Consider the following 59,860-nt stretch of genomic DNA (forward strand, 5'->3'; position numbering starts at 1 on the left):
TATGTGTATATATATATATATGTGTATGTATATATATATATATATATATATATATATGTGTATGTATATATATATATATATATATATATATATATATATATATATATGACAGCAACACTCATAACAATGACAACACAATTACACTGACAATCATGTTATGTTATTTTAAAAATGTTTCCTTTACTTTTTCATAACCTCTTTAACACACTACTTCTCCGCTGCGAAGCACGGGTATTTTGCTAGTATATATATATATATATATATATATATATATATATATATATATAGACATACATATATACATACATACATTCACATATATATATATATACTGTATATATACATATGTACTTATTGGCTCCTGTATTTAGGATATAGCGGGTTGGATAATGGACGGATGGACATCTGTATGCATAGCCGTATTTGCCCGTTTTCGTTTTTTTTCTTTGTTCAGTAATATTTCAGTAAACCCGGAGCTTGTCAGTTCAAATCCTGGTACTGACACCACTGTGTGACCCTGAGGAAGTCACTTCACCTGCCTGTGCTGCAAAAAACAAAAGTAACAAATTGTACCTCAGATGTTGTAAGTTGGTGGAATAAAGGCATAAGTAAAATAGATAAATATGTATTATACACATAGGAACTATTCATTTATTTTCAGTTAAGTCATCTGCAGCAAACTTTTATAAATGAGGGTTTCTGATTTTTAGATAGTGCAAACTGTTTCTTCTTCATTGACGTTTTCTCTTGGAGAGCTTTTTTCATTTCATTGAAAATGAAAGCAGCAGCTGCCAAAATATGTAGCTTTCTTATTAATTTTTCAACATTGTGTAAAATAAATGTATAAAGTAACATAAAAGGTTTAAATACTGGTTATCCTTTTACACTAAAATATTACTAAAGAGATACAAAAAAAGTAAAATGGATATGTTCTTTTTCTTTAAGGAGATTAAATATTACTGAAGAAAGAAAAAAAAAATTAAACAGCCAAATGGGGCTATGCATACGAACTTAAAAGGTTTAAATAAAACAGAAATATATATTTTATTTTTACTTGCTTAACTTGTGGAGGGTGTATCCTGTAGCAAAGCCCTAACTTTTTTCGTGAAAGCCCGTTTCAGTAAATAAGTCTTAAAAAAACGTGTAAAGATATTGACAATAAGCTAAGCAAACCCAGGAAGACATTGAATCGTTTAAATCAAGTATCATTACATCTTCCTTTCTTAAAGAGAAGTAAGGCAGTACTTATAAGCTTACATATTTATATATAGACATACATATATATATATATATATATATATATATATATATATATATATATATATATATATATATCCGAAGCCGTGCAAGCACACTCTTGAGAATGCAACGTATAGTTGTACAGAAGAAAAGCAATCTTGCCTCAAATGGATGGCAACCTTTTGTAGGTCTATGAACTTAATTTAGGGCGGCACGGTGGCGCAGTGGTAGCGCTGCTGCCTCGCAGTTAGGAGACCCGGGTTCGCTTCCCGGGTCCAGCCTGCGTGGAGTTTGCATGTTCTCCCCGTGTCTGCGTGGGTTTCCTCCGGGCGCTCCGGTTTCCTCCCACAGTCCAAAGACATGCAGGTTAGGTGGATTGGTGATTCTAAATTGGCCCTAGTGTGTGCTTGGTGTGTGGGTGTGTTTGTGTGTGTCCTGCGGTGGGTTGGCACCCTGCCCGGGATTGGTTCCCTGCCTTGTGCCCTGTGTTGGCTGGGATTGGCTCCAGCAGAACCCCGTGACCCTGTGTTCGGATTCAGCGGGTTAGAAAATGGATGGATGGATGGATGAACTTAATTTAAACGTTAGGTTTACACGGTGCTTTCTTTCCGAAGTACCTGCACTCATGAATATGTCTGTATGTGTCAGTCGGTCAAATCCACGCGCTTCGCACCGGCGAAGTACCGCTTTTAAATTTTTATTAAGAAGAAAATAAAACCTTTTTAAATTGAGGGAAAATATACTAATAACAGTTTGTTAAGGATCTGTTTTTTTGTGAAGCTGCCTTTACTCGAGTGATCACTTCGACCTGACTTGATGGCCAAGTATAAGCGTTACCTGGTAGCTAACCACCCATACAATCAGATTGTGAATCAGACTACGAATGCCGTGAATGTAATTACACACTCACTGCACTTGCTTACGGTAATCGAACCTCGGACGTCAGCGCTAGAGGGGCTTAGCAGCGGTGAAGTATTGCTTTTAAATTTTAATTAAGAACAAAAGAAAACCTCAGAGGTTTGATTCCCGTAAGGGAGTGAAGTGAGTGTCCAGTTACCTACCAGGTAATGCTTATGGTTGGACAGCAAGTGATGTAACATCAGCCACGGTGCCTTCAGTTGTGAGAAGCAGATCATAGAATGATTGAAAATAGTTTTGCATTTACCTTTTTAGTAAAAGGCGAGCTTTTAAGCCTGAGAAATCACCCCGTAAATGCACACGTTTAATTGCACATGTGTTAATATGTATGGTTACACAGTATTAAAAGACAGTGAACAACGTCAGTTACCTTTGTTCCCGCATTTGATAAAAGGCGAGCTTTTAAGCCTGAGAAATCACCCCGTAAATGCACACGTTTAATTGCACGTGTTAATATGTATGCTTACACAGTATTAAAAGACAGTCAAAAATTAACGTCATTTACCTTCGTTCCCGCGTTTGACTCGTGCTGTAAATCTCTTCCTTGTTTTTAGTTCACGTGATTACGTAGGAGGCGTGATGACACGATACGTGACTCCGCCTCCTCCATTAGAGTATATGGACAAAAAATATGTTCCAGTTATGACCATTACGCGTAGAATTTCGAAATGAAACCTGCCTAACTTTTGTAAGTAAGCTGTAAGGAATGAGCCTGCCAAATTTCAGCCTTCCACCTACACGGGAAGTTCGAGAATTAGTGATGAGTCAGTCAGTCAGTCAGTCAGTCAGTCAGTGAGTCAGTGAGGGCTTTGCCTTTTATTAATATGTATAGATTAAAACAACTGGTAATGCTTGCATCCACTTCAATCCTTTTGTATAGTATGTAGTTAGTATATCCTTAATAATTTTGTTAATTCCCTCAACTAGGCCAGATGGTAGTGTGTGATTAGAACAGAAATGACTGCAGATGAGGGAATTACACATTATTTGGCACAAGACAATGGCATTGTCAATCAGTTTTTTTTTATGTTATTGAGCTCACACAACATTCCATACAAATACATCAATTTTTACAAAAATAGACTTGAAAACAAATCAACCCCCACCCGTGAGAAAGAGAGCTAGGCCAGCAGAGTAAAACTTAAAGCTAGTAAAAATAAGTAAATAGATGAATTAATAAGTAAATAAAGATAAATGGAAAAGGAAAAAAGGGGGAGAGAATCTGCTTCCTCAGTGCTTTAAAAGCTTATTCTAAAATGTTATTGATTAGATCCTGCCAGGTTTTGAAAAAGTTCTGCACAGATCCTCTAAGTGCGAATTTGATTTTTTCCGGTTTCAAATGGTATATAACATCAGTTACCCACTGACTTAAAAGAGGAGAGTTAGGATTCTTCCAGTTTAGCAAGATACAGTAAGTCTATGTGTCAATAGTGCAGTAAAGGCAATTACAGTTTGTTTATCCTTCTCCACTTTAAGCCCATCTGGGAGTACCCTAAACACAGCTGTTAATGAGTTAGGAGGGATTGTGACACCAACGCTGTCTGAAAGGCATTTAAAGATTTTGGTCCAGAATGATGTTAATTTGGCGCAGGTCCAAAAGGCCGGAACTTGATTGCAGCATTCGCAGGTTGGATCATGCCCTGGAAACATTTTGGACAATTTTAAGCGAGACAGATGTGCTCGATATATAATCTTGAGTTGAATAATTGTATGCTGTGCGCATGTGGAGCTCGAGTGGATTCTCTGCATTGCTACCATCCACTCCTTTTCTGAGATATTGAGTGAGAGATCTTTTTCCTACTGTCCTCTTGGATCTTTGAAAGGGAGGGACTGTAAAGTGGTTTTATGTATTGCAGAAATGCTGTCTGAGTCCTCAAGACTGATCAGTCAATCAGTTTTATAAAGATACAGTTTAAAAGGAATTACAACATAGTAGTAGCTGAGAAATACTTTGTCATGTTCTGTGATATGGAATATAACTATAACATTTATTATAATTCTCTACTACTCTATATATGCCCATTTTGCTGTAATAGGCTGGGGAGGTGTCACCCTGTTCTTTTTCTCTAATCATGACAAAATAGTGTTACAAGACTCTAGGCAACTTTCTGCTACAGAAAAACTGCATTAAGAAAGAAACTGTTTAAGGAATTGGGTTGCAACATGAGTCTCAAAGTTCACTTTTTGGAGTCACATTTGGAATTTTTTCCTAAAAATCTTAGAGCGCTGAGTGAAGAACAGGGTGTAACATCCATCCATCCATCCATTTTCCAACCTGCTGAATCCGAACACAGGGTCACGGGGGTCTGCTGGAGCCAATCCCAGCCAACACATTCCATCAGGATATTAAGGACATGGAAGGAAGGTACCAGGGACGTTGGGATGTCAGTCTGATGGAGGACTACTGCTGATGATTCATATGGATGCACAAGGAAAAATGTACAACCGATGGACCACCAACTGAAGTTTTGGATCAAGAAACTAAGAAGTGACAAAAACTAGAGAAGTTATATGTAAGTCAATAAATATGTATTTTTTCGTTACATACTGTATGTTTTAAAAGTATTAGATTGACTAAATATTGTCATGTTAAATTGATTTAGAATAATCTTGCGTAATTAAATTCATTTCTTTTGAATTTTGTACTTAAATGTGACCTGATAGAAACATTCTAATTGTATTGTTTATTGTGTTTGTGAATACAAATAAAAGTATTCAAAATTAAAACGACTTATATGGGTTTAATTTTGCAGACCTGTGTAATTAACAGAGAACTAATAAAATTAAGAAAGACTACTCGTACCGAAATTAAATCCCAAGTGTTAACTACAGTGAGTGCTGTATGAACGTGATGCATTTCATTTTAGCATGGTTTAAAATAAAACATACCGACCAAATGATCGATTGTTTTTCACTAAGGCTCGCAATTTTCGTGCCAGTTGAAAGTTTACTTCACGTCTGTAGATCGCGAATCATAATTAAAAGCCAAGCACACATTTTGCACCACCAGACTTGTTCAATGAGACAGTGGATCCCTTGCCTTATCAGCTCGCCATGATCTTTAATACTGGGTGAACGGACGTGTGAGTGCCTCATATCCCAATTGTTAACGCCCTTTGCCACACTTTTTGAAGATGATTTGAATTATTCACTGAATATTTTAAACTGAATTATTATTTGAATCATTTGAATACATTCAGTTTTGGCATAAGTAGTGTCTGGTGTTAAATCGAATAGCAATACACGCGGCCATTAAGCAAAATGCAATGCATTTGTTTTACTTTTCCGACACACGATCTGTATGGACATGAATCAAAATGCAACATGCTTTTGTGTCGCATTTTAAACCGACATGAAAATCACGTACCGTAGTTAAAATCAATCGAACATTTGTTTTGATACTAAAAGAGCCACGAAATGCATATGCACATTGCAATGCGAATACCATGTTGGAGTGCATTTTATTTTGGCACGAATAACCTTCCTTTTAAAATCGACGCGAATACGAGGAGAAAGTGCAATCTCAACATGGACAACGCTTGGGCGTGTATTTAAACCCACTCGCAGAGCGGCTTCACACAAACTGCGATTGAGACCAATACACTGTTTCAACACTAGGTGGCGATGAAGAATTTGGACAGTAATGTCTTCTTACTCAAAACGCCAGGATAACAGAAAAAAAGTTACAAAAAAATACATTGACAGTACAATTGAACGGAAATAAGCTGTAAATGCTTACTTCGTTCTTTTATACACGGCAATATTTTATATATGATATATACTACACAAATACTAAATTCACGGTTCGTAAAAAAACTTAACTTCTATTTAAGTCAAAAATTAATGGGTTTTAACAAGAAGACAAATAAAGCGACAAAAATCAGATAAAAAATACCCAAAATATGCAACGTATAGCTAAATGCAACACGTCTACCGGTATATACACTAATTAAGCATGCAAGTTAGCCATAAATTAACTTATTATAAATGATCTGTGCCAGTTATAACTAGCCTTTTTGAAGAGACACACTCACACCGCGCAATGAGATGACGTCATCACGAGCGCCCACCCGGAAGTTGCTGGTGAGACTTTGTCTTGCGGAACAGCAATGAGCGCTCTGCTATGGCGCTGAGGATGCAGGTGGTTTATTTGTTGTTGCTGTTTGCATGTCACGGTAAATGGATCAGTTGTACAGCTGAACTGCAATATGTTGTACCAGAAAGAGGTGAGTCGACGCGTGTGTGGAAAGTAATAGACTGATAGCATTTAAGTTTTTCGAATTAATTTATTTGAATAAGCGCTAATATAATACGGGTGCGTGTGTTGTACAGTATATATAAACGAATTTTAGCTTTATTAGTATGATACCCATGGTGACACACACACACACACACACACACACACCATCACCATCACCATCACCATCATCATCATCACATCAGACTAGTTAACCAAACATGTACAACTTTAGAATGCAGAAGGAAAACCCCATTTAACCACAGGAAGAAAGTGTCATCTGCCCACAGATAAAGCAGTGGTCTCAGGATTTGAACCCTGAAGACTGGAATTATGACTTGTGCTACACTGTTGACCAGAAGCTAATCCTAATGTTTTCAGAGGATTCTTTGCTTAAGTGAACTCCTGGTTTAGTGCTTTTTGGTTTTATTTTCGTTTATGTCTTGTTATTGCAGTTGACTTTATTATATTCAACTAAATTATTAGAAATCTAAGATGATCTTAAAATGTTTTAGAAAAATTGAAAATAACACTATAACTTGAAATGAGTTTGCATTAGTATGGGAGCCTTTCTATTTCTGCACATTTCACCTTGTTTATAATGTATTGGATTTATTTATTTTTAGTTTCATTCCTATTACATACATGCAAGGTATGTACTGTTTTCAGTCATTCTGAACTATGCCACTTAAACTTTATGTTGTGTGTAATCCATTAACAGTGCAACAGTATTGTTAATAATAATGATGAACAAGTAATAAATCATTCAATAGAAGCATGTTAAGCTACGAGGTCTATACTTTACTAACTGGCATCTCATTATTAGTTTGGGGAAGGGACATCAAAATGAATGCACTGTGTTCTTGATGATTATCAATAGAGGATCCCAGTGATGCGTAAGATAAGGAGCTGTTGATGCATGATCTAAATAGTTTCTTCTTTCAGTTCCTGTCGAAATTATAATGTCTTTAATTAGTTCCTGTGGCTTATATAGAGCAGGATGAACATTTCTATTTTGGCAACACATTCCTTTGTATTTACTGTGCAAAAGTGCAATCTCACAGTGAGCATATTGCTGATCTAACTTTATGTAGTGCTGTACAACCAAACGTTGATGTAAGGATGTAAAAGCAATACAGGTATTGTTCGAAGTATTAGGCAATTTCCTTGTTTGTCTGCATATATTTTACTGTCATTCTTTTATTCTGTACCGTAGAGTAATTCTGGTATGTCGATAGATAGATGGAACTTAATATTTTAGTACAATTCTTTTATTCTGTACCGTAGTGTGTGTCAGGTATGTCGATAGATGGAACTTTACTTGTCCCCAGGGGATATTTAGATTTTTACAGAAACTCTTTAAATAGATATATAGATAACTATACGCACACACAGTATGGTCTGAACACACGCCTGAATGACTAAAAAGGAAGAACAAACCTTCTGACTTCACAGTTCCAGTGAGGCATTATGCAGATATACTGTTGTTTATATAAAGGAGACCCACAGCATTTCTTGACACACTTCTACTGAATAATTCATTGCTTGAAAGTATTCGGTGTTAGTGTGGCATGGAGAGGACGTATGGCATTGTTCATAATGACACTCATTTTATTTTAAGTCTCTCCTTTGCTACTACCTCCAGGGGTTCGAGTGCATCCCATAACTGAGCCTGACTTTTTAATTAACTCGCTTGATTCAAAGGGTCCTCTCTTGCAGTGATGTTATCATCCCAGCACAACACCGTATAGAACATTGAATCGGCCATCACAAAGTTGTAAAAGATGCGAGGAATGCCACTACCTGCATTAAAGGAACATAGTTACCTAGGTAAAAAGAGCCTGCTCTGCCCTTTCTTATGTAGTTCCTCTGTGTAATGAGGCTAGTCCATCCTGTCATTGACGTGGACCCCAAGTACTTCTAGGAGTACACAATCTTTTCGTACACTCCCCGAATAGTGACTGGACATAGAGGTATTTTTTATAATGAAAGTCAATAGCCAGTTCCTTAGTTTTGCTTATGAAAAGATGCAGACTATTCTTCTTACTCCAAGAAATAAAGTCCTCCCCCTACTCTGTCTGAGCACCCTCTTCAATACACCCCATAAATGCAGAATCATCTGGGAATTGATGGTTGATCACTGCAAGCGACATGAACTGGTGTTATATTTATAGGCTGTGCTGTAGAGAGTGAAGAGAAAAGGAAACGGGACAATGAGCTAAAGAATTAGCCAGCTGCTCAATGGCTGTATTTTCAAGCTTTCGTCTTGCTTTGCTATGTTCCTTAGTGTCTTTTCGTCTTATTGTATCGCCTCCTGTGTTTGGCTTGACGCTCACCACATGTCACCACTGGAGTTCTGTTTCACACCACCACGGTGTATAGCACTACATTTTGTGATCATATAAATCACTGCGCTGTGAGGACCACGAGCTGAGGCAGTTTGTGCAGGCATTTGTCGAGTGCATCTTATAACTGTATGAATGGCCTCAGTAATGCTTTTCATGCTCAATAGATGTTGTTGCTCTTCTTTTCCTTTCTGCCATGTCAACTCTTCTCTAGCAGTTTGACGCAAGAAAGATGTGACCACCAATAACTCTGCAAAGGTTGTTGCTACACAACTTTTTGCTACACCAATACGTATCATGTCATAAGCTTTTGATTAAAACCAGGATCAAGGTTCTAGCCCCAGTGATTTGCCAGTAATCGAATGACTCGACCCTTTTTTACATGGGTCCTTAAAGTCATTTGACTCGATTTCAGTGTTGTTATTCTTTGTTTAAAATATGACTTTACCCAGATGACTTATAAAGTTAAATGTGGTCCAAACATATCTTTAGAGTGTTCTATGTGGGGCAGAAGTTTATGATAAATATCAAATGTACAGACTAAAAACACAATCCAGTCAACATCAGTACATTTCTTGGAATTCCCAATGATCTAAGACCAAATGAGCCGGTAATTAGTTAGCACCGAAATGATTAGTTTGTTAATAATCAGTGGTTTAGTTGGTATTGTAAGGTTGAGCTTTGTTCTGGTAGCTCACAACCTGTTTATTTCATTACAGCTTTGATATAATTAGTAATGCACCATAGTTATATATTTCATATTTGATGTGGTCATGTGTATAAAACAGTTTTATAAGTGAAATGTTATACCCAGCCAAATCTGACAGTGAATCTTTAAGCACTCTCTTACTAAATAGATAGGTAGATAGATACTTTATTAATCCCAAGGGGAAGTTCACATACTTCTGCAGCAGCATACTGATAAAAAATAATAAATTAAATAGTGATAACATTATAACAAAATAATAACAAATGATAACAAAATAACATATAAAATATACAGATAACATGATAACAAAATAAGCTCCCACTTGAACTTGACCTTGCATGCTATTAGGTACCTACAGTATACCCTGTAAATAGTAAACAAGGTATTATAAGACATTTGTCTCTGTCTTTTTTCACCTCTCAAGTGTGATAATGTATAACGTAGACCTACTACTGTATAAAACAGATGTTGAGTGGACAGAAACCACAGTCTGAATACATATTTTATATTTATTTATTACAAATGTATTCTGTGTCATGTGCACTGTTTGAAAAGTATTTGCAACATTGTACTCACTGTTTACAAACTTTTAATAATAAACTTTTCTTGCTTAATGTTGCTATTGATTAGTTTCTTAAAGTCAAGTATAGCAGAATTTTTTCACATGCTGCCTTTCAGAACTGCTTAAAATTAGTTGCATTTGTGAGTTTTCAAGTATGAAGTATACATTTCATGTCTCTCTGCATTTTCACTGTGGGCTTTAGGTTATTTTTTATTTCCTTAAACTGACCTGATGTGTACTTGCTTGTGTGTTTTGAGCTGTTTGCTGCATGAGCCATCTGCACTCTGACTGTTGAACAGATGGTCAGATATTCAACAGAAGGTTCTTACGTGAAGTCTTCCAGGTTTTGTTGCAGCAAAGCACTGCAACCTGTGACATGACCTCCATCATGCTTGACCATATTTACAATTCTTTTACTTTAAAATGCAGTATTGGTTACCATTTCTGTAGACACTGTTGAAAATACAGTAGCTGAGGATTATTCAGGTGCTATTAAGCAAATTTAAGGAGAACCGTCATATTGTTACTACTGAGTAGTGTTTTCTGCTTTGCTGCCCTGGGATGAAATACATTTTTCTTTTATTGTCTTTCTGATGATGTATTCATGAATATTGACATTAACTGAGATCAAAGAAACTTTTAGATAAATAGCAGGGCTTCCAATGTTGTTGGATGACCAATGATATAGACATACAGTAATCCCTCCTCCATCGCGGGGGTTGCGTTCCAGACCCCCCCACGAAAGGTGAAAATCCGTGAAGTAGAAACCATATGTTTATATGGTTATTTTTATATTGTCATGCTTGGGTCATGAGCTATGGGTAGTGACCGAAAGAACGAGATCGCGAATACAAGCGGCTGAAATGAGTTTCCTCCGCAGGGTGTCTGGGCTTTCCCTTAAAGATAGGGTGAGAAGCTCAGTCATCCGGGAGGGGCTCAGAGTAGAGCCGCTGCTCCTCCGCATCGAGAGGAGTCAGATGAGGTGGCTCGGGCATCTGATCAGGATGCCTCCTGGACGCCTCCCTGGTGAGGTGTTCCGGGCACGTCCAACCGGGAGAAGGCCCCGGGGAAGACCCAGGACACGCTGGAGGGACTATGTCTCTCGACTGGCCTGGGAACGCCTTGGGATTCTCCCGGAAGAGCTAGAAGAAGTGGCCAGGGAGAGGGAAGTCTGGGCATCTCTGCTCAAGCTGCTGCCCCCGCGACCCGACCTCGGATAAGCGGGAGACAATGGATGGATGGATGGATGGATGCTTGGGTCAAAGATTTGCACAGAAACACAGGAGGTTGTAGAGAGACAGGAACGTTATTCAAACACTGCAAACAAACATTTGTGTCTTTTTCAAAAGTTTAAACTGTGCTCCATGACAAGACAGTTGAGATGACAGTTCCGTCTCACAATTAAAAGAATGCAAACATATCTTCCTCTTCAAAGGAGTGCACGTCAGAGAGAGAGAGAGAAAAAAGCAAACAGTCAAAAATCAATAGGGCTGTTTGGCTTTTAATTATGCGAAGCACCACCGGACAAAGTAGCTGCAAGGAAGGGAGCAAGCATTTTTCAGCATTTTTTAGAGGAGCGTCCGTATCCTCTAGGCCAGTATGCGAACAGCCCCTCTGCTCACACCCCCTCCTGTCAGGAACTGAGAATGTCAGAGTGAGCGAGCAAGAGAGAGAGAGAGGAAAGCAAACAATCAAAAATCAATATGTGCTGTTTGATCTTTTAAGTATGCGAAGCACCATGCGGGAAGCATATCACTTGCAAAGCAGCCACATGTAAGCCCAGCAAAGAAGGGAGCAGTGTGAAGGTAATCTTTCAGCGTTTTTTGAGGAGCGGCCGTGTCCTCTAGGGGTGCGAACAGCCCCCGTGCTCACAATATATTTGAGGAGTTTTATTTAATACATAATACGCGCTGTGGTTGGGTAGCTTCTCAGCCATCTGCCAATAGCGTCCCTTGTATGAAATCAACTGGGCAAACCAACTGAGGAAGCGTGTACCAGAAATTAAAAGACCCATTGTCCGCAGAAATCCGCGAACCAGCAACAAATCCGTGATATATATTTAAATATGCTTACATATAAAATCCGCGATGGAGTGAAGCCGCGAAAGTCGAAGCGCGATATAGCGAGGGATTACTGTACATCATTTGAACAGTAAGTTCTGGCTTTGGCCTAATGCACCCCACCCATTTCAAACTAAGTTTCTATGGGGCCACAGGTGCAGTAGGTTACATGTTTTTGCTACTGCCACTTTATTAAATAGTAGCCAATTGCTGCTGCTTCTGAAACATAGTCCTGTTGGTTTAATTTTATTGACTTTATCCATCTTACTAACCGAAGGTTGTAAACCGGATATGGACGCAGGGTGCTGAGTGCTGGGTGCAGGGCACATCGAGGCGCAAGTGCACTGCCGCACCGCAGCGTATCGAGGCGCACCCGCACTGCAACGAGCCCGCCACAGAGAAAACAAAAAAGGTTGTAAACCGGATATGGACGCAGGGCGCATCGAGGCGCACTCGCACTGCAACGAGCCCGCCACAGAGAAAACAAAAACGAGAGGATTCAGCGCATATGTGAATCACATTACAGTATTACGGTACGGAATCCCCAGACGTCCAAACTACACGGCATAAACTGGATATGGACGCAGGGCTGAACTTGCTGTGCTCCACTCTGCCAGCAGTCGGTGTCAGCAAAGACAACAGAATCACGTCTCCACAAAACGAGACCGCTTTACTACAGATATGCGTAAGTAATTAAATGACATTTCCCCAGACGCACCCACCCTCCATGATATGTCATCCATCCAGATATCGGACAGAACATAAACTGATTGTCATTCTTGGATATCTGATTCGCTGGCGAATCACGGGCTTACTATTTTTAAGATTCAGAACCTTTAATTACTCACTTTTGTTTTTTAACAAGCAGCCAAACAAAGAGATGCAATGAAAGCTACAAAGTTTAATAATGTATTGATGGTTTACAGGTTTTTGATCCCTGTTTTTATTGGTTGAAGCTTTCTCATTACAGCATTTTTTTGCTTGTTATATTCCAGCAGAAAATATTTTGGCAGTCCACCTGTTCAAGCCAACTGTCATCCAACTGCTATCAAACAGAACAGTGCATGTGCTAGTGAATGTGAATGATAGCTCTGTGGTTGGGCTAATTGCACAGGTTCAAGCTCAGTTTGAGGAAGTGACCATTTCACAATTCCAGGTATGCATCTGTGCATTTTTGTCAGTATTTTGTCTTGAAGTTTGTTTCATTATTTTAGATTGCCACACTGTAATTTTTGCATCATATGGTTTTTCCTTCTTTAATCTCTTCTGGAGACATGGTACAAAATGCTGCTGGACAGTAAGAAGATCATGGGTTTGTGTGTTGGGTCTGTAGTGAGAAAAGAGCTATAAAGAATGATTATTACTATTATTATTGTGTACATGCTTAAATGTAGCTGAAATTTTGGTGTGGCTGCCGTAATTTCAGTTTAGCCTGCTCTATGAAAAGGAAAAATAATCTGGACTGAACAGCAACATTCAACAATTTACGCATTAGCAAATAAATTGTGTATTCATATGTTTTAGATTATTTTGGAGTGCAATTGCTGGGAAAGTTATATTTTGATCATTATAGTGGGGGCTATAATGAAGCCTTTACTAATATGGCAGGTTAATTTTTATAATGGAGGTAAATACAGTACTTCTGTTGAATGTTATAAATGTTCCAGCAACAGAATACTATATTGGAGTCAACTTACTAAATTTGTATTATGTATAAAAGTATTTTATGTTGCTATAGTTAAATGTGCTTGTTCATTTTCTAAGCATGTAATTCTTGTTATTAGTGGAAGAGCTTTGTAAGCTGTGTCACTACAGGCTTTGTACTTGCAAAAATACATATTTTATGTTATTAAAAATAAAGTACCTATAATTTTGTAATTTTTATAAAAGCAAACTTTAAATGTAATAAAGTTTATGGCATGCAAAGAAATATCTGTGAACTGAAATTTTATTTTTTTGCGTGCATTTACTGTTTATTGATCTTAGCCAAGTTACTCTCATAAAATCTAAATTATTTAATAAAGACAATGCTCAAAATGTTCTCCTTTTTCATAAACTTTTTTTTTTAACCATGAACAGAAATTTAACCTGGATTCATCCTACACTGGACAAAGTGCTGGGTTGGTTATTCCACTTAACCCAGGAGCGGTGAAAGCTGATTTTTATCTTACCTGTTCACAAAATGTTTCAGCCTATGTTACAGTTGTGTCATATGGAGAAAAAGGTATTGCGGGTGTTTTTTGATTCTAAGGATATTAAATTAAACGTAAACCAGGCCTGTTGTTTAAAAAAAAAAATATATTGCATTTACAATGTTAATAAAAAATACCTTTTATTGTGTATACTAAAACCATGTCTTGCAAGGACTGGTTTAATGAATACTTGCACCTTAAGAAATAATTGGTAACAATAGCATCTAATTTAGCAATGTGTGACTTTTTAATTAAAAATCTTTTTAACTGTAAAAACATTTATTACTAACTATTAAATAGGACAGTACATGTTCAAAATATAAATATGTTTATTTATATATGCATAACTCAAGGGTCATCAGATAGATTTAACCTGGAGCCAAATTCCAGAATTTATAACTAAAGCAAGGTATATCAGTTTATAATTTAAAATTTAAAAAATGGATGTAAAAGCACTAATGATCACACGGACCACATTCAGATGTCAGATATGGTAGAGATCACATTTAATATGAGTGGAAATGCAAGTACATTTTCTTTTTAGCATACAACAATCTAGTCAGCAAAAAAGACAAAAGAATAACATAGAATGGTGGTAGCATTCAAGTATGCCGTGGAAGGGTGGCCAATCCTGACACCTGTGCCCCTTTAAAAGTGTGTATAGTGGATGCAGCAGATTATGTGTCGTTGAGCTACCAGCTCCTTCATGAGCTAAAACACTAAACTTCTTTATAGTAGTGTGATAAGTCACCTTCTTTTCAGTTCAGTTTCCTTTCTGACTACATTCTAGTAACTGTGGTGTTCTGTGCTACACAAATAAATGTGAGCAGACCATGGAAGTGTAATTTAGTAATGTGTGTAAGTGTAATCTATCTAATTTATATACAGATGCACTGTAATATAAAGTACATGTGAAAGGGTTTTTTTTAGAAAAATAGAAGCCATTGCAGGCTGTAATGTATATAACGTAAAGAACTGGCCTGCTTCAAAAGGTCCAAGGGTCACATCTTACCCCATCATCTTGATTTTGTCACCACTTCTTTTAAAATGAATAATATTTCCACCCAGTTTACCTAAAATACAGTGTTAACTTTGACAATACATTTTGATTTAGTTTTAGTCTTCTTCTTCTGACTAAATAGCATTTTCATTTTAGTCACATTTTAGTCATTTAATTGTTAGTTTTAGTCAACAAAAAGTAAATCAATTATAGTCGAGAAAAAGTAAATTGGTTTTAGACAACTAAAAGTTAAAGTAAATTAGTCAAACAGTCAAAATCTGACGGATATCTTATTTCATAAATGAATATGCACAGAATATGCTCTACCTCTAAACTATTAGACTAACATGTACACTAATGAGCCAACCCACACGTAGTGATTATTGAACATAAAATGAAGAGGAAGTGTAGAAAGAATTTTCTCCGAAATATCTTGGTCAGGTAATGGCAGCTCTGCTCTGTCATCAGTTTCCTGGCCCTCAACATGCCTTAGTTATGTTGCTTTAAGATTTTACAAAAAAAAAATGTATATGACATAAGTGCTTTTACTATGTTCTTCACATTTTAGGGGTTATTCTCATAAGCATTAGTTTGCCCTCAAAAACCAAATGAATAATACCAATTTAGTGTTTGCATATTCGTATTCAGCAGAGAGGCAATGCTGTTGTGCCATACTGTACATTTACTGTACATATTGTATTAATTGGGAGATACGCTTCAACCACTGAAATCCTAAATACATTTTATGTTAGTGTTAACAAATGGAGCAGCTCATTTCATCAGTAGTGGTGACAAGCCAAACAGGCACTACTTTAGAAACTTGTCTCGATTTTTAATTTCTACGACTGTTGTCGTCTGCCCTCAAAAACCAAATGAATAATACCAATTTAGTGTTTGCATATTCATATTCAGCAGAGAGGCAATGCTGTTGTGCCATACTGTACATGTACTGTACATGTTGTATTAATTGGGAGATACGCTTCAACCACTGAAATCCTAAATACATTTTATGTTAGTGTTAACAAATGGAGTAGCTCATTTCATCAGTAGTGGTGACAAGCCAAACAGGCACTACTTTAGAAACTTGCCTCGATTTTTTATTTCTACGACTGTTGTCGTCATTGCCACTGTGCCCATATGTGTAAGTGGATGCATGTGAGGTGGTTTTAACCGCAACCCTCAACTGTATCCACCAGTTACAAAATGGATAGATGCACAGACAAACGTGTAGATGTGCTCATTACAATCAAGAAATGAATGCAAAGCTTCTGTTCCTTTTACGGGACCGTGTATGACACTGTATTAAAAGCAGTTAATCCCCCATAATTTTACTTTCTGTAACAAATGTGTTACACTACAAGCTAAACAGTTACAACTCATATCTGAGGCTGAGCGCATCTGATTGCGCTTTCAAAGCTGCATGAATCAATTTCTTAAGTAACTCATAAAGGGATAAAACTAGCAATAACAAAAGCCTATGTGTATGTGCATGTTGGCTTTTTCTTTTTTCCCGTCACACATTAAAATTCTTGAACACACTGCATTGCCAGACATGACTTCTGCTGTTTTTCTTTTGAACATGTTGATGTGGCTCTGTATCATCACCATTGTTCATCCTTTTTCATATGTAGTTTTTACTTGCTTATTATTGTACCATCCAAAGTTATTTGTATATTTGTGGTCATGCAAGAGGATATTACCAACCATACTATCGATGTGACATCCGTACTAGCAGCACATGTGAAATAAACAGACACATTTGACACATTAGTTTTAGTTGGATGAACAAGAGCCAGATATAACAGTACTTGCATCAGGCAAGTCACCACATAGATAATGTTATACAGTAATCCCTCCTCCATCGCGGGGGTTGCGTTCCAGAGCCACCCGCGAAATAGGAAAATCCGCGAAGTAGAAACCATATGTTTATATGGTTATTTTTAGAATGTCATGCTTGGGTCACAGATTTGCGCAGAAACACAGGAGGTTGTAGAGAGACAGGAACGTTATTCAAACACTGCAAACAAACATTTGTCTCTTTTTCAAAAGTTTAAACTGTGCTCCATGACAAGACAGAGATGACAGTTCTGTCTCACAATTAAAAGAATGCAAACATATCTTCCTTTTCAAAGGAGTGCAAAGCAAGCAGTCAAAAAAAAAATCAATAGGGCTTTTTGGCTTTTAAGTATGTGAAGCACCGCCGGTACAAAGCTGTTGAAGGCGGCAGCTCACACCCCCTCTGTCAGGAGCAGGAAGAGAGATAGAGAGAGATAGAGAGAGACAGATAAAAAAAATCAATACGTGCCCTTTGAGCTTTTAAGTATGCGAAGCTCCGTACAGCATGTCCTTCAGGAAGCAGCTGCACACAGCCCCCCTGCTCACACCCCCCTACGTCAGCGCAAGAGAGAGAGAGAGAAAGTAAGCTGGATAGCTTCTCAGCCATCTGCCAATAGCGTCCCTTGTATGAAATCAACTGGGCAAACCAACTGAGGAAGCATGTACCAGAAATTAAAAGACCTATTGTCCGCAGAAACCCGCGAAGCAGCGAAAAATCCGCGATATATATTTAAATATGCTTACATATAAAATCCGCGATGGAGTGAAGCCGCGAAGCGCGATATAGCGAGGGATCACTGTATACCTTGACATGAATCTCAGGATGGCTTGCCTCTAGACCCCTCTTTAGGTTTGTGGTGTTCTTTCCAGTGAGCTTCATTTTACATGGCTTACACTGGGCTTTATTTTTGTCCGCATTATAATAAAAGTTGGTCCATATGCCTGACTGCTTTTCTCGCCTGAGAATCATGTTGGCCAACATAATGGAACAGGATTCTGGCTGACGTGATGATTTCCTGATGGCACCCAAACTAGTGTTAGCCAATTACAAGTGTACATCCAAGTTTTTAAAATTGCAACACTGCATTCATGCTTGTTATTTGTTGACGGACCATGTCGTGTAATAAAGATGGGCAAAGAGCTTCACATCACTCATTGTCCAGTTGTCTGTTTGTAACAGAAACAGAATATCTTTATTGTTTTTGTAACAAATACAACGAAATTAGGAGCAGTCCCCGCAGTGTCAAAATATAAATAAAATAAGGATAAGAAAGGATAAGAAGAAATAAGGTAGAACACAAACATTCAACATAAGACCTTAATTGCACATGAACACTATTGCACAAGATGTCATCTGTTTCACTGCTGCATTGGAGGTGATTAGGTGGCATTCAGTGCCCTAATAGCCCCTTTGTGTGCGGTCTGTCAGGAAGTCTTTAATCCATATACAGGTGGAATGCGGGAGTCCCAGGGCTAGCAGCTTGCCCACCAATCTGTGAGGGAGAATGGTGTTAAAAGCAGAGCTAAAATCAATACAGTAAAGAGGAGATGTGCGTAGCTCCCCTGGTGCTCCAGATGGGACAGGGTAGCATGGAGAGCAGCAGCAACATCGTCCTCAGTAGACCTGTTAGCCCTGTAAGCAAATTGGTGTGCATCAAAGGTGGGAGGGATGTAGGACATGATACGACTCCGGACCAGTCTCTCAAAACACTTCATTAACACTGGGGTGAGCACTAGTGGCAGATGGTCATTCAGGTAGGTTATGGGTGATTTTTTTGGTAAAGGGAGTAAGATGGAAGATTTCAGACAGGGAGGAACTGAGGCCTGGGACAGTGACAGGTTAAAGATCTTTGTAAAGACCTCAGCCAGCTGCTCTGCACAGCTCCTCAACACACGTCCAGGGACACCGTCGGGACCTGCTGCCTTCTTAGGATTGACAGCCTGGAACGAGCGTTTCGCCTCGTGTTCCTCCTCCCTAAGGGAGGGGGTGATGTTGTGAGTTGCTGCTGCGTTTGTAATAGCTGCCTCTGGTAGTTCCATCTCAAAGCAAGCAAAGAAGTGGTTCAGCTCCTCTGCCATTGAGGTGTCGCCTTCAGCAGCTCCATGGCTGGTCCTGTAGTTGGTGAAGTGCTGGAATCCCTGCCAAACCTGCCTGCTGTTATTACTGTCCAGGTGCTCCTCAATCTTTCTCCTGTAGTCCCTCTTAGCCTTTCTGATGCCTCTCTTCAGGTTGGACTGTGTCATGCTGTAGAGAGCCTTGTCATCACACCTAAAGGCAGTGTTCCTTTCCTTTAGCAGCCGCTAAACCTGTCTTGTCATCCAGGGTTTCTGGTTTGGATAGACACGGATATGTTTCTCCACTGTAAAAGTGTCAATGCAGGTTTTGATGTAGCACAATACACTGTCGGTGTAGAGTTCCAGGTCTGGACTTTCATTCGTTTTGTTAATTTTTGTCAAAAGCATACATAACAAAGTAATATAAAACAATATACAACCTGAGTAAACACAATGCAAAGTTTTTAAATGACAATATAATATACTGAAGGAAAAAAGTTCACTAGCACGTATAACATCCATGTGAAAAAGAAACTGCCCCCATAGTCACTCAGTTAACCATTGAACCAAATTTAATTGATAATGGGTTAAATTAGACAAGGCACACTCAAGCTATATTGCCGTCAGCCCTATTGAATCAAAACATCCCTTAAACTGAACCTTTCCTGGAATGGTTGGATAAAAGGTCATGCCTCAATCAGAAGAAATTCCAAAAGATATATAATTCAGAAAATGTTTACAGGCAGGACAATGACCTGAAGTACAAGAGCAAGCACACCTCTGAATGACTTAAGAAAAGAACCAAAAGTAAGGTTTTGAAGTGGCCAAGTCAAAGTCCTCACTTGAACCCCATTGAAGTGTTGTGGTCAGACCTTAAATGAGCGGTTCATTGTCAACAACCCTCCAATATGGCTGAATTAAAACCATTCTGTAGAGAACACTGGGCAAAAGTTTCTCCACAGCAATGCCAAAGACTGATGTTCTGTTAACAAAAGTATTTGATTGCAGTTGTTGCTGCTAAAGCTGTCACAACTAAGTATTAAGTGTAGGGTGAAATTACTTTTGCACTTGGTTGATAGAATGTTGTATTTACTGAGGTTGCCTTTTTTAGTATACTTTTTTCTTTTCTTTTTTTTTCCAAAAAGAATAAAGGACATCAGGAAAGGGGAAAATACTTTTTCATGGCACAATGCATAAAATGTGTAAAACATTAACTTATTTTACTTACACCAACATTGAAAAAGCGACTATATAATTATAACAATATGTTATGGATAGCATCTCCTTTTGTAGTTTATTTTGCATGATTACTCCCAATGCATTTTTTTTCCTTTTCAACCCTGCCACTGATATCATATTCTTGTCATTAATTTCCTTTTCTGACAGAGTGATTTTTTGCTTTGTTAAATTTTAGATCCTGTTCCTGGAAGTTGCAATTTAGAATTCAGCTTGGAAAATGACCCCAATCTTCATCTCAAGTTTGGAGCATATGAAACCATTGTAAAATTTGCACCAGCCAATCTAGGGGTAGCAAGGTGAGGTCGATTTTACTACAGTTTTATATGAATATTGAAATAGATTAATTATGCCATTCTATTTTAAAGAGGCAGCATGGTAGCACAGTGGGAGCATTGCTACTTCATAGTAAGAAGACAAGTCTTCACTTACTGAGTCCTCCCCGTGTGGAGATTGCATGTTCTCCCTTTGTCTGTATTGGTTTCCTTCCACAGTCCAAAGACATGCAGGTTAGGTGGATTGGCAGTGCTAAATTGGCCCTAGTGTGTGGATGTTTGTTTGTGTGTGTGTGTGTGTGTGTGTGTGTATTTCCTCTGCGATGGACTGGTAATCTGTCCAGTGTTTGTTTCTGCCTTGCACCCTATGCTAGCTGGAATAGGCTCCAACAATCCTATTCAGAACTAAACGGGTTAGAAAATGGAAAGTCTATTGAAAAGAACAATATATACTAGATATTAAGCTCTCAAATAGTTTAACTTCTGAAATCCACAATCTTATCTGTGCTTAATTTATATATGTGCTTAATTTACTGTAATAATCACCTAACCTCAGTTTTTAGTCCAGCAATACTTTAGTTTTGACCCAAAAGTAATTTAACATTCTCATTCATACAGTAATTGGCCTTTGTGCCTTACGTCAGTACTAGGACACAACAGCCAATAGCATTTCCAATTTAACTATTCACATTCATACCTAAAGCTTGTCACCCCTGAGGTAAACAGCTGAAACTAAATGGTATGTAGTTGTGCTCTTAAGCACCATCACTTTTATTTGTTAAAGCTGGGGGATACTGTAATTGAAAACTGTATTTCACAGGAGCTGCTCAATTGCTATGATCAACAAATCTTGCTATGTGCCTGTTATGCACACTAACCTATAATTTCACATTTTTTAACACTTCATTGTGATTTAAAGTGTTTATTTGTGCAAGGTTAGTGCATGCTGTAAGACACTTCATTTTAACATAAATCATCATACAATTGCCTGGTTTTTAATATTCGCTGTTGTTCGTTTTGTCTTTTGTTTTTGCTTAAAGAATCATAATTAACCAGTTTTAATTAGACCATTAAATCAAAACATATTCAGAATTGAGTGGAAGATTTTGTTTTTAAATGCCCATCACAATAAGGAAATGTTTTTCCTTTTTTCAAAATGATTTGTTAAATATAATAACATAGTGTAGCTTCCCTGTAAAAATGTAGCATAAAAAAAATCATGAAATAAAAAAATCAAAAATCACATCTAAACTACAGTCTTGTTCAATTTTTCACCAAGAAGATGGTGGTGGTTATTTTGTCAACAAAGTGATTTTTCTTTAAATTTTACCATTGTAATCATGACCAGTGGTTAAAATCTTTGTCTGGTTAAGAAAGCGTAAATTGTGATGTCAAAGCGAAAAACACATTAATCAGTTTGTTGGTGAAATGTTCTCTATACTGCTTCTGCTACTCTAAAACCTAGAGTACAAAGGAGGAAAACAAAATATATTTAAACAGTACATGTGTTCTGTAGAAGATTATTTTAGAAGCAGTTACACCATTTCTGTCTGTAGGAATGGGCCAGAATTCAAGCAACTTATTGTAAGAAGCTTGTGTAAGGCAACCCAAAATGTTTGGCTCAAGTTAAACAATATAAAATAAAGGAGTGTATGTAAATTTGTGACCCAGTGAAATTGGGATATAGTCCGTAAAAAGTTAAATAATATGACTGTGAACTTTGTTGGGGGCAATTACTTTTGCCCTGCACAAGATAGATGTCTTAGACGAGAGGACAAATTTATAGTTTGTTAGTATAAAATCTATGGAGGGGTTAATAAGTACATTGTAATTCAAACGTCTGACTTCAATTGTACAACATTTATGATACAATTGGTTACATTTCTTTTTTTGGTTTTCCAATTGGAGAACAGTCCGGTCAAATGACTTGCTCATGGTTACACAGTGTCAGTAGCAGGTTTTGAACCCACAATCTCAGGGTTTGAAATCCAAAGCCTTAACCACTATACCACACTGCCTGTCTCTTCACCTACCACATCCTCTAAGGTGATCCATATATGGCCTTTCACTGCTTGTGTATTGCACACTACCATGCTATTCAAAAACAGCATTGCTAAAAAATTAGTGACTGAATATTATTTAATTTATGTGCATGTGTTAGATTTTTCTCAAAATAATACTTTTCAAATAATCTGTTGATGATATAGAAAAAATATATCTGTAATCCTCACGAGTGATTTTTACAGTAAATACACATTCTTGCTTTTATTTACTATGTGGATAAAGGTCTAGAGGCATTACAAGACTGTTAACAACACAGTGAGTGTGTGCTTCCATTTTACAACCTCTTTTTCATTATGTATAAAAATTTGTCTTCATTTCAGAGGAAAATTGCCTCCTGCATGTGATGTTAGCCTTGGGACCAATTCTAGATGGAGACTGAAGTATACATTATACTTGCACTTTTTACCAGCAAATGATATGAGTGAGGAGATCTTGTTTAGTGGCATTGAAAAGATGACATCTGCTACAGAGGTGGAAAAATATGGAAATAAGGTATTAATTATTATAAGGTATTACATCCGGCGCCGCCGAGAGTGGCAGCCTTTTCAGCAGCTCCGTGTATGACTGTATATATATGTGTATTTTTCTACTTTTATTTTTCTATTTTTATTTTTATTTATTGATCACTCCTACCACTTTATTTTATGTGGATTCGTTCCCTGGACACACTTACTTTTACAACATGGGCATGGATTTTTACACGCCGAGACTCGCCTATTCAAGTACTCAACTTCGGGCGCTGAGAACAAATGCCAGTGCCGGTGTGGTTCCATATTTACCCGACGAGGTAAGAAGGCGGTATCGTGGCAGCAGAGCCGGCACTAAGCTTAAAATGAAGCAGCTTGCGAGAAAGTGGCGTTTTAAGCCTTCGGTGCCTTCTGTTATTCTGGGGAATGTGAACTCAATCTCAAATAAGATCGACGAACTGGCTGCGCTGGTGAAAAATGTCAGAACTTACAGAGAATGCAGTTTGTTGTGTTTCTGCGAAACGTGGCTAACTAACACCATCCCAGATGCTAATGTGGAGCTACCCGGGTTTAGCACCGTTAGAGCGGACAGAGATGCAAGTACCTGTGGGAAGCACAAAGGAGGAGGACTCGCTCTCTATGTTAATACACGGTGGTGTAACTCTGGACATGTTAAAGTCAAAATCTCCACTTGCTGCAGGGACATCGAACTGTTGGCCGTAAGTTTGCGTCCCTATTACTTGCCCAGAGAGTTTGGACACGTCATTGTTGTCATCGTGTACATACCTCCTCGGGCGGACGTCGAGATAGCGAGTGACATCATCCATTCTGCTGTTGCTAAGTTACAAACGCAGCACCCCGAGGCACTTGTGCTAATCGCTGGAGACTTTAACCATGTGACGCTGGACAAAACATTACCTGCATTCTCCCAGTATGTGGACTGTAACACCCGGGGAAATAAGACTATTGATTTACTGTATGCAAACGTTAAAGACGCATACAGTGCCACCCCGCTGCCTGCGCTTGGGAAAGGAGATCATAACCTGGTTCTGCTTCAGCCTCACTACAAACCAAAAGTGAGAGTCCTACCTGTAACCAAACGATCATTCAGGAAGTGGACCCCGGAGGCTGAGAATACTCTGAGACAATGTTTTGGAACTACAGACTGGGATATCCTGCAGGGATCACATAGTGAGAACATTGAGGAGGTTGTTGCACTACTGACTACATCAACTTCTGTATGGACACTTTAGTTCCAGTAAGAACAGTACGCTGCTATGCTAACAACAAGCCATGGGTTACAAGTGACATCAAGGGCCTTTTGAACCAGAAGAAAAGGGCCTTTAAAGACGGTGATCAGCATGAGCTCAAGCGCGTGCAGAAGGAACTCCGAGTCCAGCTCAGGGCGGCGAAGGAGCAGTACAGGAGAAAGCTGGAGCAGAAGTTGCAGAACAACAGCATGAAGGAAGTGTGGGATGGGATGAAGATCATCACTGGCTGCAGCTCGAAGCAGGGTGCCACCATCGAGAGAGACGTGAAGAGAGCAAACGAAATGAACATCTTCTTTAACAGGTTTGACCACCCTAACCCACTCTCACCTCGGATTACTGCACTCTCTACACATCCTTCTGCTGATACCAACATAGGAGAGACATCCCCACCCACAATTACAGCAGCGCAAGTGAGCAGAGAGCTGAGGAAACTTTGTGCCAGCAAAGCAGCAGGTCCAGATGGAGTATCGCCACGACTGCTGAAGGTCTGTGCATCAGAGCTGGGGGGTCCTCTACAGCACATCTTCAACCTGAGCCTGGAACAGGGGAAAGTCCCGAGGCTTTGGAAAACATCTTGCATCACCCCAGTCCCAAAGGTATCACATCCTGGTGAGCTGAATGACTTCCGGCCTGTCACTCTAACATCACATGTGATGAAGACCATGGAACGGCTGCTGCTTCACCACCTGAGGCCACAGGTCCAACACGCCCTCGACCCTCTGCAGTTCGCATACCAGGAGAAGGTGGGAGCGGAAGATGCCATCATCTATATGCTACATCGATCCCTCTCCCACTTGGACAGAGGCAGTGGTGCTGTAAGAATTATGTTTCTAGACTTCTCTAGCGCCTTCAACACCATCCAACCTCTGCTCCTTAGGGACAAGCTGACAGAGATGGGAGTAGAGTCATACCTGGTGGCATGGATCGTGGACTATCTTACAAACAGACCTCAGTATGTGCGTCTCGGGAATTGCAGATCTGACATTGTGGTCAGCAACACAGGAGCGCCGCAGGGGACTGTACTTTCTCCGGTCCTATTCAGCCTATATACATCGGACTTCCAATATAACTCAGAGTCCTGCCACGTGCAAAAGTTTGCTGACGACACTGCTATCGTGGGCTGCATCAGGAGTGGACAGGAGGAGGAGTATAGAAACCTCATCAAAGACTTTGTTAAATGGTGCGACTTAAACCACCTACAACTGAACACCAGCAAAACCAAGGAACTGGTGGTGGATTTTAGGAGACCCAGGCCCCTCATGGACCCCGTGATCATCAGAGGTGACTGTGTGCAGAGGGTGCAGACCTATAAATACCTAGGAGTGCAGCTGGACGATAAATTAGACTGGACTGCCAATACTGATTCTCTGTGCAAGAAAGGACAGAGCCGCCTGTACTTCCTTAGAAGACTGGCATCCTTCAACATCTGCAGTAAGATGCTGCAGATGTTCTATCAGATGGTTGTGGCGAGTGCCCTCTTCTACGCAGTGGTGTGCTGGGGAGGCAGCATTAAGAAGAAGGATGCCTCACGCCTGGACAAACTGGTGAGGAAGGCAGGCTCTATTGTTGGCATAGAGCTGGACGGTCTGACATCCGTAGCAGAGCAACGGGCACTCAGCAGGCTCCTATCAATTATGGAGAATCCACTACATCCATTAAACAGTGTCATCTCCAGACAGAGGAGCAGTTTCAGTGACAGACTGCTGTCACTGTCCTGCTCCACTGACAGACTGAGAAGATCATTCCTCCCCCAAACTATGCGACTCTTCAATTCCACCAGAGGGGGTAAACGTTGAACATTATTCAAGTTATTGTCTGTTTTTTTATCTGCATTTTTTTTTTTTTTTTTTTTTTTTTTGTTACTCTTTAATTTAATATTTTTGCTGCTGGAATATGTGAATTTCCCCCTGGGATTAATAAAGTATCTATCTATCTATCTATCTATCTATCTATCTATCTATCTATCTATCTATCTATCTATCTATCTATCTAAAATAGTATGCATTACTACAATACAATAGCATTATTTAGTTCTAAAGGAAAAGCAACATTCATCAATAAGAGAATCCTACCGTGACTGTCTGTGCGGTTTACTGTTGTTAAAATGTTTAGAAAGATGTTTATTTTACTGTTTTTCTTCAGTATTTTTACTTCATGCAGTGGTGCTTGTATTCCAACTGTTTTAAAAATAATGAAAATGGAGTATATGATGTTCTGCATAAAAATATGACTAGAGTAATACTGTTTATTTGCATGAGTTTCATATTACTTAATTATGCTTTCTGTGTATTATGCCCACACATGCTCTAAACTTTGTCACAGACCATTCACTACTTCCCTAATGTCATAGAAATATATTTTTTTGGATTGAGTTTATAATCAATGACTAGTAATTAGCCTGCTGATAATCCTCATGGTAAGGAATTGTGTAATATTGTCTTCCCTTTTGACAACATGAGTGTTAAGCATTACTGTTCACTTAACCTCTCCCATGGTTATTGGAACCCTGAAAGCTTTCAAGAAGAGGAGTAGTAGTGAATCAAAAAAAGGCAGTGTGTTTACACTACAGGAGTAGACCACTGACAAACTAACCAGTGGGATGGACATATGGTGATGCACTTGTGTAGATCAGCCATTATGAAAAAGCAGTGTGTCACTGATCTTTATGTTCTGCCTCTTTGACATGTTGTCATGCTTTTACTGCACCTCAGACATGTGAGGCATATTAGCTATTTTTTTATATAAGCACAATGGGACTTCCTAGGAGTTGCAGTGGTTTAGTCAGGCAGATCACAAATTTATAGTAGATAGATAGTAACTACATCTAGCTGTAGTCAGTACGCGATAAACATTTAAACAAAAAGCCTGAGGTAACAATTCTTTACATTGGTTATAGTGTTTTGCAAATGTTATTTAAAGATAGAATTACAACTGTGTTTTATATTGGTGTTTTTAGTTCCATCTATTCTGGCATTGGTCATTTAGAACATGGCCCTAGGGGTCCGTTTTGTACGCAGATCAGTGTCATGGATTTGGAAGCTAACCTTTGGCCTCAGAAAAAATATTTCCAATATTCAACGAAAACAAAATTAAAACATGAAGCATGAATTGTGCCATTATCATCAACAGTAACAAGCTCAGCTTACCAAGCTCAAAATCCCCCAGTTACTTTCTCTGTATCTTTCTGGGAAATATTAAGACACTGTATTACATATTATTTTATTTGAACTACAATAAAAGCATGCCCACAAAAAAGGGCTATTTACAAATTTTAAACTGCATCACATTTACAAAAGGCATACCAACAACAGTGTCAATTTTAAAGTGAACTATACTCAGATTAGGCATACCAACAAAAAAAGGAATGCAGACAAATTGTTAAAATAGAATTGGCTAATTTGCATTCATTTGGGCACTTGCAGGGAGCAGACAAAAGCATCAACTACATTTTATCTCCCTGTGGTGTGTAAAAGAGCATCTGCATTGCCTCATTATGGTGGTGCAACTCTTGAAATGACCGTTCATTGGTATCCTGAGACAAGCTGTAAGCTGTTCCCTTTTCATCCTATTCCTAAAAGGATAAGACATTTGAAAAATGAGAGGAGAACATTTAGTCCATCAAGCACATTTGAGCATCTAATATCTAAGCCAGTGGTTCCCAAGGTGTGTGCAGGACTTCCTCACAGGGGCGCCGCAAAATATTATCAATTCAATGTGACAGGACGCAACATCTGGCAGACCTGGTGTAAACCAGTAACTCACTTAGTAACTGTTTGCGGAAGACTTTACAAATGGTTACTAGATGGCGCTCTACAATAATTAAGTTTCTCGATTGTTTTAGTAGTTTGTCAAACTTTCTCTGTAGTTTATGTTTATATGCTATATAAATAGCTGTCGGTTTTGCGCGGTCTTAGTATTGAATTAGTTTTCGGAGATTGTATCAACTGTTTTTTTCTAAACAGTAATTAGCGTTATGAGAATGAAAATAATGAGGGCACACCGTCAACCAGAGTGTGAAGAAGCACAAATATCGAAAATATGATAGTTATTTGGACTTTGGTTTTGTGTTGACAGAAGTCAATGGTGAAGAGAGTCCACAGTGTGTACTGTGTATGAAAGTTTTGGCACCAGAATACATGCTACCAAGTAAGTTGAAACGCCATTTAGAAACCAATCATCCCAGCATGGTTAGTAAATCTCGTGACTGCTTTACCAGAAAGTTAGCAGTTAAATCAACAAAAATGTTGTTTTTATAAGTAGGCATCAATACCAAGCAATACATTGCTAGCATCTTACAAGGTGGCACTTAGAATCTCGCTCACTTCTCTCATTCATGCTGGCTGGTAGGTTCGTCCTCTTTCTTTCACCCCAATGCCTCGCTGTCGCTCTCCAAGCCTTTTTCCTTTCTGTCTTTTTTTTCCCCTCTCATTTTGTGTCGACCTGTTCTAATATGGCTCCATGGGCGCAGCGTCTCAATCGTACACCACAGGTAGCCAATTAAGCAAATGAGAACGATTGCACCCTCGCGTGCAGGTGCAACTCGCCCCAATTACTCCAACAACTCCCCGCGGCTGCACGATTGCACCCATGGAGACTGACACGGCGAATGGATTATTTAAAAACCTCTAATCTTTCGTAGCCGCAGACCCGCTACACCACAATCCCACTAATTATAAATAGTTGAATTTGTTCAGTTACATTTTTTTGTGATCTTAAATACTTGTTTTATTTATTTTTACTTAACCCTTTAATTAAAAAGAAATATTGGCTGTTTTGCAAATTAGAATTGGGGGGGTGCATCTTGGGAAAACCTGGATTCAGCAAGGGCGCTGAGAATCGAAAAAGTTTGGGAACCACTGATCTAAGCTGTTTCTAAGGTGTGTTCGGGTTTAGTTTTATATTATATAATTAAATATTTAATTTATTCTTAAAGCAAATTTTTAAATAGTAAACATCTGCACTAAGTAGATCAAAAATAAACCTGTGATATACTGAGTAAACTATACAAAGACTTTGTTTTATAAAACAGAATGTCATTCAGACCTACAGCATGTACAGATATTTTATGCAAAGTTCTCCATCCATCCATTATCCATCCCGCTATATCCTAACTACAGGGTCATGGGGGTCTGCTGGAGCCAGTCCCAGCCAACACAAGGTGCAAGGCAGGAAACAAACCCCAGGCAGGGCGTGCATGCACACACACACACACTCACACACACACACACACACCCTAAGCACACACTAGGGGCAATTTAGAATCGCCAATGCACCTAACCTGCATGTCTTTGGACTGTGGGAGGAAACCCACACAGACACGGGGAGAACATGCAAACTCCACGCAGGGAGGACCCGGGAAGCGAACCCGGGTCTCCTAACTGCGAGGCAGCAGCACTACCCACTGTGCCTCCCATGCAAAGTTCTAATAAATGGAATTGCATTCTAATACAGTAGAACCTAACTAATAATTGTTAGTGGAAACCGCAAATATCCGCCTCAATTTTTATGGCTTTTTTCGTGGCAATACTGTACTGTAGAGAGAACAGGAAGCAATCGTAGAGGAAAACATGGCTTGGGATGGTGAAAGTAGACAATAGAATTTGAAACAGCAACTCCCAGCAGTCCCTGCAGTGGCTCTGATTGGTCTTCTGCTGAGGGTGCAGGGGCTGTTGGAGTCAAAGGATGTCAACGCAGCTTTTAAAAAGGGTGCCGATGACCAAAAGCAAAAAAAAGTTTTTGTAATTTGCGTTTCAAGTTCCTGTCTGTCTGCATTCTGTTGGGTTACCTGTACTTATTCGTTTTGTACTGGATTGTTTCGTGGTTGGCGTCTGGATTGTCTGCTGTTTTCCTGTGTACATGAGGACTGTAAGTGGATTCATGGCCATCCTGCGAAGAAAGGAGATCTCCTGAACCCGTCCACTTGTCTTCACCATTTCAGGAACTACCTGTAGGACTATCTATTTTCATCATTACATTTCATCCGATGCCGTTTTTGATGGACTTTATTGTGTGTGTTTTGTTCGTGCTTTGTTGTATTTAATGTGTAATCGCCATAAGGGGAACAGGGGTGGTATTGTTGTTTTTGTTTTACATTCTTTATTTGCTGTTTGATTACCGGTTTGCTTTGTTTTTGTCTGTTTGTGAGTACGTGTAGGTCGCGCCAAGACTGGGTGCATCCCTGGAATCTCCACCATAAAAATAAATAAATCACCGTCTTCTCAACTGTGTGAATCTTAGTGGCACCGGACCGCTACAGCGTTATCCATTTCTCCTTGCTGCTGATTGACTGCTGCCCTGTGACACATTTCCAGCTGAGTGTTCTTGTGTTTTCCATTTTGTTCTTAAAGCCCCAAGATGCCACCGAAATGCCCTGCACCTTAAGGCTTCTGGCATTGAAAACACCCTTGCATGAATTACAGTACATATAGCGGTAACATCAGTATTTTACATTCTAGCACTGTGGGAGACATAGCAGTACAGTACTGTACAGTATACTGGTTTACCTTTACATTCTTTTTTTTTAGGTAATGTATTAAGCTGAGTTTGAAATTAAATTAACGTGTTTTGGGGGCATATTTATGGTTTAAACTATAAAAATTGGCATTTTTTTAAACCACATCCAAAATGCGTGGTTTTTCACAATTCGCAGGTGCTCTAGGAACGGAACCCCCGCAAATTTCGGGGGTGTACTGAATCACTGTTACAAAAATGCTCTGTTTAATTCACAGAAATGTTATCACTCTATTTAATAAATTAAACAAAAATTAAAAATATTCAACTTACTAAGTCATTGAGTGCACATACATATTACACAATGCAAATTTTTTTTTATGTTAATTTTTATAACGAGTATGGGTTCAGAACACTTTTGCTTGCTTTGCACTATAAGTTAAATAAAGGGAATCAGAACTATGGTAATATATTTGGTTTGAGGGCAGGTGGGGATCATGTTGTTGCCTGAATACAGTGTATGAGTTACATCTCAGAGCAAGTCTTGACAAGCTTTAGACTGAAAAGATGTTGCGTTTTAAGTGTGCATTTCCTAAAATCCTACTACTTCTCAATTGTAGGACCTGTTAATGGAAGTGAATCGTAATGCATGACTATTTCTAATGCCCATATTCAGTGGTCTCATGTTAGTGCCATGTGTGAAAACGCAGCTCTCACTATGCAAATATGGGAACCGAATGACACACAGCAGTCGTCTTTAACCATATATTTTTGAAGCACCTATCAGTAGATAACACACTATATATGATCATGAGCGACCCCATTCTCCAAGTCCAGAAGTCACTTGTAGAAAAAAATAATGGCAAATTCTCATGATCTCACAAACAAATGTTTTAAAATTATATTCCAAAACCCATTTTAATAGAAATTTCTACTACACTGCTGTTATTTGGTATATTTAACCTCTGAAATAAATGCTTACAACTTGCTGTAACAAACTGAACCAGTCAGACAGGTTTGGGAAAGGATAAATAGGATTTAGTAAAGAGTTAAAGGATATGCTCTGCTGTGAACATCACTAACATGTTTTATGTGTACTTTTATATATTTTTACTGTTATTCTTTCATTCTGTTAAAATTTTTACACTAATGCCACTTACTGTACACAAGGAGTAAGCTCAAATGGACATGACAGGAGTCCATGCGAGCATTCGTTTGTGCACAGTTTAGTCAAAAATAAAGTCTTTAAAAATCTATTCTTTATATGTGCATTTTCTCAGTCTTTACAATCCTTCACAGGTGCCTCAAGGAGTGGAGTTTAGAAATTGGCATTTATCTTTGTGGCAGGCTGTCTACTCAATCTTGATTTCAGGTGTATAATCTATAAACACAAGTCCATTGCTCTGCATCTAATCCTTACAATACTGTTTTTTTATGATTAAAGGTGTTGAAATGTATTTAAGGCCAGAAAAAAAGAGAAGGAGCTTTAAATCAGATATACAGCGCATCACTTTTTCCACATTTTGTTATATTACAGCCTTATTCCAAAATGGATTAAATTCATTTTTTTCCTCTGAATTCTACACACAACATCCCATAATGACAATGTTAACACGTTTATTTAAGGTTTTTGAAAATTTATTAAAAATAAAAAAAAAACTTAGAAATCACATGTACATAATTATTCACAGCCTTTGCTCAATACTTTGTCGATGCACCTTTGGTAGCAATTACAGCCTCAAGTCTTTTTGAATATGATGCCACAAACTTGGCACACCTATCCTTGGCCAGTTTCGCCCATTCCTCTTTGCAGCACCTCTCAAGCTCCATCAGGTTGGATGGGAAGCGTTGGTGCACAGCCATTTTAAGATCTTTCCAGAGATGTTCAATCGGATTCAAGTCCTGGCTTTGGCTGGGCCACTCAAGGAGATTCACAGAGTTGTCCTGAATCCACTCCTTTGATATCTTGGCTGTGTGCTTAGGGTCGTTGTCCTGCTGAAAGATGAACCGTCGCCCCAGTCTGAGGTCAAGAGCGCTCTGGAGCAGGTTTTCATCCAGGATGTCTCTGTACATTGCTGCATTCATCTTTCCCTTTACCCTGACTAGTCTCCCAGTCCCTGCCACTGAAAAACATCCCCACAGCATGATGCTGCCACCACCATGCTTCACTGTAGGGATGGTATTGGCCTGGTGATGAGCGGTGCCTGGTTTCCTCCAAACGTGACACCTGGCATTCACACCAAAGAATTCAATCTTTGTCTCATCAGACCAGAGAATTTTCTTTCTCATGGTCTTAGAGTCCTTCAGGTGCCTTTTGGCAAACTCCAGGCGGGCTGCCATGTGCCTTTTACTAAGGAGTGGCATCTGTCTGGCCACTCTACCATACAGGCCTGATTGGTGGATTGCTGCAGAGATGGTTGTCCTTCTGGAAGGTTCTCCTCTCTCCACAGACGACCGCTGGAGCTCTGACAGAGTGACCATCGGGTTCTTGGTCACCTCCCTGATTAAGGCCCTTCTCCTCTGATCGCTCAGTTTAGATGGCCAGCCAGCTCTAGGAAGAGTCCTGGTGGTTTCGAACTTCTTCCACTTACAGATGATGGAGGCCACTGTGCTCATTGGGACCTTCAAAGCAGCAGAAATTTTTCTGTAACCTTCCCCAGATTTGTGCCTCGAGACAATCCTGTCTCGGAGGTCTACAGACAATTCCTTTGACTTCATGCTTGGTTTGTGCTCTGACATGAACTGTCAACTGTGGGACCTTATATAGACAGGTGTGTGCCTTTCCAAATCCAATCAACTGAATTTACCACAGGTGGACTCTGATTAAGCTGCAGAAACATCTCAAGGATGATCAGGGGAAACAGGATGCACCGGAGCTCAATTTTGAGCTTCATGGCAAAGGCTGTGAATACTTATGTACATGTGCTTTCTCAATTTTATTATTTTTAATAAATTTGCAAAAACCTCAAGTAAACTTTTTTCACGTTGTCATTATGGGGTGTTATGTGTAGAATTCTGAGGAAAAAAATGAATTTAATTCATTCTGGAATAAGGCTGTAACATAACAAAATGTGGAAAAAGTGATGTGCTGTGAATACTTTCTGGATGCACTGTAACATTCTTGATACAGTTTAAAGTTTTAGAGACTAGAAGGAACCTATTCTGGCATCACTGGGTGTAAGGTAGGAACCAATTCTGGCCAGTGTGCCAGTCATTTGTAAGCCCACACATGAATGTCTGCACTTTCCTGCATGCTGTGTAATTATTCTAAAACACATCTTTGGGAGGAAGATGCAGACACAGGGCGAATGTACAATCTCCACTAGGCCTGCAGCTAGTATTTTGCTGATTGATTGATTATAATTGTTTTATTAAAGGTAACATTTGTGTAAAAATATACAAGAATTTGATCAGAAAATAAGAGAAGTATACCTTGTGCAATCCTTTACTTCATGACATTAGTATAAGCATGCTCTAAAATTACATTTGTCAAAAAAGTGAATAGCAACAAGTCTTATTATTTTTATGGTCTTTTCAGGTAGTGTTCACATCATAGTTGTCCTACTGTGTCAAGTTAGCTCATTTGTACCGTTCTTGTAAGATGATTTCGTACGGAATGTAAAGTTGAAATGACTCCATGCTTTAGAGTTTTTTTGTTCCACACTGTATTTATATCTTTTGTATTTGACATATCTCTGTGATTAACATTATTCTTGGTCAATAAACATACACAGACAATGCATAACAAGACAGGTAATTGATAACACAATTTGTTGGTCATTAATTTTATCATTAATTATTAATGAAATTGATTAGTTGTTGCTGCCCAAATCTCTTCCCAGCTAATGACTGGGGTATATTTTTTTTAAGAAAGCTATTAAATTATTGAAGAAATGAAATGGTGGCCTCACTACACCTTGACCTCCAATTCAATTTACAGTATAGTGAAGATATTATTAAAACTATCACCTGGGAGCATTTCAATCTGCTGATATTTTTAAAATATTAGGTGAAAGGGAACTGTTGAGCTGTGCTGGCCTAAACATTGTCCACTTTGGGGGAAAAAAAATGGTTGTGTTATTATTTTACTGTATTCTTGGCTAACATTCTCTCTGTTTTTTTCCTTCACAAATGACTTCACCTATTGTCTCCCATTTCAGTATAAAGCCTCAGATTTTTCCTGTCTGCTGTAACTATTTTAGACAATATACAAGAATAGTTTAAACATAATTCAACTTGGCAGGGGTGCACAGCCATACTTCTCCTAAAAATCTTTTTAGGCACAGGCATGGCATTTCTATTTAATACTTCCTGCTGAGGTTCATACTCTCGCCATTTTTGAAAATGTGTTTTTTGCATGTTTTCTTTCATGCAAATGCATGTTAGTTTACTTGTCTACACAGACTGAGCCTATGTGAGTAGATCATTGATTTGACCTGTGTTGGATTTTGTCCTTTTCTTATGATGGCTTATGGAGACATGCATTAATTTGTAAGTCTACCTCTTCACTTTTTCTTGTTATGGTAGGGTGTAGAGGTGGGGTGATGAAATACACATGGATGATACTATACACAAACATGGACAGATCAATTTTACTGATATAATCATAGTCCAGTTACCCTTCACTGATATGATTGCTAAAGAAGTAATTTTTAATGTATGTTTTATTTTTCTATTAACTTTTTTTTTTTCTTACATGGCAACCCTCACTGAAGACAGGCTCAATTAGTTCACACATATTTACTGATAAAAAATAACAACTGAAAAGTACAAAACTATGCAATATATCCATACATACAATAAGTGTAAACAGAGTATTTACAATATGTGTTTTGTTTTGGTTGTTCTGAAAAAAGGAATTATGAGTGAATTAAGCATATTTGAAAAGTATAAAAGAAATTGAGCTAAAAAGAAGATACAGCCCATTAACTTTGAAGGAGAGGAAAACAAAACCCAGTTTTGCAATATTTGTAGAGAAATTAAGCCTCTTGGGGAAAAGGGTTAAAATCAAAAACAGTTTAAACTTGATGAAGGGAAAGATGGCTGCATTTATTAGTTTTCTACCAGTGTCATTTTTATTCATTAAAAAAAATGAGAAATTGAATTCATAAACACTGCTGAAAATTAAGCAAACATCTGTGCAAGTTGTTTTTTACATTTTTTAATATATCTTTGAATTTTAGTATCTTTCATTGTATTATTTTAATCTAAAAATGAGCATTACCAGCAAATGTATCTGTTTTTGTCCTTATTGTCCACCAAATGATATTTCGAAACACAGTCATTTATTTTTTGTTTTCCAGCTTTTAGATTTAAACTCAGGGGACAAAACACAGCTGTTTGTGAATTCATATGCTGCCTTTGCTGTAATCCACAACATAATCGTCTGGGATCCACTACTGAATACATCCTTTGCATATGTTCCTTCATTCATCTATACTTGCAACATGTCTACCACTCTTCCTCCCGTTTGTGAAAAATATGGTAAGAGTCTCTAAAGTTGGGTAAATATATAATAATCAAATAGAATTCACCTAAGTGTTGTTGTTGGTAAAATGTTTTGGCATTTAGGTGGACCAAATATGTGGCGTGTTTTTTGTAGTCAAGACAAGGGCAAGTTTTTTTTGTTAATTTGTACAAACCCAAGTACCATGAATGCAGAGTTATTTTTGCAAGTTGTAGGTTTAAAAGTTATATAGATGTGAAATATGACTTAACTCTTACCTGGTCAGTTAGATTCAGCTTTGCATATTAAATGTGAACAGTCTGTTCTAGTTTTCAGTAATTAGTACTGTTCAATGTATTATGCCTAGACTCAGATAATGATGTAAAAATAAAGCACATTTTCTTTAATTTTTATGTTTTTACACATCAGGTATGCTGTGTTTAAGTTTTTTATGTATAAGGACAAAAATAATAATCATCAAATCCTAAAATTGTATGCTGTAAATAATCCTGAGTAACAAACAACACACAACAGTTTACTTATGAATCAAAAATATATGGACAAACTAAGTACACTGAATGATCAGTAGATGTTAGTGATACCTTTTTGCAGTGCTAAGTTGAAGTAACGTTTTTCTGTGTAAGATTATAAGTCTTACTGTAGGAATTTTGGCCCATCCCGCCTTACAGCCCTGCTGTAGTTCACTGTTTGAATGTATTCAGCTTTGAATACATTACCAACTTAAGGATTGGAGAAGAATAAAAAAAATAAAACAATAACAACTGGTAATCCGTGCATGGCAAGCATAATATTTAATATTCTGACAGTGATGTGAAATTCTTAATTGCATGTCCTAGTCAACATGCAACACCTCGGCACTCTCCAGCACTGTGAATAATGAGTATTACTACCTTACTACCTCATCTTGAAACTTCTTTGTCTGCAGTAATTATCTTGCGTTTTCTTAGTTACGCTTGTAACATGCAAGTATTTAATAGTATAAACAACTCAATGTGCTAATATATCATTGAAGCAAAACTAAGCAGCTTTAATTATTTCTTGGGAGGGTTAAATTTCCACAGCTGTGGGTTTAGTTTGTTTGAACTTGTTTTTAAAGCAACGAAGTAGTCTGCAAAATTACAGAACGCCTTTGAGGACTGGTGTTAATCTGCATCCAGCCCTGCAAACAGGTCCTTCAACTTGCAGGGAAAACTTGGGGGGTGGTGACAGGATTGGCACTTCAGCCACTGTAAAAACCTCACACTGTTCCGGTGTGGTGCTGTCAGTCATGTGAGCAAGTGTACATCCTAATGCATGGACTTCAGTTTATATACAAGTGCCCAAAAACTTTCTGGATCTTCTACTATTCTAAGTTTTTTCTTTTTTTCAATCTGTTCTCTACTCTTTTTCAAAAGACTGATAGAAGCCATGTATCTACCTTCAAAAGTCATTTTTTTTTTTAAAATATAGCTACTTTTTTTCTTTTGCAGATGTCTCCTGCACGCTCATTCCTATAGTAATTCCCTGTCAAAACTTGTTATAAAAATAAAAAAATTCTGAGTTTACTAGAGAAATAATGGCATATCTTATGTTAGACCATTTTTATAATCTTCTTTTAAGATGCAAAAGACTGAATATCAAGGAGATCAATTTAAAAAGTAATAGTTGAAGTTCTAGTGACTCTCATTGAACCTAGTATTGCTGGTAATATATAATGACTATGCCAAGTAAAACTGAAATTTGTGGTCTTTAAACATATTTGAGAATTTTGCATTTTCCAATAATACTAATATATATAAATATAAATATATATGGTTGAAATAGTTTTACTGTCAAATAATGCAAAGAGTACGCGACACGTGTTTCGCCATAATTCTGGGCTCATCAGGCATACACACTCATTGCATCCCCTCTCGGGAATCGAACATCAGCGCCAGAGGCGAAGCCCCTAACGTTGCGCTACGGCGTGTGGTTCGTTTATTTGACAGTATGTAGATCGGGGTAATTACATTCATGGCATTCGTAGTCTGAATCACAATCTGATTGTATGGGTGGTGAATTAGGGCGAAACACGTGTCACGTACTCTTTGCATTATTTGACAGTAAAACTATTTCAACCATTCCATGATCTGCTTCTCGCAACTGAAAAGAGGGCACCGTGGCAGATGTTAGCTGACTTGCTTACCAACCACAAGCGTTACCTCACGTGTCGCGTACTCTTTGCATTATTTGACAGTAAAACTATTTCAACCATTCTATGATCTGCTTCTCGCAACTGAAAAGAGGGCACTGTGGCAGATGTTAGCCGACTTGCTGACCAACCACAAGCGTTACCTGGCAGGTAACCACCCATACAATCAGATTGTGATTCAGACTACGAATGCCATTATATATATATAATTTTGACTTGTATACTTCTTAATGAATTTGAGTCAATTACTGCTAATCAAACTTGCTGACATTGCCCAGGTAGTGAAAGCCTGCAGGGATCTGGGGTGAACTTCTCCAGGCTGGTGGTAAGGCTTTCCTCCTGGCATTGCAAGCAATCTTTGCTTCCATTTGGGAAATGGGTGTCATCTCAGCTGACAGGAATACCTGACTTGTTGTCCCTATTTGGAAAGGGAAGAGTGATCACCTGGATTGTGGTAACTAAAAGGAGATAACACTGCTATCGGAGCCAGGTTAGGTTGTTGTTAGGGTCATCCTTAATAGGATCCATGATCACTTGCTCACCTACCAGCAACTGGAGCAGACTGGTTTTACGTCAAAGAAGTCTACCATCGACCGCATCCTGGCAGTGAGGGTTCTCATGGAGCGCAAACGTGAATATCAGCAGAGTTTCTTTGCAGCCTTTGTCGATTTTCTAAAAGCATTTGACTCAATTGATCGAACTGCCCTGTGGGACATCCTGAGACTTTGCGGGATCCCCTCAAGGTTGCTGGATATCATGGCCGGCCTGTACACTGGTACTGTGAGTGCCGTGCAGAGTGGAGGCTGAACCTCTGCGTTTTTCCCAGATGATTCTGGGGTGTGTTTTTGCTCCTGCTCTGTTTAGTACTTGCATGGACAGGGTGTTGGGCAAGGTTCACTGATCTTGAGTTTGCTGACAATGCTGTGATCTTTGCAGAGTCAATGGAGGCTCTGATCAGGGCTCTTGAGAGACTGAGCAAGGAGTTTGAGTGGCTGGGCTTGTGAATGTCCTGGATGAAAACCAAGATCCTGGCCTTTAATGACCTCTTAGGCACACCCATCAGCAGTGTGTCTGTCTGCAGAGAGAGTGTCGTCCTTGTCGAGAGGTTTACTTACCATGGCAGTGACATTTGTGCCTCTGATGAGTCTTCCTATGAAGTCAGTAGACAGATTGGGAGAGAATGGGAGGTCATGTGGTCGCTTAAAAGGGGTGTTTGGTTCTCCCAATCTATGCAAAAGGATGAAGGTCCAAGTTTTTAGAGTCCTGGTGCTTCCTGTCATGCTATATGGTTGCGAGACGTGAATGGTATCCAGTGACCTGAGATGAAGACTGGACTCCTTCAGTAATGTGTCTCTTCAGAGAATCCTTGGGTACTGCTAGTTTGACATTGTGTCGAATGAACAGTTGCTCATGGAGATGCCCACGTAACACCTGGCTGCGGCAGATACAGTACATGGTCATTTCTGGGGGGTGGACTAGACAGCGTGTCTGCCTTGGGGGGTTGCCAACCAGGATCCTGAGCTGTTTTGTCATGTGGTGGGCGAGGCAATGTGCTGTATCAGTGCATGCTCCCCGACCTGACTTGACTGCCAACTCAGGTCCGATGCATGGTTTTACACTGCGTTTTAATAAAATGTTTTGACTTTGTCACCGTAGCATTTCAATGCACAGGCTCCAACATCTATTGTATACATTTGATCAATATTTTCTAGTTTATTTTATACTGAAAGTGATTTGTGTTTTCTGTGTGTTTTTACTTTTTGGTAGTTACGTTGAGTGCCACAAGTAATCAGAACCTGGATTATACTGATGTGCACTTATTTAGCCAAATGGTGCTTTAGAAATCAGCACCATCTAGAGCATATGTGATGTATTATTTGACTTCTTCACAACTTCTTCTAGACTTCCTTAATTAAATACAATATAGCCTCATTAATAACAGATTGATACTTACTAAAACATGCAACAACCAAATAACCTTAGTACAAACGTAAAAAAAATAAAATAAAATTGCAGTATTTTCTGTCCTGATATACTGTATATAATACTATAATAAGGACATATTATGCAGCAGTACAGGAATTTTCATATTGTCATTCTGTCTTCAGACATCACCTCCAGCCTGCTAATATTTTTGGTTGGATAACTTTCATTATCAGTGGTTTGGAATGTATTCTCTCCAGTGAGAATTGTAGCCTTTTTTCCCCAAATTCTGTTCTTTATTTCAACTGGAGGAGTTGGCCAGCTTGTAGGAGTCCTTAAAGATAGATATGTATTTTATGAGTAGCTGAATTGCAGACTTTCCTCAAATTCAGCCTGATGAACTCAAAGAGCAAGTAGAAACTCAGACTTTATACAAAGGGTGATCCTTAATCTGCTTTGAACAGTGAGGCTACCATATATTCTTTGTGGAAGAAACCTATGCAGACGTTCCTCATTATGTTCATCTAGAAGTTGCAGAATTTTGTTTCATGATGTATATGTATGTAGCCTCCACAATTTTAAACCCACATTTAGATATAGTCAAAAGAATGTATATATTTAAACAAAACATTTAAATTTCATTTGTTTGTTCAGAAAAAAAGCCCTACAACAAACAAAAGGCTCATGTCATATGGCAAAACTAGAGTAAAGATGACTGTGTTGTGGAGATCCTGGGAATATTTGAAATTCATATCAGAATTTAAAACAAAAATTAAATGTTTTTTTCTTCTTATTGGGTATAATAAAACATTTGCCCATAGTAATATGATATCAGCCTTAATTAAATTAAAATACTAATTATTTAATTTTAAATGTCAGTATTAACATTATGACCCAAATATTTTCATATCTTATTGTGACTCTCCTGGAAATTTCCATATGTACTTAGTACAGTGTAGGGACATTGTTTTCTGATTCATGACATATTTGTAAGGTTAAAGCCCAATTTCCTAAGTAAATAAACAAATGTATTAAAAATATTCAATGTGATTTTTGTAATTTATCCTTTCAGTTAAAGTTCGCCACTGGCTTAGATTTAGACCTAAATTCTAACAATATTGGTATATGCATAAAGGAAGACCCTTGAACTTAAGAAAGAGGTGAAAATTTGAATGATTCAGTAGTGAATGTAAATGTGTGTGTTCTCATTTGGCTTAATTGGGAATATGCAATGAATATAATTGTGAATTTTATTATGATGCACAATAGTACAGTATATGTGTAGTAATAGAGAAAGAATAAGACAAATGAACAGAGGGCACTTTGTTACTTTCTTACAAATTAGTAATATCATGATATCAACTTTTCTGGCTGAAGTTAATTGTCTGTTTGATGATAAGTGTGTGTATGTGTGGTTTTTTTTTTTTCTTTATCTTTTCAGTGCACCTCTCTACTCAGATATTCTTTACCATTCTGGGAATCTTTGGCCTCCTTGTTTGCTTTTCTGGACACCGGTTTCTTGAGGCAGGTAAATGAATGTTTTATATTTTATAAGATATCAATAAAAGTTGAAAGCCAATGATTAAAAAGTTTTGTTTTATACATTTTTTATCTTGCAGAGTTTCTCTTTATTGGGTTCATTCTCTTTGCCTTTATTTCCTTTGTGCTTATGAGGCGATATACAGACATCAGCTTTGACAGTAAGTCAGACTTAAGTAAATCTGATAATATTGTAAAACAGATTTAACTTCACATTCACAGCTTTGTGAACGTTGTTTTTCTCAGCCACAAGTCACTTGAGCAAAACAGCCATATTTTTATGTATTTGTTTAATTTGTAACAGCTAATAACCTAGATGACCCCTAATTTTTCATTATATTCATTAAGTATAGCTGCTTTTTTGTGGTCATGCCTTTGAGAGCAAGATTTCATTCCACTTGCAGTAAGTAAAGAGCAGAAACCTGTAATATGAACTTTGAATGCTAAATATGGCCTTATTTCTACCATTTTGTTCATTACTTTTCTAATACTTACATTTTTTGTCATTGTATACATTTATACATTTACCCCAGTAGGCTTAATGATATAAACCCACATAAGGGTTTGTGATTCTTTATTTGTATGACTTAGTAGGAATGACTGTGCTCAGCCATGAACTGGCATTCTAAGAAAGATAATTTATACATGACTAAGGATAAGCTTAAGGAAGTTCACCATTAGGATGCTAAGGGAGTGGCTACTTAAAATGTGGTTTTGCAGTCATATGTGAATAATAAATGGAAAAGGCCATTTCAAGTAAAAATGGTACTGGTTCTAAATGCTAATGTTCTCTCTCTCTCTCTCTATCTATCTATCTATCTATCTATCTATCTATCTATCTATCTATCTATCTATCTATCTATCTATATCTATATCTATATCTATATATATATATATATATATATATATATACTTAAGGATTTAGATCAGTTTTTTTTCTATAGTTTGCTTGAACATTCCAGTTGATTTTGCAACTTCTCTCATTGCGCTAAGTATTATAGTTTGGTTGTGGCACCGAATAATTACCACAAATCTGAGACAGGCTGCAGGCCAAGGGGAGGGGGAGACAGGACCTCAGGAGTAGGGAGCCGGGCAGGGCTATCTTCACTCATGACCCAGTCTCAATTCAAGTCGCTGTACCTCTCACCATACATTTGAGCGTACCTTGCCTCTGCTTAGCTAGCGATACCTGTTTGTTCATCAGACATTATCATCTAGAGATTGTTAGAGTAACGTTTGACGTCTTTGAGGGAGAGATCGCAGCTACGTGTGTTTTAGAGGGGAGGGTACCTGCTCATTGGCCAGATATTACGGTCACATGCTCTTCTTCCTATGCGGGGGATGTTCTCCCATCAGAGCTGAACACAATCAGATACAGTGGCAATGTTTGTTGTTGGAGCGTACCTTCCTTCTGCTTGGTCAGAGATACCTTGCCAACTTTTTACATTTTTGGCAAAGAGATCACAGCTTAACAGAGCAAGATGCAAAAGACAGGAAGATATGGAAAAAGATGAACCGCTGTGGCAACCCCTAACTGGAGCAAACGAGAAGAAGAAGAAGGCAAAGAGATCACAGCTAAATTCTCACCCATGATAGCAAAGCCAAAAATACTGTATATCATGAGGCTCTCCGATATGGAAGCTATCAATATAAATTCTTCTCAATACAAATTATTAAATTTTTTTTTATTGATTTTTAAAGTTTGTTCTGTTTCACTACTACGCAGGTAGAGCCACGAGGGACAGCTAGTTTTTAAAATAAATTTAATGGTATCTTGATAAAAAAGGTATAAATTTCTATCAAAACATGCGAGTTTCTGGATGTGTCCAAAGTTTTGAATGGCTGTGTATGTATAATTTATAAAATATACACACACACACACTGTATATATTGAGAGTAGTGCTGGGAGGTATATCGGTTCATACCGAAAACAAGTTTTTTATTTTTGTTATGATATGGATTTTTCTTATACCACAATACCGGTTTAAATAGCCTAAACAATGTTTGGAACGTGGCGCAGCAGGAAACTGTTTAAGGGGGGACTTTTTCACTGCTGCACGGCTAAACACGCATGCAACGGAGTACATGCATTAGTGGAGGTATTGAGCAGTGAAAATGGACAGAGAACATTCTGAAACTGAAGCTGTAGCAGACGATAAAGTTTAACATGATGACACAGAAGAACCTTTGCCGAAAAAAGGAGCCGTGTCTTGTCTGGAGATACTTTGTTTTTAAAAGGTCGGATGTAGACCAAACAACTATTTACTGCAAATGGTGTCGAGCTAAAGTTGTCGCTGGAGGCGGCAACACGAGCAATTTGATACACCACCTTAACCACAAACATGCTTTGGAGTAGCATGAATGTATGGAACTAAGATTGGCATCCTGCGCGTCCTCAGGTAAAACTGAAAAAGCTAGAGGACACTCGAGTCAGACGTCACTTGTAGACGCGTTTGCTAGAGGACTGCTTACGACAAAAAAAGCAAGCGGTGGATCAAGATAACCAACGCCATTACAATCCATGTAGCCAATGTGTCAGTGGACAGAGGTTGTTAAAATTAACAGAAAGTATAGTTAGTTTATAAAACATATTTACTCTTTATTCCTTTTCTAAGACATGTTCAGTGCAATACAACTTTTGACAAGCACCTCTGAATATTTTACTAAGTCTAAATGCCTCTTTGGATGGTTGAAAATATGTTGTCAAAATTATAGTTTAAGTTGTTTGCAAAATATGTTCAATAAAAAGATTCTATATTTTGACTGCATCTGTCATGCAATGTGATTCCTTCTCTTCATTAGTGCCACCCCCTTGAAAACTATCACTTTATGGGGCCATGCAAACCTGTATTAATACTTGTGTGCACATTAAAATGTTTTCTTGTATAATGTACAATTCTCACGACAGTGGAATAGGTTATTCTTAGCCTGTCTACTGCAGTAATTGCAGTGGGAAATGTGGTTAACATCCACTCATGCATGGGGAAATAAATACTGTTGAATACCGTGAAACTGGTATTATTTTGAAAAATACCGTGATCTAGAATTTTGTCATACCACCCAGCTCTAATTGAGAGACATTGTACGTGCATGAGTGCGTGCGTGCGTGCGTTTGTGTGTGTGTGTATGTATTTATATATAGGAGTTGTCATCTGAGTTTAGAAAAATAACAACACAGCATACTGCCTTTAACTCATTTATGATGTTTAGTTGAGAGTAATATTTCCTCAGACCATGGCAGCAGTTACTTGGATTCAGTAATATTTTCCTCATAGGTTGCTGTTTCATCTGTTGGCACAGATTTGGTTTTCGCTGGTACAGTTTTCTAAAATAAAGTAGAGAAGGGAATTATGTTCAAAAATCTAACTTTTGCAAAAAAAAAAGTTGTAAAAGTAAACAGAATAAACACATTACTTTGCTAAACTCTAGAGAGCCAAAACCCTACAAAAATAGCGTTCCATTGTAAATCTGTTTTTTTTTTGTTTTTTTTTTGCAGTGTGTCTTATCCTAACTGCTGTGGTTGGAATTTTTGGAGGCACCTTACTAGCTCTAAGTCACTGGCAATTTGGACTACCCTTCTTATTAATATTTATTGTTGGATTTGTGATGGGATTGCTTGTGGCATCTATTGTTTATTTCTCACCTGTTCTGGGTAAGCATTCATAACCACTCTCCTCTGATGTACCAACTTCATGGTGAAACATTTTGTACTAAAACCTCATATCAGTCATATTTAGTGAGGACCAGTTTCTAAGTTCCAATTTTACTGCCATGTGTACATAGTACAATGAAAATTTGTATAACCTGTCTTTTCATAACATTGACAATGTTTGTAATAAATTCATTTGTTCTTATGATTGAATGTTCAATAACGTAATAACTTGTGCATCTAAGCCAGAGGAAGGAAAGGAAGTGTGATGTTCTGGGCAGTGATCTGCTGGGAAATGCTGGATCCAGGCATTCATTTGGATTTTGACACTTACCACCTGCTTAAACATTACTGCAGACCAGGTACATGTGATAAAACACATTAAAGTCTGTGGCAGTGGTTGTTTTTAACAGTGCGGGCCAAGGTCTGGAGTTGTGGATGCATTCAGTAGCATGGCCATGGAGCCCCAGAATGGTTGATGAGAAGATTGTCTGATTGCACATTGTAGACGCTAGAGGCACTGTTGCCCCGTGAAACCCACCAGACAGACGTCCGGGACACACTTGTAAAAAAAAAAACACCAAGAAGAATTTTAATAATTTTCTTCAAATACAGTGCACAAAGCACCACACTCACCACAATTCTCCAATAAAAAAAAAAATAATAATAATCAATAATCACAATCCCCCACTCCTCCCAGCAGTTCCATCACTCTAACACCCAACTCCGGCTCTCTTTGCTGGGTCTTCAGCAGTCCTTTAAATAGTCCATAGCCGGGAAGTAACTGCAGGCTTCCATACTCGTGACCCCGAAGTACTTCCGGGTTGTCATAACAATAGGAGTGCCCAGGTTCTTTGTGAGCTCCCCCTAGCGGCACCCAACAGGGCTGAGGAAACGGACTCCATGTCCCAGGATGCCCTGAGTGAATCCTGGGAACCATTGCCGTCCAGGATAGCTGCCACCTACCGTCCCGGGGGATGCAGTGCCCTGAAAAGGCTGCCTTCCTCCATTCTTCTTTTCCAGGGACGTCCCGGCTAGACTGAACCGCCGGCCGCCCCTTACAACATTCAATTACAAGCATGTTCAGTTCAGCCGATTTCCTTATTGACACTACAGGGTTCATAATTAAGGCATCTGTACCCACTGAGTATCGAAAGAGTCTGAGCTGTTTAGACTAGAGACAAAGGCTGAAGGTTAAATCGGGATGCAAGTCAAGATCTGGGTTAGAGCTCGTGCTGTAAGAGTTGAGGCAAGCAGTCAGGGCCAATGCCCCATGTGGAGTGAATGGATTGTGGGTAGAGTTACTTCTGCTGTGCACCCAGGAGCAGGAACAACCAAGTGCCCCAGAAGATCCCAGAGGATGTTGAGGGACTGCAGTGGGGAGAAGGGAAAAGGCCTCACAGATGCTGGGGGGTGGCAACAAGTGCTCAAGCAAGTTAAAGGGTTGAATGCGCTTGCCAGGGGACATTTCCTCTCATTGAACAGACTGTAAATGGCGAGCAGAGGAGAGGTCGCTGAAGTGGAAGTATACACAAAGGCTTGTGATTTGTTTTTATAGATTGATCATGACTGAGTTTTAATTCTTGAATTTAGCCTATTTTGTTGGTTACTTATTAACTTATGGATTTTAACTTCCACAGAAGCTCTTCTGTTTGATTATTTACTGATGATTTGGACTGGACTGCACTACTTATTGGGCAATACTTGTTTTGAATAAACTGCACTATGCTATTTTTTGTGCTTATCTGGTTGTTGTTTTATCCTCACTTGTTACTGGTTCATCCTTGGTATTCTGATGATTGACTTGGATTCAAGTAAATGTCAGCTGCACGCTGATGCCCCTTCATGGCATCTTTCAAGAGGCTAATGTGCCCTTCCACACTGTACATATTGTTTGGGAATTGTTTGAAGAAGATGATCACGAGTGCAAGGTGTTTCCTTGGCCCTCAAATTCTCCAAATCTCAATCCAGTTAAGCATCTGTAGGATGTATTGGAACAACACATGCCCAGTCTTTGCCAGTTCTGCCCTGCTTCTAACATCCTTCCTGATGCCAAATACTACAAGACACCTTCAGAGGTCTTATAAAGTCCATTCTTGGCGGATCAGATCTGTCCTGGAAGCGCACAGAGAAGGTGTTTTTAGGCAGGTGGTCATAATGTATTGGCTCGTCACTGTATGTCCTGAACAGAAGATAGCTGGGTACTAGTAATATGCTGCGCTGCATTGACAATTGCTGAATTCTATTGTACCCAGTTAAGTTAATTAATGGCTGCTAACCCACTACACAATAGCAATTCCAATGTAGAAGGGTGTGTGTTCTGGTGTCTGTTTTCTAAAGTTTCTAACCAGCTTCTTAATTTTGCAGAAACATGATTGTATTCAAAATATTAAGCTAGGATAAAATAAATGGTGGTGTAAATGATTATATGTTTTGCAGTTCCTCAGTATACCTGATAACTGGTTCTAGTCCCCTGAAGATGATGTAATAAGGGGCCCTTGCTCCATACATTCACATTAAGGGGCCCTTGCTCCATACATTCACATTAAGTCCTTATGAACTGATCGATATAGGTTATAGTATAAACTAAGTTTAGTTTCAGTGGGTTTGTTGCTCTGTACTAATTGTAGATTTATTGTGATTTACAGTAAATCAGAAAGTCTTCCAGTCTGACCTAATGTACTGGGTGTGTTTCATCAGCATTGTTCTAATTGTTCCAGTGTTTCTGCTTATCTCTGCCAAAATGGTGAGTTTTTTTCATCTGTGATGTAGCTTATACCCTTAAATCATTTTTGCTGCCTTTTTACAAAGAACTGATTGTGCATTGGAATTAATCTTCTTTATTTTATGTTTCGTTGTTGTGATCAACTTAAAGCAATTTACAGAATAGGTAATATAATAATAATGCAATACAATTAATATACAAGTCAATTTATTTCATTGTCAAAAGGAGCAGAGCAAAATGATCAACATAAAAAATTAAATGTTGAGTCCTCATTAATACTAAGAATGGCCAAAGTAAAAAATAAGATCACTCTTTTTCTTTCCAGTACTTTAGTACAAATTTTGCTTCCATGTAACTTAATTTGTGTTTTCTCTGTGGTCACAGCTTTTCTTGCTTTATCTCAACAGTTCAATATCATCTGTTGTGCTCTGATTGGTGCTTATTCTTTTGTGTGTCTGGTGGGGACGTACTTTCCAACGAGTGTCAGCTACATATTCGTCAATGTCATCCGAAGGGCAGTCCACCCTGATTTCTTTCATGTCATCACCCCTTTTCCTTTACAGTTGAATGGTGCGTATTTACATTTTGAAGTATGAATATTTAATTTGCCAGTTTTTTAAATTATTATTGTTCAATTTTACATATTTATAGATTGGCCTTTTTTGCACTGTGAGTTTTTGAAAATTACTTAGTTTTGAGTATTATTTATCTATGTATAATATTACACACCCCATATAAATAATTATCTATCTATCTATCTATCTATCTATCTATCTATCTATCTATCTATCTATCTATCTATCTATCTCTCTCTCTCTCTCATAGGAACATGTACTTACTACTAGTTTGTATGAAGTGTTGTGCAGTTATAGTTTGTAAACTATAATCTGTTAGTAGATAAACAGTATTAATACCTTGTTGTAGAACAGACCTCATTCTCCGTAATACCATTGTTTGTGTATCTTTCTATTCTTCCTCATTTTATTCTTGGTTTAATTTTAGTCTCTGTGACTTTCCCAATACTTGATGGTTCATGCATTCATACCCTCGCCACAAAGACAAAATCAGTTGAACTGTTGGACAAGTGTAAGCAAATCTGAGCAGGATCCATGCAGTTTAGGATAATCTTCTATAAAAATCATTAACATTCATCCATCCATCTCTCTGCCCATTTACCAAGCTACTTAGTCCAGTTCAGGGTTGTGATGCTGGAAACAACATGCCTGCAAAGCATTTAGCGTATGTTTTGGCCAGTTTTTCTTTATAGAGCTGTTTTAGTTAGTTTGCATTTCTGATATGTCTGGCATGGATAGCATTTTAGTCGGGCAGAGCTCAGGACTCTGGTTAACTTGCTGTTTTTATCTATTATTTTACATTTGGAAAGTATGGTAGTGTGAGATTTGTACTTGTAATACATTGAAAAATATTACTGTTTCTACATCTTTAATCCTTCTAACCTCCTTAGCGTTGCATTTTGTTCCAAAAAAACGTAAAAACCGTTGCATGTTTTTTTGCATAAAAAATGACATTTTTATTAAGTCTTAACAGTATAATAAAGATACAAATAATAGTAATGATGAATAAAAATAATAATATGAAATGAACAATAATAATACAGTAATCCCTCCTCCATCGCGGGGGTTGCGTTCCAGAGCCACCCGCGAAATAAGAAAATCCGCGAAGTAGAAACCATATGTTTATATGGTTATTTTTATATTGTCATGCTTGGGTCACAGATTTGCGCAGAAACACAGGAGGTTGTAGAGAGACAGGAACGTTATTCAAACACTGCAAACAAACATTTGTCTCTTTTTCAAAAGTTTAAACTGTGCTCCATGACAAGACAGAGATGACAGTTCAGTCTCACAATTAAAAGAATGCAAACATATCTTCCTCTTCAAAGGAGCAAACAAATCAATAGTGCTGTTTGGCTTTTAAGTATGCGAAGCACCACGGCACAAAGCTGTTGAAGGCGGCAGCTCACACCCCCTCCATCAGGAGCAGAGAGAGAGAGATAGAGAGAGACAGATAAAAAAAATCAATACGTGCCCTTCGTGCTTTTAAGTATGCGAAGCACCGTTCAGCATGTCGTTTCAGGAAGCAGCTGCAGCTGCACAAAAGATAGCAACTTGAAGATAATCTTTCAGCATTTTTAGACGAGCGTATCGTCTAGGTGTGCGAACAGCCCCCCTGCTCACACCCCCCCACGTCAGCGCAAGAGAGAGAGAGAGAAAGTAAGTTGAGTAGCTTCTCAGCCATCTGCCAATAGCGTCCCTTGTATGAAATCAACTGGGCAAACCAACTGAGGAAGCATGTACCAGGAATTAAAAGACCCATTGTCCGCAGAAACCTGCGAAGCAGCGAAAAATCCGCGATATATATTTAAATATGCTTACATATAAAATCCACGATGGAGTGAAGCCGCGAAAGGCGAAGCGCGATATAGCGAGGGATTACTGTACTACTAATGATGCCAAAACAGTATATAATCTCAAAATGAGTCCTTTAAAGATACAATCCAACGTCACAGTCAGAATAATAATAGCGTGTTTCTTTTCAGATTTTCTTTCCAAATTTATCTTGCACAGGCATGAGTTAGATTCAGTTTTTTTCTGTTGGAGGTATATAATATATAAAATGCCTACCAATAAGACACTCTGGATTGATCCGTGATTTGCTGGTTCGACCATGTCTCTTTAGCGGTAGTGTGGATGGTGGATGTGCAGCAATGATTTCTTGTACAAGCTGGCATGTAAAGTTTTGCATGAGATACAGGTTTGTCAGCATTTTGTTTGTATAATATAAATGCATTCCAAATTCACTGTTCCACCTGATGATAAAATATATTTAATATTTCTTTTGTTGCCTCTGCATAACGGGATAGAAAGTCAATTCTTGATCCACACAATCTACGCCACCCATCGTGCTACTGAAGTCAACCACAGCACAAGTTTTTGCAACCTGCTTGTTGCCTTTTGTTGGTACAGTGACTGTAGCTGCATTATGTACAATGCTAAGAAGACAAACCTCTTTCTTGTCTTTCCATTTCAGCAAAGCACTTTACCCTTTCACCAAGCTACTAGTGCACCTCGCTGTAATTTAACTCTGCCAAAGTCTTCAGGCATGCCACGGCGTTTAGGACATACTGTTTCATATGTGTCAGTCTTTCTTTGCACCAAGATGTGAAATAGCCCTGGTGATGTATAAAAATTGTCTATGGTTACACAGTAACCTTGATCCAGCAGAGCATCTAGAAAAGTTGGCACCAATGACGTAGCAACGCCGTATTGATTGTACCTTTCCTAATGTACAGAACTGAATTCCAAATATATTCCGTTTTAGATTCACAAAGCTTGTAAAGCTTTATGCCAAATCTTGTTCTTTTTGACGCGATGTACTGTATCCATGACAGTATGTCCTTTTAAGCCATGAGACTTTCATAGATGCTGACAATGTGGTCCAGAATGTAAACGCTCCAAAATATTACTACAATCGCCTGGTATAGCTCCCAAATTTTCTTCATTTTGGGTGATGGATGGGTATTCTCATCCAAGCCTTTATTGTTGGTAAAGTGCAGGTATTTCATAATTAGTGAAAACCTACACACAGACATAATTTCTGCAAAGAAAGTGAGGGGTTGGAATGGCAGCAGGTCAGACCAGGTTCCCTGTGTCGAGCTATACGCTCCAACTCTTCCTGAGGAATTCCCAGGCATTCCTAAGCCAGTCAACACATATAATCCCTCCAGTGTGTCCTGGATCTGTCTGCAGTGTTCCACTTAGTGGGACCATTCTTACGATATGCCCAGACCACATCAACTGGCTTTTCTTGAACCAGAGGAGCAGCGACTCTACAATGAGGCTGTCCAGAATCGCTGAGCTTCTCAACCTATCACACCAGAGCATTAAAATGGAAAACAAAATGAATACATTCTTACACATATAATACACACTAATTTTTTTTGTCCTTTAGTAAAAAGTGTAGCAGTTAATAATTTGTGGATTGATTAACAGAAGGAAAAAAATTTAATTTATTTAGGAATACAGTTAAAAGAAGAATTTGTTTGAGATTAAAAATGTACCTTACAGGGTGTCCTGAAGACTGAACTTGAGGACCACTGGATTAATAAAGTATCTATCTATCTATCTATCTATCTATCTATCTATCTATCTATCTAGCTATCTATCTATCTATCTATCTATCTATCTATCGATCTAGCTATCTAGCGAGCTATCTATCTATCGATCTAGCTATCTATCTATCTATCGATCTATCTAGCTATCTATCGATCTATCTATCTATCTATCTATCTATCTATCTATCTATCGATCTAGCTATCTAGCGAGCGATCGATCGATCTATCGATCTAGCTATCTATCTATCTATCTATCTATCGATCTAGCTATCTATCTATCTATCGATCTATCTATCTATCTATCGATCTATCTATCTATCTATCTAGCTATCTATCTATCTATCTTTAATCTAGCTATCTATCTATCTATCTATCTATCTATCTATATCTATCTATCTATCTATCTATCTCTATCTATCTATCTATCTATCTATCTATCTATCTATCTATCTATCTATCTATCTATCTATCTATCTATCTATCTATCTATCTATCTATCTATCTATAAGCAAATGTTTTAACTTAAGCCATCCAGAAAGTAAGGATGTTAGGTTTCTAGTACTATATCAAGTGTCTTTGTGCATTCAGAATTTAAAATACTGAAAAGCTGCAGATTGCACTCAAACAAAAGAAGGCCTGTCAACAGCCCACCGTAGTATATAATATTTAACATGCTTGTTTTCAAGAAAAAAAAATTAAAAGACACGTGGATATTCAAAAAATATTTTTGATCAATACTACAAGTGCAGCTTTAGTTGATCCATCAAAGTTAATGTTTCTCCTAGTTCAACTTCTTTGCCTCTATTATTGCAGGCCAATGCAATTTAATACAATTAATACAGTGAATTGAGACTTGTTACTGTAAAATGAGTTCATCAAGAACACGAGGACACAGTTGGAAACATGTTAAGAGTAAATTGAAAAAACTTCAGGAAATTTCTTCACATAGAGAACCATAAATATATGAAATAAGTCAGCAAGTAGTGTCGTAGACAGTAAGACTTTAGGAACATTGAAAAAATCGACTTGATGTTATTTTGGAAGAATAAAGCAGATAGGACTGGTGAGCTTTGTTGGGCTGAATGGCCTGTTCTTGTTTAGATTTTTTTTTTTTTTTTAGAAAATTAGAATAAAGTTATTTACATTGTAAGTTTTACGTTCATCAACAGATAATACTGAATAAAGAATTTTTATAAAAATTAAATAGCAAAACAGACTTAATTTCCTCTGAAATGTGCAATATTCTGCAAGTAATTGCTAATTTCTGAAGAGTGATGATCCCTTCCATGGTCTTAAATCCAATTCCTGCATTAAACAGACTCAAATTAACACCAAGTAATGCAAACATGACTGTTTCTCCATAATGAAACGGACTACACTGTATCATATTTCAAGTCTGATGATCCTGTGTGAGTCAATTTCTGTATTGTATCACAGGGAATACCAATTTCTATCAATTGAAAATGTTCCCAAGTAGATGGCAATACAGTATGTTAAAAAACAACCTTTGTTTATCATAATTACATGCAGTAGCCATCATTATGCAGCATTGTTAGCTCGTCTATCTTTGTACTCGCACTGCACTTATTATCATTCACAGTTCATACAGATGTTTCTACCAATGTTAAATCATTTATTTATTTGATTTTTGACAATATATTTTGTAAGGAGAATTTTAATGCACAATGCAGTGACAGAAAGTGAAAACAAATGGAAAAGGGTCAGAATATTATGATGTATGGAGACGCATAATAAATTAGTATGTTTTTACATTGTTATTGTTAAGTAATTTTAATAAGTGACTGCAATGCATTTAATTGAAGCCTTCTTATATTTGAGGTGATTATACATAAATCCCTGCATAAATTGCTAAACACTTAACTTACTAACTTACTCCACTAACCCTCAGATATATCCTAATATTACATGAGTCTGTAGTTGTGAAGGAAAAAACAAAAAGTGATACTTTTTTTCAATCCAGTATAAATGTATTTATTTTTAAATTTGTGTCTTCCAGATTATGTATTAATCGGTGTTTGGACTGCGCTTGCCACAGGAGGTGTGTTGAGTCAGACTTACATCACTAGAAACCAACCCTATTTCCCAGGCTGCCCCTATGAATCCTGTAGAAAAAGAAGAAGTGATGCTACCAATGATGAAAGGGCTCCTTTGCTTGGCTCCAGAGACAATACTGCACTGAATAGCTGAAAAGGGACTGTTAGATTCTTGTCAATATGTATATAAGTATTTATACAAAGTTTTATATGTTTCAATTACATCACAATTTTACTGATGGAAAGATAAAACTGCTACTGATTAACAGACCAGGCAGGATTATTTGATGTGCTCATAAGGGTCTGATAAACTACCAGAGGGTTCTTTCGCTTAAATGGTTATTGTTCTTGTAATAAGATTGATGATGTTCACTGAAACACTTCTGAACAATGGTACAAACAACAGTATCACTATATCCGTAACTTCCAGGAGTGAAAGATATTGCGCACAAGACACTATTTAAAACAATACCAAATACGTATGTCTTGTGCCTGTGCCAAAATAGCAGCCCACAATATTAATAGGGCTAGCTTACCAGTAACATTATTCCAGCTGCTTGTATAACTTACAGAAACAGATTTCATCTTTACATTTAAAGCTTAATTAGTTGTATGACATTTTAGATTTTTTAAAAAGGGCTCTTCTAAAGTATCTATCTATCTATCTATCTATCTATCTATCTATCTATCTATCTATCTATCTAAAGTAGAGAATCTTGGTGATTACTGTATATGGAAAATAACTTGTGACTGCTTTCCACATAGTGCTGCCATCTAGTGGTCACAGCTCACAGTTACACTCCATATCTTCAAATGTATTTTAATGCTCAGTCAGCCTGGATTACCCTGAGCTTCTTGTCTCCAAATATGTTTAGGAGTCCAGTCCGTCCATCTGGACCATCCTATCCACAGTGTACTGTGAAAAGTGCCAGAACCCCTTCCACCATGAAATATGAGAGTGTACCACATAAGGCTGCTGGTGTCTATACCAGTGGAAACAACAATCCCCCCCACCCCCACCCCCCATTTTAACTAAATGCATAACTTGAGGGTTTCTGTATGAACCCTGGGTACACTTAAAAAGAAAAAGCTACTCCTCCATAGTAATGTCACACACTTTAGGATAGATGTCTGGAATCTATTTTTTTATTCCTGTGGTCCAGATTGATTTAGAGGTACAGGCTGCAGGTAAAGCAGTTGCTGGAAACTTCTATTACTGAACTATGGTGCATGTATTTTGTTTTTTTTTTTTCAATTAAATTATTTAACTCTGAGGCACTTTACTTAATCAGTGTATTCCAGCTGCAGCCTACACTCCAGGACGGTTTGCGATATAATTGTTTCATTAGTGTATTTTGTTCACTTCATTTATTATTTTAAAGTAACCTCTAACAATAGATTAAAGGGAATTTTGATAGAATCATACATATTTCTAATTATGTGATACCTATAGTAATATTTTGTAAGTAAATATTTTTCAATACATTGTGTTGTCTTTGCTTAAATGATTAAAAAAAAACTGGGTCTTAAAAGAGAAAAAGTACATAATAGACTTGTCACATTAACAAAGACAGTCAAGCAGTAAAAATGTTGGGGAAGAAAAAAAAACAAACTAGTGGAAAGTATCCACACATTGAAGTGACTGATGAGACAAACCTGTAGAAACAAGGACAGCAATTGGGAAGTCTCCGGTGAAGTCTTTTTGTAGTTGACGGCAAGCTGTGATATCTTCAAAAAATAGCAGTTTGTCTCCAGGATTGAAGACCTTGAGAGCATACTAGTAACTGCACGCTCTAAGAATGTAACATTCATGGTAAATTCCTTTAATAATACAGAATGTTATTTCCATCAAAGTAAAGTTTTCCATTCTCCTTTTCTACATTTTCTTTCCACAATCAATCCTTAACTATGTTGTGGCTGAGAATAGATGGGCGTGTCTGGTGATAGACGACTGTCTTGTCCAGTTTTGGTTCTTACTGCTGGAATGGTGTTTGGCATGCCTTTAAAAAAGTATATTGAAAAAAAAAACCAAAGAAATTGTTTAAATGGATGAACCTGCATTAAGCCAGAAGTATTTCACCAAGAAAACCAACAGGGAGGTAGTGTAGTGTATGGCTCAAGGCATTCAACTTGTGTGTGGTCTTTGATTAAATTCCTGCATTGGACTCACTGTGTGACTGAGCAGTTTTCTTTACTTACTTGTGCTCAGAGTGTAAAATAAAATGCATGTGATCTTCTGTCCCACCTTTAAATGGTAAGATTAGTTAAAGTTGAAAATATTCTGGTTTAACATCAACACTTACCACAGCAGCTTTGTTTATATCTGGCCATTTCTGAAAAATTAGGAAAAAGAAACAATGAAATGTATGAGATCAGCAAACTTCCCATACTAACTTCTTCAGTAACCTACTGTATGGTGTGATTTATAAAGTTGCTGTTTATATGTTTAAAAAAAAGTGGAGTACTGCAGCTCTGGAGTCCTGTTGTGTTTATCTTGCTGCTTTTGATCTCTCTACTGAGGTGAGTAATTGTAAAAACAAAAGATTATTGTTGACATTCAGATTGCTTACTTGTGTGCTGTGTTTGCAATTGATCGATTTACAAACTGTAGTCACATTTTTAAAATTAGTATGCCCAGTTAATTTTAGTTTAAATATTTTTCCTTTGGTAATCGAAAGAGTTTCCTCACATTATGTCATGGCATAATCATAGAAGAAGTTTATTTTTGAACAAAGGGATACATTTTGAAGAGTGGATGTCAAATTCTAATTAAGGTACAGATGCTGTGTTACATTTTATATGTTTCTGAGTGATAAGGAGCAAAATCTAATCTAGGAACACTGGACATGTCTAGGGAGCTTGCCAAGGGTAGGATAGCGCTCTGTCACAGGACGTACCCTTAGCAGACCATTTTAAAGATTTGAACTGATGTTTATATCTTTAAGACAAAAAAGACAACTAGAATATCCTGAGAAAGTGCAAACTTAATACATAGATGAATAACTGTACAGTGGAACCTCGGTTCACGACCATAATTCGTTCCAAAAGTCTGGTCGTGAACCAAAGCAATTTCCCCCATGGGATTGTATATAAATACAATTAATCCGTTCCAGACCATATGAACTTTTTTGATTAAAGCATAGAATGCACAACGTAATAGTTAACTAAATGTAAAAACATTGAATAACACTGACAAAATCTTGAACAACAGAGAAAATTAACATTGCAAGAGTTCGCGCCATACTGTAGCCTTATGACCCGATCGCTGTAAACACTCTTTTTAAATGAGTTTTAAACACAGGGGGAAAAAAGGAACATTTGAACAAATCCGAACTTTATTTAAAAACCAACCATAAACTACCAAGAAAGTAACATTACAGGAGTTCACGCTAATAGCCTTACAACCCGATCGCTGTGTAAACTTTTTTTTAATGAGTTTTAAGCACAGGGAAAAAAATGAACATTTGAAAAATCAGAAATTTAATAAACAACCAAGAAAAGTAACATTGCAACAATTTACGCTACGAACTGAAAAATGAACATTTGAAAAATCCGTAATACAAAAACCATAAACCACCAAGAAAACTCCCCTTGCATGAGTCGAGTTCTGACATGAAGGAAGTGAGGAGGAACTGAGTGGAGTGGAGGTTACGGTTTTGAGGGAGAGTCCGGCTCCGCGATGGAGGGATGTTCTCCTTCAGGTGTTTTCTCTGTGATTTCTTGGGTTTCTGGTGTTTTTAGCTGTTTAGCTGGTGGATCAGACTTCACGAAATAGCGGTCTAATGTGACTTGCCTTTTCCTACGCATTAAAATTTTTCGGACCATATCGTCAACCAGATTTGGAGGGTGTGCCGGTGCATTGTCCATCAGAAGAAGACATTTTTTAGGCATGTTCTCTTCGAGATATCGCTTCACGGTGGGAGCGAAAGCCTCGTGCAGCCATTCCAAAAACAAGGTCCTTGTGACCCACCCCTTCGTGTTTGCCCTCCACATCACAGGCACTCTGGATTTTTGTTTACATTGTGCTGCTTGAAAGTAAACAAGTAGCGGCTCGATTTTTACGTCGCCACTAGCGTTAGCACACAGCAAAACGGTTAACCTGTTCTTCATTGGTTTATGGCTGGGCATAGCCTTCTCTTCCTGGGTAATGTAGGTCCGCTTCGGCATCCTCTTCCAGAACAATCCAGTCTCATCGCAGTTGAAGACTTGTTGCGGGATGTAGCCTTCGTCCTCCACTAATTTTCTGATATTTTTCACGAATTCTTTCGCAGCTTCAGCATCGAAACTAGCAGCCTCTCCATGCCTTACCACACTATGAATGCCACTTTTCTTGCAAAACTTTTCAAACCATCCTCTACTGGCTTTAAATTCCTCACTTTCGCCACTTGTAGAAGGATCGTTTTGCAGCAAATCGCCATGAATCTTCCTGGCTTTCTCGCATAACATCGCCTCGCTTACGCTATCCCCTGCAAGTTGCTTCTCGTTCAGCCACACTAGCAACAGTTTTTCCACCTCTTCCAGCACTTGAGGCCTCTGCCTGGTTAACGCTGTAACTCCTTTTGCAACATTAGCTGCTTTAATAGATTGATTCTGCTTTAGAATAGTCGAAATCGTAGATTTTGACTTCTTGTACTCTGCGGCAAGATCAGTAACATGATTCTGCTTTAGAATAGTCGAAATCGTAGATTTTGACTTCTTGTACTCTGCGGCAAGATCAGTAACACGAACGCCATGCTCATACTTTTCAATAATTTCTTTCTTTACTTCGATTTCAATTTTCTGCAACACTTTCTTCTCACCACTCTTCACTTGCTTAGAAGCCATGGTTAACTGCAAAAGCACACGAAATACTGTAGAGCACAAAGAGTTCACAGGTAAAGCACGCACGTCTGACTGAGAACAGGGAGAAGCTGAACACGTGCTTAAATACAGTAATCGGTGTGTATGAACCGGAAGGGAAATGAAATAGAGCACAAAGAGTTCACAGCAAAAGCACGCACACACGTGCAAGCACGCACGTCTGACCAAGAACAATGCAACACGTGCAGAAATTATCGGCGCATACAAACCGAAAGGGAAACTGGCTTGTTCGTATATCGAGTGTGTGGTCATGAACCGAGGCAAAGGTATGGCGAACTTTTTGGTTGTAAACCGATTTATACGAGACGTTCGTGAACCGAGGTTCCACTGTATATGGAAGTGCCAGTTGAACTTAGTTTGTATTTAAACAGTGCAGGAAGCCTACACATACATGAGGGGAGCCCGGCCAAGGTCCATCCAAG

General features: G+C 38.1%; 1 protein-coding gene across 3 annotated transcripts; it reads left to right on the forward strand.

Annotated features, from left to right (window-relative positions):
- The first annotated feature begins 6,252 nt into the window (after positions 1-6,252).
- LOC114646175 (transmembrane 7 superfamily member 3-like) lies at positions 6,253-56,063 on the forward strand. 3 transcript variants are annotated; one of them, XR_007934156.1, is made up of 13 exons: positions 6,253-6,383; positions 13,066-13,226; positions 14,150-14,294; positions 20,568-20,688; positions 23,049-23,220; positions 36,220-36,400; positions 41,918-42,004; positions 42,096-42,176; positions 45,512-45,667; positions 48,313-48,410; positions 48,797-48,959; positions 54,542-55,227; positions 55,286-56,063. XR_007934156.1 is itself a non-coding variant. In XM_051923134.1 (12 exons), exons 1-12 carry the CDS (start codon positions 6,281-6,283, stop codon positions 54,730-54,732), a joined length of 1,659 nt encoding a protein of 552 aa, XP_051779094.1. In that variant the 5' UTR covers positions 6,253-6,280; the 3' UTR covers positions 54,733-56,063. The 3 variants fall into 3 exon arrangements, 2 of the variants coding, with proteins under 2 accessions (XP_051779094.1, XP_051779095.1); XM_051923134.1 differs by having other exon boundaries at positions 54,542-56,063; XM_051923135.1 differs by having other exon boundaries at positions 13,069-13,226; positions 54,542-56,063.
- The last annotated feature ends 3,797 nt before the right edge of the window (positions 56,064-59,860 follow it).

This window comes from Erpetoichthys calabaricus, chromosome 2, assembly GCF_900747795.2.
Source record: "Erpetoichthys calabaricus chromosome 2, fErpCal1.3, whole genome shotgun sequence".
In the NCBI taxonomy this organism is placed as follows: Eukaryota; Metazoa; Chordata; class Cladistia; order Polypteriformes; family Polypteridae; genus Erpetoichthys; species Erpetoichthys calabaricus.

Coding starts and splice junctions, on each gene's coding strand:
- LOC114646175 (XM_051923134.1), top strand. CDS start 6,281: ATGGCGCTGAGGATGCAGGTGGTTTATTTGTTGTTGCTGTTTGCATGT. Junction 20,689..23,048: donor GCCAATCTAGGGGTAGCAAG/GTGAGGTCGATT, acceptor TCTTCATTTCAG/AGGAAAATTGCCTCCTGCAT. Junction 36,401..41,917: donor TCCCGTTTGTGAAAAATATG/GTAAGAGTCTCT, acceptor TTATCTTTTCAG/TGCACCTCTCTACTCAGATA.